We start from the raw sequence: 52,002 nt of genomic DNA on the forward strand, positions 1-52,002 counted from the left end.
CGCATGGATTCCAAATGGCATCTTGATTTTGCGGCTACTGGTAGCTTTCTTCCTGATCTGGAGCGCGGTGCTTTCAAAATGATGGGTCGTTCTTCAGATGTCCCGTAGAAAACCTCGAAATCGCCTTTACAAACAAAATACAACCTCAGAATATGTGTGGAATCTTCGTCTAACCTCGTTTATTTTTGTCCATTCATGAAGTGCTCGATTTCCATGTTCATCCGAAGCCAATGGGTCCATGACCCAACTGTGCAAAATAGCTAATTTGTATGGACATAGGGAAGTGACGACAACATTTTAGGGAAATGGTGGCAATTAGGTAAAGAGTTGTTTCTTATGAGATGATGTGATGCGTAAGCAGAAAGGTAAGGAAACAAAAGATCTTTATTTTAAAGATAACTGTAGTAAATCATAAATTTTATTACAAAAGTATAATTGAGTGTTAAAACTTACAAAAAATACAATTAAATCTAGAAATTTATCAAATTTGTATAATCAAATTATTCCATTAACTCTGTCCAACTTGATCACAAAAAATGCTGATGTGACATTTTTTCCATTTATTTTCTAACTCATCCACGGCATTGATATGGCTAAATCGACATCATTTTAGTCCAAATTTGATTTTTTAATAAAAATTCATTTAAATTATATTAAAAATAAGGTAACTCTAAATAAATAAATAAAAGAAAAAGAAAAGGAGGGTAAGGGCTGCAAGCCCTCATCGTCACCGCGCCAGCAATGCTAGAAAGAGTCAGCAATTGTGGGGGATGGCCAGCCAAGGGTAGGTGAGGGTAGTTGAGCCCCAGCCAGTGTGCGGCCACATTTTGCATAGGTTCTCGCCTAAAATTGGGCCCCAAATCGGACAAAGGTCACCTCTTGGCTAACCATCCTCCTTCATTGCTAGCCATTCCTATCAAGGGCTTGTTTTGCCTTCCTTACCTTTCTTTTAAAAAAAATTAGTCTAATTTAAAATAATGTTTAAATTAAAAAAAATCATATTTGGACCAAAATAACATCATTTTACCCTTCTATTCTTGTTTTAGACACATCAACGCTATGTAGGAGAGGGACAATAATAATAAAATAAAAAATATCACGTCAATATTTTCCAATAGCCAAATTGGGTAGAATTTATAGAAGAACGTGATTGCACAAATTTGATGTGTTATAGGATTTGATTGCTCTTTTTTATGAATTTTAAGATTCAATTGCACTTCTATATTTTATGAATTTTATTGCATTTATCCTTTTATTTTAATAGAGAAAGCAAAAATTTATTCATGTGGAAACTTGTGATGGTTTTCCGTACCTTTTACAAAAAAACTAGATGTATACTACAGTTAAATTTTTATGTATTTGGAAAATCTTAAGTTTTAAAAGTCAAAGTTAGTGAATGGTAAGTTTTAAATATCATGAAAAATTCTAAACTAATACACCCGTAATTAATTTAGCTCAAATTAACTTTTTTGACAAAGAAAAACCCCAAATACACATTTGATATATTTACCATAAACTAAGTTTTGACAATCAAAAACCCCAAACTTATACATTTGTGACAAATTTATTCTCTGTTAGATTTCATTAAATTAAATTAATATCATGAAAAATCACAAACCAATACTCTTGTAACAAACGGAGGGCTACGTTAAATTATTATATCCATCTACCATCACGTGTCATCCAACTAAGTAATTTGACAGTAAAATTTAACAAAAACTAATGAATGGTAAAATTGTCACAAGTATATTAGTTTGCGATTTTTCATTATAAATCAAATTAGTTTATGGTAAATTTGTCATGACTATACTAGTTAGGGGGTTTTTCATGGTATTAACCCTAAAAGTTAGCACAAAATGGTCTTTAAAAGTTAACCTAACTTAACGAGAAAAACAGGTTTGTATCTTTACGAGTTTGTAAAATAATTGTAATGAATTTTATAGAGCGTGTTGTTACAATTTCACTTTTTATGATTAAACCTTGTGGCAGGCACTTTTTCTAAGCACAAAACACATGAAATATTTTAAACATATAGATGTTAACATGTAGATTCGCATGAAATTTTGTAGGCGACACTATGAATGATAATGGGGGACTCCTTTGAGTAGGGGTGATTGGTTCCTACGGGGATCAGTTCAGGCTCAGAATTGGAAATTGACTCCATGACTCTTGGTTCCAAAAAAATTGAAACTTATTGAATTTTTGTTTTGTCCAAAAAATCGATTTTTTAATAATAAAATATTGACGTCGCATCATTTCATTATTAAAATATATATTCATCAAGTGGCTATATTGTTATAAATTCATATTGAAGACTATGGTTCGATTTTCTATATGTGCAATTTTTTATTTTTATTTTAAAAGACAAGTTCAATCGGAGAACCAGCCAGCATTTAAGGCAATTGTGCACTCACTAGGCCGACGACCTCTCCTTCATTTTCATTTCACTTTTTCTTTTTTCTTTTTTACATTTTATTACTTTTCATTTTCTTTTTATGATTATATCGGCCGTGATATTTGATGTTCAATCAGTTGATAGGCATGATATTGAAAGTTCGTCATATTTCTTCTCATTGTCGTACCATAATCCTTGCCTTGGTGTCCAAATGCAACATAAAATCATAACTCGATGTCCAAACGCAACATAAAATCATAACTCGATGTACTTCCTAAGAAACGGTCTTTGTGCAAAGGTGACATTGCCACATCTATTGGCAAAATCAATAATTGCACTCAACCGAGTCGGTCCAACACATGTGAGCCGTTAAATCTTGTGGATCCCAGATGAGGCTCACATGATCAGATGGACTATATTACTAGACTCATACCAATCACGGGCACCTAAAGTTTTCCGAACTATGGCGGGGCCTAAGCCCAACCAGCGCTAGAAACTAATGGATTGTCGAAAAACACAAAGAACAAAACAATCGAAATGAAGGAAATCTGGGTAAAGCTACAAAAGCCTACAACTACACGATGAGAATTTGAACATATGTCGAAAACTTCTTTCTTTGTTGCTCATGACCATGGACGATATACAAAAGAAACGAAAACAAAAGAGAATTACATCAAAAGACTTGCTATGTGGATCTATGAGAAAAAGTTGTCCTAGATCGAATGATTCATTAGGCACTTGCCTTCCCCCTGAACTCTCTTCGCTCCTTTTGCCCTCATTTTCTACCTTAACTCATCCAAGCGATGATCCACGGCGTGTCGCCGCCGTGAAGCCGACGATGAAGATCAAACCGCCATCGCCGGAAGCAGCATCACACGATCATTCGTAACCCTTCGCTAGATGATTCGACCCGGGATTCCACATAAAAACTCAAATCCTCACAAAGAATATGCTAAGCTCCGGCCCGGTGTTGCCCTCCGGGCTCAGCATGTACAGCGTCTCGGAGTCCTTCGACCCGACGACCCGCTCGAAGTGCGCCCGCATGTAGGCCAGCTCGCCGTCGGGTCCCTCCACGTCGGAGTTGCCCGGCAGGACCCCGGCGCCCATCGACACAGGCTTGAGGTGCTCCATCACGCTGAGGTCCTCCGCCGAGGCCTCCCGCTTGACGCCGTACCCGGCCTTCTTCCCGTTGCAGTACATGGTCCACAGGGGCTCGTCCAGGATCTTGGTCTTGTCCTTGTCCGGTCTCTTCTCGCATTCCAGGGCGATCCTCACCATGCCGGAGCTCAGCTCCTTCTGCAGCACGTTGGTCTGCATGGCGAGCTCCACCACCAGCGTGGGGAGGCATTTAGGGGTCTCCTGCATGGACAGGCTGACCCTCCCTTTCCGGTACCCGAACAGCGTGCCGGTCACGCGGGACCCCGAGGCCGTCCGGTGGGGGTCGGGGATGCCCATCGGGAGGGACGGGAACTTGCACACCGGGGTGATGATGGGGAGCGACCGGAACACGGAGCGGAAGACGCGGAACACCTTGGTCTTGTGCCTTTTCTTCTGGGAAGGCTGGACAAGGGAGAGCGGCTGGTGGGGCGGTGGTGGCGGTGGCGAGGGAGGCGCCGGTCTGTGCCAGTGGTCATCGGAGGAGGGGGCGGTTGCGAATCGTGGCTCCCCCATTATTGGATGTTCGTGGACCGGCAATGGAAGGATGCCATGAGAGAGGGAGGGAGAGGGAACAGGTTTTGCTTCGTTAAGGTTGGTATGGGCATGAGGTTGGAGAGAGCCTTCCGATCCTAAAATTGGGCAAGTTTGAACGTACCCAATTTTAGCTTCATGTAATTCCGAATCTGCATGAATTATGTGCAACAAATATGCATACAAGAGGCCATGCATATATAATGCAATAGCAAAGCAACGGAAATTAATTAACCGATCTATATTGATCACGTTGGAGCCTTAATTGCTTGTATGGAATGAATTTTTAGTGTTAAATTATGTCTCGAATTTGAGCGTTTGCAAAATATAATTCGCTTGAATATTTTCGATCGATAAAAAAGCTTTGTTGGACTTTTAAAGATTTACAAAAGAAAAAATAAAATAAAATAAGCAAAAGTTTCCTCGAGGAGCCGAATCTCTCTACAAGTTATACCTGGTGGGGGGTTAACCAAAAGTCAAAGATTTGACTTTAATTCCATGAGTTTCAAACTTGAATTTCTTTTTAGCTAAAAAGGGAAAGAAAAAAAAAAAAGGTGAGAAGCCCTCTTGTACGTAGAGAGAAAAGCTGGTGGGTCAAGATCAAACTTTTGACTTGGGCACATATTAGAGAAGAACACGGACGTCTCCGGGAGGTAGCGGCTGAAACCCTACGAGAGAAAGACAAAAAAAACAAGGGAGCCGCAAGCCACACACAGTCAAGCTGAAGAAAACCGCGTGCGTTTTTTTTGTTTCGAGCTTGAAAGCGCGATAATTTTGTGCCGTAAGTTTATATCCAACTGAGCTTGTTTATTTATAAACACTTTAAATTTTTGATTAAATTTAGGTGTGAAAAATATTTAAGCGTGTGAGATATTGTAAACTCTAATTCTTTGATTATAGTTGTTATTTGCTGCTGGATGTAGGTATCGATACTCGGACCAAACCACGTAAATTTCTGATATGCTTATTATTTCTCGTTTATTTCTCTGGTGATTTCGCGTTAACATAAATTGCAAGATCTTGTCATTTCCATTCCAACATTTGGTAGCCATAACGCAATCGATGCCAAGAAGATTGACATGGCATCGGCCGGAGGTCGTTATAAATCGAATGGCATGACACAGTTTTGACATGGTGCCACGCAAATCGGCCATAAAAGGATGCGGACACGGTGGTCTAGCATTAGCTCATAAGTGGTTCGGATGTTCTTGGTTTTCCTATAAGATTGGCTCAAAAGAAGGCTCCTCAGACCAGAGGTGTGCAAAAAGAACACTTGGACTTGGAAAACACCCGGAAAAGACCAAACCAGCTGGTTTTGGAAGGTCTCGGTTCCATTAATGGAACCAGTGATTTTTTATTCTGTTCTCAATTTCGGGGTGGAATTGTCCACCTAGATTGGATCGACTATTTTATTTTTTAATTTCTTAAAATTCGTCATTGGAAACCCTAACCCCTCTTTTCTTTATGGTTCGGTTGTTCCCTCTCTAGTTTCGTGCTAGTTCTTTCCCTCAACCTCTCATGCTCGCTCTTTCCTGAGAAGCCTAGCTTGAAACATGGCTTGGAACTAGTGATTTTCAATTCTGTTCTCGATTTCAGGGTGGAACCAACCACCTGCATTGGATCGATTATTTATTTTTATTTTTTCTTAAAATTCTTCATAGAAACTCTAAGCCCTATTTTTATACAATTCGGTTGTTCCCTCTCTAGTTTCATGCTAGTTCTTTCCCTCAACCTCTCACACCTCAACCTCTCATGCTCGCTCTTTCCTAAGAAGCCCAGCTCGGAACATGGCTTGGACCAATGATTTTCGAGGTGAAACTGCGCATCCGGATTGGATCGTCTATTTTTTTTTCCTTAAAATTCTTCACAGAAACCTAAGCCCTCTTTTCTTTACAATTCGGTTGTTCCCTCTCCAGTTTCACGCTAGTTTTTTCCCTCAGCTCTTACACCGCAGCCTTTCATGCTTGCTCTTCCCTGAGAAGCCTAGCACGAAACATGGCGAGGCTGTCGGCTGTAGTCCGATTAATCTCAAACTCACCCCACCATCTTTGAACCAAGTAGGGACCCCCACAATTAAATACTCATCCCTGTGACCCCCTTTTGCTTCGCTTTGTTCTGCTTAAAGGATGAGCCGAGCTCCGTTTCTCCAGTTTTTGAGTGTTTTGTGTCCAACTGAGTTGGTTTCTTTGATATCAAGCATTTCCTGATGGTCGTTTGAGTCCAAGTCTGGGTTTGAGTTCCAAAAAATGGTCGACGTCTTCTCCTCACTCCGCACTCACCACATTCTCTATGAAATTCTTGAACCAAACTCGTGCAAACTTGTCTCTGTGCTGTGTATCCGAACTGGCTGCTATGTGTCTGTAATGATGCTTAAACAAAAGAGTTTTCTTATTTAAGGAAAATCTTTTAATCAAAACACTTGGATGTTCATCTCACATTCGTCTTCGATTCATCTATTTTGCATTCCCTTTCGGTTGTATTTCTCGGCCTTGTCTTGTTTCTATATTCTCATGGGTCCTGGTACTATTCGACAATGATTGGTGGTGGCCGTTAATGTGGCAATGGCAGTCCAGTGGCGTTTTAAACTTGAAATCTGTCACAATTATTGTGAATCTTTGGATCGTCCAGGAACCAAACCGAACTAGTCCCTCCCAAGACTAGGCAGCATGATTCTCGATTCCATAAACTTAGAATCAATCCTCTTGATCCGATTCCTAGTTCCAGGGTGGGAATCGGACCACCTGGAAACTGATCATCCCTACTAGGTACCATGGAAAGATGTGGAGCTTGAAAAGCTACTCATGCTTTAGCAAGCTCAAGAGATGTTTGCTTGCCTAGTGAAGAAAATGGGAAAAGTACTAAAATATTTCTAAACCTATTGCAGTAATATCAATTCAGTTCATCTAGTCGATTTAGATAAAGAATTGCTAAAGTAGGCACTGATCATCTTGTGTGGCACGACTAGTTTTGACATAGATTTTTTTAATAATTTTTAAATTTTTTTCTTCCTTTCTTTTTTTCTTTTCCTTTTCTTTTTGTTGGTGATTGGCCATTAGCCTCAATCCATAGCTGGTGAGGGTGAGCACTGGTGAGGCCCCATGTTGAGGTGGCTGACCCTCACCCAAACAAGGCTTAGTGAGGTTGTCTTGGCCTAACGAAGGGACAATCTCACCATATCTAGTGAGGGGGACCTCGCCAGTGCTCGCCGTCACTTAGGCACCACCAACGAGGCTAACCCTTACCTATGGCTAGCGAGGGCGATCCTCACCCAGGCAAAGCTAACCCTCGTCGACCATCGACAAAAAGAAAAGGAAAATAAAAAATTACTAAAAAGTTATAAAAAAAAATAAATCCATGTTAGCATAAATTATATTACATAGGATGGTTGGTGTCCATGTCAGTGATTTCCAACTTAAAATTAATTGAATAAATTGAATTGATATCAATATAAAATTGTTTATGAATAAATATGCCTAACTAAAAGTTTTGGGACTTAATTAATACTAATACAATAATAAGTTTACTTTTTCCAAACTAACAAAGGTGGTGATGGGCTGAAATGAACTCAAGATTGGTCAAATGTAAGAACTGTTCCTGCAACATAGGGGTGTGCAACGGGAACCACCCGGACCAGATCGAACCGGCCGGTTTTGGGCGGTTCCCATGGTCACGGTCCGGTTCCCGATTCCAAGGTGGGAACCGGACCGAACCGAACCAACCGGACCGACCGGACCGAACTAATTTTTTTTATATATAATTTATATACATAGAATATATAAAACATATAAACATTATAACTTATTGCAACAAAAATTGCAATTGAGGTAGCAACCTCTTATGTAGCCAAAAGACTATTAAAACTCTTCTTGTTATTCCTCTTTTATTTATAGAGAAAATCTACTTCGTGAGACACACGAAGTGTAATTGATATTCACACAAATAAGTTTGAATATATTGCACGTGGAAACATGTGTGATCAATTTTGTTGAATCGCCCGAGAACCGAATTAGATTGATCGGGCTGGTCGCTCTTTAATGCAAAAAAGTAGAGCCAATTTTGTTGGACCGGTCCGGTTCCCGGTCCTAGGACCGAATGGTCCGATCCATGGTTCTCAATTTTGAGAACCGGTGCTCCCGGTCCGGTTCTCGGTTCCAAGGTGGAACCGGACCGAACCACCAGAGCGAACCGGGAACCGATCACCCCTACTGCAACATGCTTCTCTCTGGCTGCTGTATCCATGCTTGGAACAGGAAGAAGATCTTCTACTCCCGATGAGATGGCGAAATGTGGGAATCTGTTCCTTGTGGACTTTAAGGATGATGAAGTTGCTCGGCCCGAACCCATCGTTGGATTTCTAGGCCCATCTTGAAGATTGGGTCTTGCCCCTTGGGAATATGGCTCGAACCGAACTGCTGAATCGGTTCGGTCCAGGCCGATTCGGGCCTAGGCTGAATTTTATTAAATTTAAGTTAAAATAGAACAAATAAAATAATCTCTCTTGCCATCTATGAAACGATAGGCCATACCTTTTTTTTGCGAGTGGAGTTATGAGAACAGTAAGTACAATTCGAGAAGCTCATTTAGAGCTCAACACTCTTGACCCGAAAGGCTGCACTGTGGCCATTTTCGATCTCTCTCTCTCTCTCTCTCTTAATTATATATTATCACCACGTATTTTCTAGCTCATTTGTTTTTTCATCACGCTTTTCTTTCTTCTTCTTTTTTTATGAATTTATTAAAGCATCTAGAGAGTAGATAATTTACTTTCCCTCTTCTTCTTTTTTATGATAAATTTGTTGTTTTTTAAGTATGTAATTTTAGAATTTATTTTGGGCCGGTTTTAGCCATCTCTGGTAATTCTAGAAAGGGTTAACATTTTCATACATCCGTGATTGGAAGTTATGAACATCATTTACACGCCAACATAACTAAATATAAATGTGGATAATATTGATACTTGTAACTCACTCATCAGAAAATTGAAAACCGATGAAAACATGGCCTATCCAAATAATAAATTCTCTCTCTCTCTCTCCATAAGATTTTTACTTCCTTATTTGTTCATATTGAGAGAGTTCACTAAAGAGGAAAAAAGATACTAAAAAAGAAGGTACCCACAAGAATGGTGCCTAAATATTATCTTCAATATTTAATTTGGTTCATGAATTTTTCTTTCATTCGATCTAGTCCTTAAACATTCAAAAACCCACTCAATTTAATCCTTGCGTTGACAATTCTAACACCATCACATGATGCGACCATAATTTCTTTTAACTCGTTGTTAGAATTGCCATGCTAGCATTTAAGTTGCTTCCACGCGTCTTCCAAATTACATCTCTCATTATTTTGGCTTGAAAAATAAAGGAAAAAGATTTGCTGACTTGAAATAAAAATAAAATAAAATAAAATAAGGTGATAGACCTAACAAACCTTGACGTTATAATTCATGCCATAAAAATTCGTGTAATGCAGCGACCCACCTCATGATTTGTTTGTTTGGTGGAAAACGAATCATTTAAAAAATATTTTTTTAAAAATAACCGTCCACTTACATAATTTAAAAAATGAATGGATGAATAATATTTTATTATAATATTATTCATTATGTGATTATAATAAAAAAAAAAAGGGGGAAAAAGGAAAAGAAAAGAAAGAAAAGGGGAGCGCCCCATTCATGTGGCGGTCGAGTCGACTTACCACGAGTGGCGCACCCTCACGCGCATCAAAAACGACCCTCCGTTCTTCACCTCCACTAACGCCCTCCTTCCCCTTCCCCTTCCCCTTCACTTCTCTCTCTCTCTCTCTTCTCTCTCTCTTTCTCTCTCTACTGAAGCTGAAGAAGAAGAAGAAGCAGAAGAGAGAGAAAGAGAAAGAGAGCGCCGGCCGAAGCCGAAGGTTCTTCCGACAGGCGGCGTCCATGGTGGAATTCGGGGACGAGCTGGTGGTCCAGAGCTTGAGGATCCCGTGGCTGATTTGGATCCAGCTCCTCGTCATGCTCCTCCTCCTCCTCCTCCTCTGCTCCCTCACCTCCTCCCCCTCCGACGACCCTTCCTCCGCCGCCGCCGCCGCCGCCGACGCTCCCTCTTCCTCCTCGTCGACGCCGGCGTCGTCTCGCCTCCCTCCCGTGGAGCCGCGCGGATCTCCTCCTCCTCCTTCTCCTCCTCGCGCCCGCAAGCAGCAGTTCGTCGTCCACGGCGCTCACCAGGTACGCGCACGGCTCCCTCGACTCTCTTCTTTCCGCCGTCGCTCGCTTGCGGTTCCGATGTTTCGATTCGCGGAGTTGATTAGAGATTCGGTTACGGAGTGAATCGCTCTCCTTTTGCGGGGGCCGATTCGGCGAGCGATGGAACTTGGTTCTCTGCTGCTCCGCGCGCGCGAATCGATGATGCTCTGCTCGTTCTCGTTCGGATCGCGATGATTCAAACGATCGGGAACGCAGACCGGTCAAGACTTTTCAAAAACCGTCCGTCCGTCTTCAACTCCCTCGGGCTAATTCACGGTCGCTGAAAGCGACGACTCGAATGGGGCCCCACCTTCCAGAATTCCTTCTGCATCATCGTCGGCTCCCTCCTCCTCCTCCCCAAAAAAACTGGAAAAAAAAATCAAAATTCAACTTGCGAAAAGAAGAAAAATCCGAGGGGAAGTCCGTCTGGTGTCGCGGTCGCTTTCCCAGTAAAATTCCCCCAATCGGAAATCCGCCGCTGCATTGGTGGCATTGCTTGACCCCACGAAGCTTCGTCGTAAAGCGTCGGAAATCCCTGACTTTTGCGTGTGAGGATATGCTCCCCCCGGTCGGAACGAAACGATTCTCAACGGCCGATTCTGACCTTATCGTTCTCCAAACGCGCGGATTGGAAAGTAGAACTTCGGGTGGACTGGCGATGGGATTTCGCTGAAAAGGGGAGGAATAATGATGGTGGGCGGTGTGAAATCTTGATCCGATTTGGATTGATCGATAACATCTGATCGATTCCGGACCCTCCGATCGGGGGGAATCTCATCCGGGCCTTCCCTGCCTTGATTTCGGACCCCACTGCCTGTTTAATAATCGTCTTCCTTTTTCGCTTCTTGGGGTCATGTCGACTGAACTTATGCATATGTCCCCACTTGAATGTCATGTTACAATCCTTAATGTATGCCCGATTTATACATACGTTGTCTGCTTGCGATTCGTCCGTGAAGGCCTAATTTCCTCAAAAGTTGCAAACTTTGTGTCGGGCTCTAAGTCTGGTAAAAAGGCGGTAACTTTAGCTCCAGTCTTAGTTTTGCTCCATACAATTATTTTGTTTTCCCGTAAAAACACCAACTTTGGGCTGAATCTTAATCGTGGTTCATTTTTCCTTTTTGTCTTATGGAAAAGCACAAGCTTTCGGTCTGGGGGTCCGAATTTGGACGGTTTATGCAATGGGTTTAAGTTTGGTAAAACAGCAGTAATTTTAACTTAAGTCTGAATTTTGTCAGAATTTTTTTTTTTCATTTCCTGTGAAAACAACAACTTGGGGCCAAATCTGAATTATGGTTCAATTTTTCTGTCTCATAAAAAAGCACAAACTTTCAATTAGGGGGTCCGAATTTGGACCGGTTTGTGCAATGGGTTTAAGTTATGTTTTCTCCTATATTATTATGGTGAGGACAAGCATTGCCTTGCCAACGTAAGGATGAGCTGGTGCCATTTCTCAATAGCTGTATTGACATGCGATGCGGGTGTTGTTTTGTTTTTTGTGTTTGAGCATCTGATTTTAGTCGGTGGAATAGGCCCTTAAATTCAACTTTTCTATGATGAGATTGGAATCAGTGGGGGCACATCAGCTTTCGCCTTTGGCTAAAATTTAAGATTCGGGGTTTTGTGGGTATTAGGTGAGAATGAGGCACCGAAAGGTTTTGCCTTTGAGGTCAAGACAAGTTGTCTCCACCAGAGACGTGCCTCCTTCACCTTGCTTCGAAAATTGGACGGTTTTAGGAATAATCAATCACAAGGAAACGCCGCCAGCCAAAGCTTCGGTGTGTCCAGGAGAGTTATCGAAAAGGCTGATGAGTAAGATATAATATAATAAAATAAAAGACATGGATTAGGACAGGAACTATGATTTCCTTTTCAATCAATGGGTATTGAATTTTTTTATCGCATATTTAATTTAGGCCTTAAATTTTTATTTTTTTTTGGTTGGTTATTGAGCGTGCAATAATAGCTCTCTTTTTAAGAAATGATTTCCACATGGAGTATTGCGGTGTGCATGAGGGTGCTTTCTCGTTGGTCCTTTGTCGTTGTGTTGTATCATTGCTTCAATCTTGCACGTACCTTTTCTCTGTTGCCTTTTTGCATCGCCTCGTTTCTCGCGTTTGATTTATTGAGTAAATGTACTGGGGAATCGCTTGCCGCGCGCATCTGCCAAAAGAAACCCCCCAAAGTGCACAAATGTCCATGCGCTTAGAATCTCCAATTTGTAAGAGATTACAAAAGGACCCTTTAAGGTGTTTGCTTAGATAGCAAGAGAGCTAGTATCTTCTCTTTGGGTGTTGGCTTAAATGCTCTATTTCGACATTGGTGAGTGAGCTATTTAGATTGCCTGTGGAAGTAAATTAGGTGAGGTGCGTGAAAGTTGGGCCGGACACCACCAAAAGAGAGCTCATTGTATAATTTTCTGAAATACATGGTCCAACCAAAAGAAGAAAAAAATTAGGTGCAGAGTCCAACCGAGTTCATGCGTTTTATCTACCTGCCTTAAAGGAACTGATTCTTGCTCTGGACATGTGTGCTGAGGCTCTTAGTCATTGTTATCTTGTGCAATGAGCTGGCTTTCATAACGGTGCCTAACCTCCCTCTTTGAACCGAAAACTTGCAGGTCAGCGAAAGCCAGAGCGTCAAAGGCTTCATCGCGATGAGCGCGAGCAGAAGAGTAGCTGTTGAAGAAGATGAAATCGAAGGGGATAACTCGAGTCATGGCTACATGGATCATCACCCTTGCTCCATAGTTAGGCTAGCGAGGATGGCGTTCCTCAAGTGCTTAGGATTGGATTTCACTTCAGAGAATTCTTCCTTTAAAAGACACAGCAGATGATGTTGCGTTGGTTGTTGAGTTTTGATGTCTGTTAACTCATTGTCCAGGACCATCTGGACCGTCGCCGACCGCGTGTACATGAGACTGTAGATTTGTAATCATCACGAAATTAGTTGTGATACTAGCTTTTATCTGTTCAATGGATATTGTATATAAGATGAATGCATTGACTAAGGTCCATGCTTGGGGGATTTCATTGGTGTGCAGCACGATTGATTTCCAACTTTGGCTGGCACCTTGCCCAACCCGGGCGAGGGTTGTTGGCCCTCACTTGTGGCTGACGATGGTCCGATCTCATTGGCCAAGATTGTCCAAAAAAAAAAAAACAAATGAACAAAGAAAGGAAAACATAAAAAGGTTTTGAAAAAATATAATTAAAAATTATCCATGTCGAAATTGGTCATTCTAAGCTGGTCGTGCTATAGAAGACGATCGACATTCATGCTAATGATTTCTCACCCAAATTGGTTAGACAAACTCAATTGATAAAATTTGAAAAGATTTATGAATAAGGGAAATATCATTGAGAAAATGCAAATAACGTTTGGTAAATTGTAATTTTAAAGTGTATTGGGAAATAACATTGACTTAAATATTGTTTGGTAAAAATTACATTTTTTAAATGACTTTTGCTAAACTTTTAAAAATAGATTTTAAATATTTTTGGTGGAGTTTAGCCATTGCGGCAAGATCTAGCTGTTGAATAGCCTCGCCTGAGGTTGCACGACGCCTCACGAGATAATCACCGGCATGTGTAGTAGTTGACCTCCGTCTAGCTTCTTCGTGCAAACCATGGAGAAGATGAACCGTGAATGAGGAGCCAAGACTTGCATTCCAAAAATGCTACTTTCCAAAAGACCTTAATTTTTTTAAATAATATTCTATTTTTGAATTATTTTATTAATTTTTATCCTTTTTTTCTCTCTTTTTTTCTTTTTCTCCTCCCTCCTCCCTCCCTCCTTTTTCAGCTCCGGTGATCAGCTAAAGGAGAGGGTCAACCAATCGCCAGGCCAAGACAGCCGGGCGAGCACGCCTCATCGTTGCTAGGTTTGGCGAGGGTGTGGGCGAGCTCGCCCCGCCCATAATAGCCAAGCAAGCCCTCGCCAAATGCGGCAAGGGCTTGCCCCTAGTGATTTGGGCGAGCTCGCCATGGCCAACAACGGCGAGGCAAGCCCTCGCCAAACCCAACGACGGTGAGGCTAGCTCTTGTTAGATTCGGCGAGGGCGAGCCCCATTAGTGGCTGGGTGAGCTCGCTCTCGCCCAACGACGGCGAGGTGAGCTAGCCCGACTGCCTTGGCTCAATAACTAGCCAACCCCCCTTTGGCCGGTTGTCGAAGCCAAAGATGGAGGGAGGAGGAGGGAGGTGAGAGAAAAAAAAAAAAGGAAAAAAAAAGAAGAAGATAAAAATCAATAAAATAATTCGAAAAAATAAAATATTATTAAAAAAATATCCTCGACTAGCTAATTTTGGCTGGAAGGATTGAGTTGTATAATTGCAAAATTTTTAGGTTGAATTAGTCAAAAAAATAAATTTATGATTGAATTGGCACAATTGTAATAGGTTTATGAGTTTTTGGATAATTTTCCCCTCATTATTCCTCAACATGTTGACAACTCATTCGAAAGTTAAAATGCACCCTTTTCCTTTTAAAAAAAAAAATTACATTTTACAACTCTATTTATTTTTCCACTTCCACATGTCACTCTCAAAAATAAGAGGAAGGAAAATTAGTTTTTATGCCTTTATTTTAGTTGCCTCCATTTCCTTCGTGCCCCAATATTCCCTGCGAAAGTCACTCCATCTCAAACAACTATCCCACAATACATTTTCCCCAAATTAATTTTCATCTCATAAAAAAATCACAAAATGATATTCTACGACACATTTATCACCAAATTAATTTTCATCTCATGGCAAATCCCAAACTAGTATCTTGGATTTAAATCTACCCTCCACGTTCAATACCAAACCATTAATGTGGAGTAGATTTGAGTTGAGTTATGACCAGAGATTTTTTATGAGGCGGAAATTAATTTGGGATAAGATAAGTCATTGGGTTCGGCTTCTGATTTTTTGTGAGATGGAAATTAATTTGAAATAAATGTGTCACGATACATCGATTTGTCAATATTTAATACATATCTTCCCTATATTTTACATCAAAGTGTTCTGTTTTTCCGTTGGCCATTATAAAGAATTGAGTTCTTTCTGTCTTCCCTCAGTCTGTGACAAAGACACACTGAAAAGTGATTTTTGTTAGAGTTGACATTGGGAAAAACAGTGAATCCAATTATTTTTTACATTATCAGTACTTCTCGCACCATGACATCAAGTCCAGCCCCGTTGTCGGTCCAATCTTTGCACTACGATTATTTGATAGACCCTATTGTTTTAAAAGATCAACTCGTTTTCACGTTACTTGGCCCTTGCCGACGTCGGCTCAGTTTTTTGTTGTTTTGTTTCGCAAATATCGCTTTCAGAGATAGACAGCTTATATAATTAATGACCCTAGATACATCAACCGTGAAAACGATACCAATCGATGATGCGATTTAGAGCCTCTTTGGTAATATTCCAAACAGTATCTATTTCTATTCTTTTGTTACCAGGAATTAAAAAAAAAAAAAACATAAATATGTTTGATAACTTTTTGTTCATGAGAATAAATTTAAAACACAATGAAAATATAAAAAAAGGTTACTTCTTTGTTCTCGAAAACAATTTTAAAATCAAGTCCTTTTTTTTTTCCCTTCTTTTTCTTCCTTTAACCGGTCACCAAACTCAAGGGAGCCTTACTAGCCCTCGGTGAGCCCAAGTCTTGTTAGCTCGAGCCTCACCTAGCCGCATTGCCCAACCATAGCAAGGTTGACCTCGCGAGTGGCTAGGCAAGGCCGAGCTTTGACAGTGGCTAGGCAAGCATGATCTCACTAGATTTAGGCGAGATTGAGCCTCACCTAGCCACCGACAAAGCTCGGGCCAACAAGACTCTCCTAAGGCCAGCGACCAACTAGAGGAAGAAAAAGAAGAAAAGGGAAAACAAAAAACAAAACAAAAAGAGGAAAAATGTAATAAAATTATTTTAAAAATTTAAAGAAATTCTAAGTCATAAAAAAAAATTGAAAGTTGTACCAAACGTGTTTTTATTCCACGAATAAAATTTTTATATAATTACTACACACCTTTAAATATTCAGAAGCTTGTCTAGGGAATTGAATCGGAAAAAACCATTTCTAAGAGAAAATTGTTTCCAAGAACATAATTGTTACCAAATACATCCCTGGTATCTGCAATTCCTGACTAGAAACATACCATGATCACTCCATAGATGTGTCTATTAAAAGCTCAAATGCTATGAGTCTGCTAATCGGTCTTGAACTATTTGTCCAATTCAAATATGTAGGCAGGATCCATATCCGAAGTTATTTTCCTACGGTTTCTTGATCTACATCGTATTCCTGTCAATGTTTCAGTTCCTAATGCAGAGATCCACGTCGTGCGTTCGTTCTTGGTCGTCGATGCAATTACAAAGATGAAAACATCCTCATTTTCTCGGACTTTTCAGCACACGACAAGATAGCTTGGTCGGGTCTGTACAACATCATATGAATAAGTTACCTTTCTTAACAACTGGACGGTCAAACTCATAGTTACCACAAACCTAAGATATCAAGAAGTCAGATTGGTATGCATGTCAAAAAGCTGACAACCTCAAACAAACAAGCATATTTCTCTTTGACATGTAATCACTATGTTGCCTATAGATTGGTTTGCTATTATCATGTCAGTTTGTGCTCGATTCAGCGGAACTCAAATCATTTTCGACCCACCACAAGTACACCAGGCAAGTCTCACTTGCCTCCAATGTGACAAAAGCTCACCATATCAATGATATTAACACCAGAGAAATTCTGCAGGGAATAACAAAAATATGAGTCTCAAAGAAAAGAGAGACAAAATTCAGTGTGAAAGTAGGAGAAACAACCCCCATGCTACCTAATATCTTAACAGAATCCTTGAAATTACTACTGTTTACAGAGCCATGGATAAGAAAAGTGACTTCATTGCACTCAACATCAGATAGTGATTCCTAGAGGACAACAATCTCATTCTTCATGGTCAACCTGATACAAATCCCCGTGATAATGAAAAGGCATAAGATGAGAATGCACCAAACTACGTTATTGCCCATGGCTATGTCGTCTCTTTCAGGTTATCTCTTTGCTTTACCAGCAAAATAGTTTAATGCCAACCTAGAAAAACGAGTGAGGGTTAAAAGCGCCTGCAGGACTGATCTGCTCTTAACTATTCCCTCACGTAGCTCTTTCGCAGTTCTAGCCAATGCTGGTCCTTTAGGCTCAGTTTCCTGCCTTGGTATCCCCTGCAATAAGGCTAATCAAGTAAAAAACAAAGTAAAACTCGAGGATCTCGGCAAAAGAAAAGGAAAAGGAATATGGCCATAAAAAAATCCAGAGAAAAAGCTATGGGAGAAAAAACCTGGTGGGGCCATGTTCGTCAACTGGCGCAATCTCTCCTCAGCTATGCGAACAGCTCGAGTGGAACTCCTAACACCTTGAGTTATGTCTTGGCTGGGGAAGTTTCAAGAAAGTTTAGTTATATCATGTGAGATGGATGCTTGGTTGGTATCATGGAAAAAAAGAGAGTACACCAATTGCAGACCCCAGATCGCTAAGTTCCACGGTCAGGTCGCTGATTTCCATCCCAGATAATCGAACAGCAGCCATTGTGTCAGGAAGCTCCTCTCTAGTCACATCCATCAGCTTCTCCAGTGATTCAGCTGCCCTCTTGAAAGCCTTCAGGTAAGAACATGGACAAAAAAAGAGGGAAAAATGACACAAAAATTGATACATCAACAGAAACCGAGTCAAACACAGCATCAATACAATGTACTCATCACAGCGAGCGAAAATCTACATCATACCAAAAGAGTAGGAATGGCAGAACAAAATAGCCATGTTGCAGAAACTGCAGCCTGCAGTAAAGAATAGGCACCATTCAGCATCAAATTATACCCTAGAAAGTAAGGTTTGAAGTAACATCCATTAGCAGAAGATACAAGTTCCATAATGACGCTCACTTACTTTAATGTGTCTCAAATGCTACACCAGAAATCAATGAAGGTAAAAAGGAAAAGAAAACTCTCAAATACCTGAATATCTGTGGGAGATCAATGTTACACGAGGTTAAATGGATATAAATCGATCAAGTCTTTTCTTAAGATACATTAGGGGCACTTAATAAAGTCGCTGCCACACACCTCCAGGCATTAACAGGATAAATACATCTGATGGCACAGTCTGCAAGTAGACTGGTATGTAACAATATGATCCTAATGTCTCTCATTTCAAGTCCTTCAAGAATTAAAACTATATGCCTTCACAAGTATTCCACAGTTATGGTTGTAGTATGACAAACTTTCTGTTTCATTACCAAGAAACTTCACTAATGCGCAATCCCACCAAATCATTTATCACTTACGACTGCTCAATATTTATCAAAATACTATTTCAGAAGAAGTGACCACAGCTAGTATGATTAACCTTGTGAGCTGTAAAGTGGACCAAGGTCACCTGAAAGCTATCAGTTATACAGAAATACAAGAAAACACTGTCCAGTAGAGCTAGAATTCTGCACATCCAATCGGCCAAACAAAATTGAGAGCAAAAAGGCCTCAGGGGTTGTGGCACATAAATCCAACTTTTTACTGTGATAGAAGAATGAAAAAGATGACAATGCTCAGCAAAGGAAGACGGTAAGCTCAGCTTGATTAGTTGAAAAGGAAGAAAATACGGGAAAAGTCTGCTAATCAAGTGATGAAATGTCCAATGATGGTTGAACATGCGTTTTCCTGACTCATTGATGACATCTCAAGAGATCTAATCTAGTGTCAGGCCAAGATAAACAAGAGCATACATTGTAACCAGAGGAGAACTCTACCCTAGAGAATTTTCACAGGTCTTAAATCTTGTTCAGACCTTTCTTTTCCTTTCCATCGACAAATGCAAAACTGCAGCCTTGACTACTACATACCAGTTCACACAAAAATTTGCCCCTGAGAATTTAACATTTGCATTGCCGGGTCTCCCTTAGCAAGTGACTAACCTGAGAAGTTTCCCTTGACTTCTTTATGTAACATGGTTTATCCAATGGATAACGTATTACTGGATCTCAAAAGAACAGAAAGATAGGGGAGATAGGGGAGATCTATACCAAGAAACCACTTGACTTGCAATTTCTGAAATTTTCAAAATGAACAACAATCTTTCACCAAATTTCAAATATCCCCTTCTTCTCCCAAAAGCCACAAAGTAAAAGAAAAAAAAAGTTGGGTGATCAAAGTCAAGTGAACCTTAAGATTGCACTATCCCAAATTGGCAAACCCCTCCAATTTTGACGACATGGGTTAAGATTAACGTTCGTAACAGCTTTCAGTAATACATTTTCATGAAGCTGAGGTTAAAAATACCGCGAAACAGACTCGAGGGCTCATCTCGGGCTTACAATCTGACGTGATCACCAAAAGTTGCCGATTCACAACACAACAAACCTCATGTGGCGGATGCAAAATTACATAGAGGGCAAGGTAAAAAAAGAAGATTTTGCTACATGATCAAGTCCTGGAGACAAGTACTGCATTTGGATGTAGACAAGAGTAAACAGCTACAAAATGCCAGAACCAATGCAAAATGGAACCTGCAGTATCATCTAATTTCCCCTAACTTTTCCTAAACCCCAACCCGTGACGACAATTCTGCGCAACGCAAATCATTCCTCTTTCAACCGCGCAACATCAGTAATCAATCCCGAAACTCAACGAATTGAAAAGGAAGAAAATTGAGGATCGGCAGTCCTCAAATCACTGAATCGCGAAACAGAGGAGAACACGAAAAGAGAGAGAGAGAGAGAGAGAGAGAGAGAGAGTACCGCACAGGCTATGACGTTCAGCATGAGAACATGGCGCTGAGTGAGGTTCCACCGAGAGAGCTGGAGCGCCGCGGCGGCGGAAGACGACGACGACGACCCGACGGACGAGGTGTACCGCGACGAGACCGACGGCGGCCCCGCCGGTTCTGCCTCCGATTCCGCCACGGCCGCTCCGCCGCACGCCGGCCGTACGGACAGCGAGAGGAACCGGCGGGGTCGCCGCCGCCGCCGTGGCAGCTGCCGGAGAACCGACGGCCGGCCGGCCGGGAACGGCGGCGCGGCGGGTTCGTGACCGGAGCTCAAATGGGTCGGAGCATTCAATGCTTGCAATTTCGCCGCGCCATACATTCTCTCTCTCTCTCTCTCTCTCTCTCTCTAAAGGTGTCGCCTTGCGAAATCCAACCCCCGCCCTCGGACCAGAGCGGTGAGGAGAAGGAAGGTCTCGCAACTCCATTTTTCACCTTTTTTTTTTTTTTTTTCAATTGTTGTTTTTTCTAGAAAAATAAATTATTCATTTAATTATTTACTCACGTTTTCACTATCTTAATATAGCACCTCTTGAATAATGAGGAAAACTGTTTATCAAGCTGCCATTTTTAAATTCAAATGATTAATTTACTCTCCTTCTCTATAATGTAAATACACATGATGATTAATATCGTATGCCTGTCACATATTTGCATAATCAATGTTTACTCTTTAAAGTAATATATATTTTTAAATAAGGGTTATTATCACAAAAAATCTCTAAATCAGTCCACCTATGTTAAACTAATTTTCTCACCATAAAAGACTCCCAAATTGGTATACTTATAACATATGTACCCTCAATTTGTTTCTATTAATTTTTACTATTAAATTGGTGAGTTTGATAATATATGACAGTTAATGGGTATATCAATTTAGAGTTTTATCTTCTGTTTGTCACATGTATACTAGTTTGATATTAATTCAATTTAATAGAAAATAATAAAGAATAGTTTTGTCACAAATGTATCAGTTTATGGTTTTTTATGGTTAAAAAATTAGTTTGTGGTAAATTTATCACAAATGTACAAGTTTAGAGCTTTTTATAGACAAAAAATTAGTTTGAGACAAATTTGTCACAAATATATCAATTTGAGACTTTTCATGATGTTAACCTAAAAAAAAAAAATAGTAGATACACCATATTTGTATGTATTTTAGACATTTGCTTCCCTTTATGTTGTAAACTGTAGTTTTTTCCATTATTATTTTTAGATAATTATATAAATGGCTCATGAACTTTGGTTTAATATGCAATGTTGTCCATGAACTTTTAATTTAATCAACGTGATTATTGAACTTTAGCCTAATATGTAACGTTAATCTAATGTGTAATGTCATCCCTTAATTTTTAATTTATTTAATATGGTCTTATTCCTTAAATTATATGAAAATATATAATATTATCTTTATATTAATTCCAGTTTAGAGACACTATTGAATATTTTAATATAGTCTATGAACTAAATTGAATATGTATCAAAATTTGAGAGACCGCATTAAATAAATTTAAAAAGTTCATGGATGATATTACACATTGAACCTAAGTACACGATCATTTGTGTCATTTTCCCTATAATTTTTTTAAGGAAATATCATTCTTGTACTATTTGTGATTTAATTCCTCTAATTATAGACAAAAATTATCCCTCTCACTTAAGAATGTTGACTTCATTGAAATACTTCATTTGTTTTAGATACGGTAGAAATTCCAACAATTTGTTTAATCAATACAAATTGTGACCCAGATCTTGCGAGATATTTCGATTCCAAGCAAATGATGACGCTATAGCTTCAATCCGATTAATTCTCAACAAATTAGTTTTTGCAATTTGTGAGGGCCGTTCTAGCTATATATGAAATCCTTGATTAATAATAAGATAAATAAATTATTTTTTGAACTTCATAAATTTCTAGAATCGGTTACTACTCTTGAATCGCATAAAAGAGATTAAAGACATTTCATTGAATAGTTAATGGTAGTTCCGATTACATTTGCTTTTGAATTAGTTTTTTATTACGTTACTTTAAATTATCTTTAATCACCAATCTGAACTAAAAATATTCCACTCAAAGCAATAATACTTGCTTTATTATCAAGAAAAGTCGCATCTCTTCAAAACATGATATTAGCTTTTAACCCTATAAAAATAGTAAGTCTTTAATGTTTATGCTTACAACACAGAAAGACCAAATCTTTGTAGTTGACATGACGCCAATCAAGATGAGTATAGAGTTCGATGTCTAAGTACAATTTGGTTATTGAAAAGTTACCTATAAGAAAATATTTGTCAATGATCAAGATTGTCAATGACCATAGAATAAAATCATCGACATATGATAGACTATAGCGATTGCTTGACAATTTTCACCAAGTATTGGATCTGGAATGAAGAAAGACAAAGTGAAGATGTCAATTGTGTGATCATGTAGCCTAAAGTTTAGGATTGCAATTGTAACTGTTTGTAACCACATGAAGAATATTAACTGTTGCTGTGTAGACTACAAAGGCTAGTAAGTTTGTATTGTAAAGGGATCCACGATCATCAATAAAAACTCATGTGTATTTACAAATTTAGTTTATCAATATATTTCAGTTTCCTATATTTGCATTTCTTTTCCTTTAGGTTTAGTTTTTTTCGTTCTTTGTTACATAATTCGAGGACCATTTTCTTGTTTCATTGTTGTGCTAGTGCTATCCGTACTCTCTCTCTCTCTCTCTCTCTCTCTCTCTCTCTCTCTCTCTCTCTCTCTCTCTCTCTCTCTCTCTCTCTCTCTCTCTCTCTCTCTCTCTCTCTCTCTCTCTCTCAACCCAAATCCTATGCAAGTGATTGAAACTCTTGAACTCTCTCTCTCTCTCTCTCTCTCTCTCAACCCAAATCCTATGCAAGTGATTGAAACTCATGAATTCAAGATGGTAATGCCAAACTTAGGACCCTACCTCCGAAGACCTAGGACCCTACCTCCGAAGACCTAGGACTTGGGACACTAGACCCTGGGTGGTGATTGAAACTCATGAATTCAAGATGGTAATGCCAAACTTAGGACCCTACCTCCGAAGACCTAGGACTTGGGACACCAGACCCCGGCACCCATAATTCGAGGACCACTTTCTTGTTTCATTGTTGTGCTATTCGTACTCTCTCTCTCTCTCTCAACCCAAATCGGTCCCAATCCTGGCCCTCAAGGTCTAGCGTTCAGGGGCCATGGTTTCGAGTCCAGGCATTGAGGTCCTAAGCTAAGGGGTAGGGTCCCAAGTCAGGTCCCAAATTCCCCACCCTAGCCCCTGAGGATCAAGTCCTCTCCCATGTCATGGTTTTGGGGGCCAAGAATTCCAAGGTTCAGCTACTTGGGTCCCTAGTCCGGATGATAGGGATATTCTTCTGGTGGTGGTAGTCAAGCTAGATTGAAAAAACAGATAATTTTAAGAAGCATAATCTCTACACGATAGTGTTGACCCATTTAAAGTATAAGAAAGAAAATACCTCACATCACAAGACCCTTTTATTCTACAAATTGATAAATCTCATACCGCACTCAATAATTCTTCAACTCAAATTGCACACCGATACTCCAATCGCCCGTTGCTTCGATCATTTCACTAGCACTTAGCACACGATAGAAACAATCTCCATTAGAGATCCTCCCACTGCACGATGCGTGACCTTAACAAGTAGAATCGTGGGTGGAATGCCGGTAGTAATAATTGTAGTTATTGTCCCCCATAAACGCGATCAACTTGTCGGTCACGTCAGCGACATCATACATGTGAGAGCTTGAAGAACCGTACTTCTCTTCATTGCACAAATGATCTACCAAGGTCGTATCAGGATCGCATCTCGCAACATTGCAGATGCAACTACAGACGACCCCACACATCATGAATAAGATCGTCGGAAAAGAAACCATATAAAACTATCGATGTACTTTCTTATCTTTCTTTGGATTATTAACGAACAACCCCGAAGTTGGTAGGTGAAAACTTGTAATCTGCTTTAAGTATGTGCAACTTAGCTGAAATGTATTATCGAACTCTCTTTTATAATGATATGATTTGGATTGCTTGTCTATTCCCTGGGAAATATCTCCACTGTGCTAATAATACTTCCTTGGTTTTATTGGTAAGAGTGCTTGAATTGGTCGCAACTCTCTCTCTCTCTCTCTCTCTATTAAATCATTTTTCAATCATAGACTGGGCATTGTGACCATAAACCCATCATACGATATGCTATTACGATTTCGACTTATAATTAACTCCGCAAGCATTATGAAGCGTCGTAAAAGTGGTTTATAATAATATGAAACTGTGGTAATTAAGTGTAAAAGTATCTTCACTACAAAGCATAACATTGAATTGTAGAATTTTTCATATTGACATGAGGGGAAATCGTAATTTGCTCGTGTTACTCATCGTGCTGTACAAATATCTATACAAGGTATTTGATTAATTGAAAAGGAAAAGAAAAGGTACCAAATATCTTTAACTCATAATAAGAGATATACCCAATTTGTTGACAAGAAATGTAAACCAATCTCGACCCAACGTGTTTGTAAAACTGTCTACCAGTTGAAGTCTAGTGGTATGTGCTCGATTCCGATGGTCTTGGACTGCACATGTTCCTGAACAAAATAACAGTCAATCTCAATGTGCATTGTTCATTCGTGAAATACCAGATTTGCCGTGATGTGTAAGGCAGCTTAGTTGTCACAATAAACACCCATCGGTTTGTTGTGCAATGCCCCTAGGGAAGGCGCATAAAGTGTGTAACCAAATCAATTCAATAGTGGCAATTGTTATAGCGTGCTATTCAACTTCAGCAAAAGAGCGAGAAACTGTAGTCATCTTCTTGGTTCTCCACGATACTGGACTATTAGGATGAAAATTCATAGGCAAAATCGATACAGAATACTGTAGGCACATGCATTACCTTCTCGGAATACATAGTTGGATTTGCAATTCTCAGCCTTGCATGGTAAGTCTCGACACTTGCTCCATTAAGCTATCTTCCATAACCTTGTTTGCTAAGCGACATTACTAATTGTTGAGAATCAAGTTCAAGAACAAGTCTCGTGTACCCCGTGGTCCAATCCATCTGAAGTCCGAGAAACATTTCATTAGTCCGAAGTTGGCTTCCTCGATGCATTTTCTAACCCCTATCTATACTGGAGATGGACATGCTCGCCTTTTGCCCAGTTCATGTTCATATTTGTGTTGCATGAGATGAAAGCATTGGTTGTTTACCATTTTGGATGCCAATTAGACTTTCTCACAAATAGATAATCACATGAGTGATGCTTAAATATAGTTTTAGCATACTTAAGTATGTGTGCAAAGTAGAGATAGTCTAATAGTCTATTTAACTATATGATTTGGATTATTCTATTGCCTAGGAAATATCTCCACTAAGCTAATATTGTTAAGATTCGCTGCACAATCACCAAAAAAAAAAAAACATAGAGAGGAAAAGTGAGAGAATTTGAGAGGCAAGGTCTTATCCTAGTTCATCCTTAAACTAGGGCTAAGTCTAGCTGAGAAATCCACTATCATTAGCATCTCCTACCTCTATGTTACATCCCTTGATTTATAAGAGAAATAAAATTTATATATTCAGTAATTATTCTTGAGCCTAAGCTCAACTACCAATACAATATGGATTCAAATTATAAAAACCCTATAGGGTCACGTGGGCACTACCCCCTACGTCCCCTATTGAGACGACTTTCGGATGGGGATTATAAACCACACCCTAACAAACACAACAAGCCATTCCTTTGTTTCACTATTTCATTGGTCGGTAACTAAGCAATTCCTATGTGGCACAATTGGTAGGATGGCCAATGTTGACATTGACGTTTTTAAATATTATTTTTAATTTTTTCGAATTTTTAATTTTTTTATTTTATTTTTTTACCCCTTTTTGTGTGAGGCTCAACCTTGCCTTTGGCCAATTGCCGAGCAGTTAGAGGAAGAACGAAAGAAAAGAAAATTAAAGAGGAAAAACTAATTGGAACATTATTAAAATATTATATAAAAATGTCAATGTCAATGCTAATCTCCCCATATAAGACAGTCGACATCCATGTAAGTGATTTTCGGCCAAAATGGATTAAATAAATTGAATTGACACAATGCAAAAGGTTTATGATTCAATTAGCAAAAAAAAAAGTTTATTATTGAATTAACACAATTGTAATAAGTTTAAGGGTTTATTTATTTATTTATAATCCTCCCCTTTGTCGAGCATCTTAATCTGAACTATTAAGATCACTACTACTTCACAACTCTGCCTTCAGTGGAGATTAGATAGATAAACTCATCTAGAGCACTCAACGATAGTTTGTTCTTTTTCAGCTTCGTTACATGCGTTATATCCTTCAACATTCCCATCACTCCGTTACTGTAAAGATCTCTACTACTAGTTCAGAAGCAGCGCCATTTTCCACAAGTGCCTTACCACCCTCCGTACACGTTTGGGTACAAAAGCAGTTCAATGATAAGTCCCATGATATGAATCTTCAGAATCAAGCACCTAGTCATCACCTAATGAACTAGTAGTGACTGATAACAATGATCCGGAGTTGGCCATGGATTCCCCGGCAAATCTGGTAACGGAACTCGTTTGGCGCTCCGTTTGGCGTATTGGAGAGAGAAGGAGAGATAAATTTTTATTAGGTCTGTTCTAGCACGGTATAAAATGTTATTGATCTTGTTCAGAGACAACAAATGGGTATTGGAAGGGAGACAACTGATCTATGTCCTCCCCAAAGGTAAGTGTTTTGCATCACCTGCCACATGGAGAATTCACGGTTTGATTGGATAAATATTTCTTTATTGACTAGGCTTCAACTTTGACGACGGTTTAATACCTGAATTGATATAAACAGGGCATAATTACGTCATTGAAAAAATACTGGACTATGAGGACCTTCATGGACACCGAGTTACTGGCTAGCATAACAAAAGCATGTATCCCATCTTTGAATTAGATAACATCAAGCATAATTTTCACTTCGTGGTCAACCGTCTTTCTTGAACAAATTCGTGAAGGTTGGCAGAATATACAATTCAAAGTTCAGTGAGAGGCAAGCTAGATTGAGAACGCCAAGTGGAATTGATAAATAAACAGCGAATGGAACGTGACTCTAATATCATGTTAGAATCTCCAACTGAAAAATTTAAATTAGTAAGTGGAGGGACAGTACATGAAAATTATGGAAACCTCGTGGGCAATGAGATACTTTAACAAAGATGGCACATAGATGTAGGCAGGTGGGTACAAACTAAAGATCCAAAACTAAAAGAGACCTGCTTATTCCACAAAATAATAGTTTTCGTATCGTAATCTACAATCCTTAAGCTGGAATCGAACCCCTATGCTCAAATCACACATCTTCCTGATCATGTAATAAGCTTGTGCCAACATGCGCTGCAATCGCCGGCCGTGAGGCCACCTTTCCCATGTCCATTACAAGGACTACCACCGAGCGAGAACTGGTCGTAGTAGTGATAGCTATGAGAGGGCGTGTTCGAGGACAAATCGAAGATGACGTCCAGGACGTTGTAGTAATAAGCGGTCGGATTCTGGTATTTCTCTCCGTTGCACGCCTTCTGCACCGGGGTCGTGTCCGGAACGGCCCTTGCGACATTGCAGGCGCATAGGAGCCCGCCTACGATCAATGCGATCATTGGAAAATAAGCCACGTCTTTCTTTTAGAGGACTACTGATGAAAAACTGAGATAATTTTAGCTATATGGTTGAATGTTTTAATCATCACCAAGCAGGGATAGTTTCTGCAGCTCTCTTATCATCAATATGATTTGCATCATTTCAACTTGCAGTGAGTATTACACCCAACCCTTCACTTTCACCAGCGCTAACAGCTACTATACTAACCTACCAGTTCCTCAAACACCCCTTACGAGGTGTGGTTCCACCTAAAGGGCCCAATAACTCATGAGTATAGTTTTTTCTTCTGCACCCAAAAAGAAATACCCCCGATATTTTATGTCTAGAGTTCAGACGAAACAGTTTTAAGACATACTTGAGTTCATTTAAGCATCACTAAGCAGGTATGCAGCTCTCTTATTATCAATATGATTTGCACCGTTTCACTCCTAGGAAACATCCCCGCGAAGATAAGAGAGGAGGTACTTCCTTAGTTTCATCGAAATGGTTCGAAAAATTCAATGTCGAGTCCACTTGTTTTTTCTTGTATTATCATATTCCATCGGTTTTGGAAGAAAGCCGGCTGGACAATGCATTAATTTATTTTTTTGGTCAATGTCCCTCCATTAGTTCAAGTTAACATAATTTGCTGTTCTGGCTTCTAATCCGGTAAGTTTGAGCATTAGACAAAAAATTATTGTTACATATGGATTATTCACATAAGATATTCAATTCAGATCGAGATATAATAATTCACGTCATCAAATAACATGAAAAATCATTTTTCCAACTTGAGCAAATTAGACAAATTAAATTTGTTAACTTTTCTCCCATCATCAAGTAACACAAATGGTAGAAGCCATTTGAAGCTCGCTTCCTTTAACTTTTTATCCGTTAGATTACCGCTGACAATCTTCAGGATGTTCAACTATACTGAGGGATGCGTGTTCTGAGCTTTTCTTCTCCATCTGTCGTGGGCCTTTATGAGCAGTGATGGATTTTTTATATGTTGGGCCAAGTCGAGCTTGTCCATCCATGTTGGACCAAACCCGGCCCATAAGGGAAGGGCCCATAAGAGGAAGAGAATAGTTATTGTTTAAGTGAAAATAACTACCGTATAAATATGAAAAAAACAAAACAAAAGAACGTTGGAGATTAGAATCAAACAACACGGCCTTTTTCTCCCTTTGAGACAACAGTGTATTTCTTCTTGAAGAACGGACCTCCAAAGTTTCGATCAATTCCTCTGAGACTGCAATAAGTGTTTGATCCATAACAAATAAGGAATGTCCATCTTCGTGATATACCTTTTGATCGGTCTTACATGTTTTTAGGGCACGTTTTCACATTTGGTTTTTTATATTCGATTGTTTGACTATTGGTTCATTTTTTCAGGAATCTGTTTCCAACAAGCAGCAATATGTGCATTCTGCCACCCTCTTTTTGTTAGTTTAATAATTGCTCTTAGCTATATTCCTAGGAGAGATCCCCACGAAGTTATAGACGAGGCACTTCCTTATTAGATTCATCGAAATGATTCCTAAATTTGGATGATCTTTTGACCTGTTCGGTGCTTTCAATGGGTGTCTTTATCCCTTCCATTAAGGCATGTATATAAGGTGCGCATCATTGGTTATCCTTTTATACATCGTAGGTACAAGCTTAGAGGCATAGTGGAGTCTCAAGAAACACCACCGTGCAAGCTCCATGAATTGATTTTGCTCAGTTTTTGGACCTGCCTAGGAAGGCTTGATCTTGAACAGTTGGTAAGTCATGGATAATAAATGAATAAGCCACCTCTGATTCCTAAATTGGAAATTCTTTAATGGTCTAATCAGCTATATCAATTCTTAAAGGATTGGTAAGCTTCAATGGTTGAGATGTACTGAGAGATACATATAGAAATATCATGTGGGATGGAAGATTCACTTTGCAAGATTTAATATTAGGCCTTTCCATTTGTATTTTGAAAATACATATTTGCATCCTCACTTCAATAAAATTGTTTACCTGTTTACAATTATGTCATAACCTTACCCTTCTCTCACCCACACCCTTACCCTTATTTCGCTGATGCGGGAGAACATAATGTCCAAGAGTTTAATTTATTTTATCTTTTCATATGATTAATTTTAAATTATAAAATCTTCGGTGAGTAATTTACATTTTAAGTGAGTTATCTGATAAGGTCAAGAGATTTTTAGATTATCTTCATTTACTTGTTTCCTTATCTTTAGGATTCTCGATTAAAAGACTTGAAGTATTTTAGGAGAATTTGTTTTGCATTTAAGAGTAATATTGTCATTTTAGAAATTTTATCTAGGGTTAAATTCAAATTACCTAGACAATACTAACAATCTCTAAACTTTAGTTCAATATGCAATATTATTTTCAGACCTATAATTTGTTTGATGTGACTTTCAAACTACTCCTAAATGTTCACTATAGTCATTTTGTTTGATCAAATAAGCGAGAAAGTCAAGACAAGACCCTAAATTTCAATTTAGTCCCTAATCTCAACTAAGCCGACTGAAACCACTACTTGTCAATTCCAAAGAGTTTTTTTCTTTTTATACGAAAACAAATACTTTAACAAAGGTGACGCACATACAGAAGTGTAGAAACTAAAGATCCAAACTAGAATGACCCGCCTATTTCTTCTCTTCAATTTGCTTTGTAACAATGCCCTAATTTTCTTCTCCAGCACCGTCGCCGTGAAGCTAATTTGGCTGCTGACTGGGTCGCCAAGGCCCAAGGCTGAGGGTCTCTGCTTCCAAATTGGGCTCTTGATCCACCCATTTCTCTCTTCAATTTGCTTTGTACCGATGCCTTCTTTAAGGGTTGTAACCTGGTTTGCTCTTAAATGTCATGCTTATGTTTTGACTAAAAAAAAAAAAAAACTAGAATGACCCGCCTATTCTTTGAAATAAAAGTTTCCGCATTGCATTTTGCAATCCTTAAGCTCAAATCGCGCATCTTCCTAATCATATAATAACTTGTAGCGGACAATCCCGCGCAATCTTCGCCCGTGACGCCACCGTTGCACGTCCCTATGTCCATAACAAGGTCAACCACCAAAACAGAACCGGTCGTAGCAGTCGTAACTATTAGAGGCCGTCTCTTATTATTAATAGGATCTGCGCTGTTTTACTCCTAGAAAGCATCCCTATGAAGCTAAGAGAGGAGGTACTTCCTTGGTTTGATCGAAATGGCCGCAAAGTTCAATGTTATAGCTCTTTCTTTACATCTTTCTAAGCGCCAATAGGTCTGTACTCTTATAGACAACTGATGTTATCAACATAGGAAGAGATATTATTGCAAGGTTAGGTCTAAAGTTGGAAAGCTTTTTACTAAATTTCCTCATGATATGTCCTTAACTATGAATTTGAAAACTATCGAGATTCGGGAGGGTTAAGACCTACGGATATATGAAAATAAATTTCAATGATTGGGGCTTTGACATAAGTTTAAAGTTAGGGGACCAAAGTTCATCCCAAGAGATGTGGCTGTCGCTACTGAGTGAGGGAGCCAGAAATTTGGGTTAGGCAGGCCGAAATTTCCGGCGCAATTGTGAGAGAGAGAATTGACAGATTTTTCCCACGATCATGTCTCTAACACTTGATTGGTTACAAGTTATAAATATGATCCACCCATATGTCTAATTATTCGATGAGTCACAAGCAGTGGACATCACTGACATTTAAACTTAATTAACTTTAGATATAGGACGGATCCATGTTTATAATCCACCAATCAAAAGATTGGTACGAGGACATTCTTTTTTTAAAATAAGGATTATCCTAAGCTGAAGTGTCGACGTCCCAAGCAAAGCAGAATGTAAAGTTTAATAACCAGTTACCATCAATTATCATAGGGAAAATACCCGGAATCCTACTTAGATTTTGCGAACTTACCACTTTCCATCCTCTATTTTCAAAAATACACCTTGCATCCTTAGTCAATATCCCTTCACTAAAGAGATCCCAATCTCCGAAATAGAGCATGCAAACTGCTATATGAATAGAAACTGCTATAAGTGCGAAAAGCCGGTTAGTCGACAAACCAGGCTGGACGACTAGAAAATCAGTTTTAGCCCATGGGGTAATCGATGAAAATGGCTAAGTCTTGAAAGAAAGTGTTGACGGATAAATGTCAATTCATGAAGCCGACCATTCCGAATGCAACAGTCAAAGAGACACCCGTAAAGAAGTTGATTCCATGCAACTGTCAGGTAGTGGAGCTGAAGATTCAAAAAGCAACTAATAAAGGCAATTTGAGGAGTGGAGAAGATACATTGGTCGAGTTGATTATTTCTGAATAAGTGTTCGTAGATAAAAATTGCTGGATTATAAGAGCTACACAAAGGGTGTTTGATTTCTTTGTAACTATTGCAAATAGTCAATGCTAGATATAAATGCCTCAACTATAGTTTGTCAAATGACTGTTAATCAATCAAAGAACACCCAAGAGTAGATATAAATTTAGACGTAATCTTAGAGTCCATTTGTTTCGTAGAAAATATATCATTTTTAGAAAATATTTTTCAGGAAAATGACTTTATTTTTTGAAACCTGAAAAGACCTAAAATTATTTATGGTCTTTTGGTAAGGAAAATTTGATGGGAAAATTATTTATAAAATCATATTTTATAAGATTATTTTTTATTAATTGTTATTTTTATATTTTTTTTTTTTTCTTTTTGCTTATTCCTTGGCTCATTGTTGACCACGACAACAAGGCTAGTCGACCGACCTCAGGCAAGTTCAAGCCTCACCTAAGGCCCGTAAAGGCTCGAGCTTGCCACTAGAGGATGTCAGCTCGCTCCATCCAACAAGGCTTGAGCTCACTGGCCCTAAGCGAGCTCAAGCCTCACTGTTGAAGGTCATGAGCTTGCCCGATCTAGTGAGGCCCAAGCTCCTAAACTGTCCTTGTGACTAGCGATGAGCTAAGGAAGAAGCAAAAAGAAAAAGAAAAAAATAAGGGAAACTTAAAATTTTAAAAAATAATGTAAAATTTGATTTTTTTTTAAATGTTATTATAAAAACAAACATTTCATTAACTAGGAACTTGTGCTTGTGCCCTAATGACTAGTGCACAACCTTTGTGAACTCGGGCGTAAGGGTCACGACTAGAGCTTGAGCATTGGGAGCTCAAGCAAGACCTTTATGGACCCAAGTTTGGGTGCCGAAGCATCAAGTATAGGCATTAAGGGTTTAGACCCGACCTTAATGTGGCCAGCCTTGATGTACCTAGGCATGGGTGTTGGAGACCCATGCTCGAGCACTAGGCTCTTAGACTTAGCCACCGAAGGTCTAGCCTTGAACACCAAGACCCAAGAACCAATGTTATGGTCTCCGTGCCTAAATATAGAGTTTTGGATCCAAGTGTCGATACATTTTCCAATTTCTTCAAAGAAGAAACCCATTTCCTGAATTTAAACTTTGGTATGAAAATATTTTTGTTGACTCATTTTACTAAGCGAACTAAAAGCTGAGAAAAATGTTTTCCATGAAACAAGGTCAGCTTATTGGGGAAAAAATTCATGAAAAAGGAAAATCTTATTAGGAAATCATTTTCAGAAAAATTGTTAGTTTCTCTTTGTTTGGTGATATGTGACTAATAATGTTTCATAGTGTTTAGATCTCATTTGGAAAATAATTTTAACATCATGACTTTATATCTAAAAAAATTATTTTTTAGATATTTTTATTTTTTTTTTTCTTTCTTTTTTCCTTCTTCCTTCTCCGCTAGTTGCCTAGGACTGGCTAGGTTGACGACTAGCGGCTTAAGGAAGAAGGAAAAAAAAAAAGAAAAAAAGTTTTAAAATCAATTTAAAAATAAAAAATTAAATTAAATAACAAATTCAAGAGGAGAAATTCCGGAAATTGTTTTCACCTTCTTAGATTTAAGAAATCACATTCCTAATTTTATGCACAAATATTTTCCTTGATTGGATAATGTTTTGGTTGACTTTATCATTTTTAGCAAATCAAATGGGTAAAAGTTTAGAAAACTTATTTTAGGAAAACACTTTCCCGAATAAAAAAAAATGCTAGGTCTAAAATATAAATTTTAGATGTAAGTCATGTCCATATTTATAATCCACTAATCAAAAATTTGGTACGAGTTTTTAAAAAGGATAGAGGAAAACAAGACCCGAGCTTTAGTATCAACTTGATACTATCAAGATTTTAAGCAAAGCAAACTTTAAAGTTTAATAGCCAGTTATCATTAATATTGCAGGGAAATACCCGGAATCCTACTTGGATTTTTCAAACCTACCACTTTCCATCCTCTTTTTTAAAAGATACGCCTTCACTAAACAGATCCCAATCTCCAAAATAGACCGTGCAAAGTGCTGTATGAACGGAAACTCAGGAAGTCATTTGATTTTCTTCTCGTAGTTATATCAGATACACCGAATTAATTAATTAATCAGCCTATTATTAAAAAAATCAAACACTTCCTCGAAAGTGGAATGTTCCATCAAGGGTTGCTAATGCATTGCGTAGGATCAGCAAGAAAGTGAAAAATGACAAATTTCAACTATGATAATAGTAATGGTTCAAGTTTATTAAATTCAAACAACATTTTGAAACACACTTCGTACAGCAAATTCTTTTGACGGTGCGAGCTCCCATGACAAAAAGCATGTAATCCACACCTCAAATCGATTTCTCCCATCACTACACAACCTTCTCAGATTAATCCTGAAAGCGACACAAGAGACATCATGGTACGTAGGCCGACGGATTCTAAGAATCGGTTATGCCACGAACGGATAATCCTCGTATCGCATTCTGCAATCCTTGAGTCCTTCAGCTCGAGCTGGACCCCTATGCTTTAGTTGCACGATTTCCTGATCTCGATTTAAGCTTGCTGCAGGCATTGGGTGCAATCTTCCCGTGTGAGAGCCCCATCAGACGTCCTGTGCCCGTAACAAGCATCACCACCAGAGTAGACCAGGTTGTAACAGTCGTAGCTGTTGTATGCTGTCCTTGTCGCTAAATTGTGCATAACGTCCTAGGCGTTCCAGTGGAAACCTCTCCAATTATCGAATGTCGCTCTGTTGCATATCTTAATGTCGTGACGGGAAGGAGAAGATGCCATGTAAAGCTCGCTTCCTTTTCCTTTTCTCTCGTTGAGTAATGTTCAGCTTGCATTGAGAGATGCGCGTGCCTTTATGCGCAGGTAAATACGCATTTGGCGACCGTCTTTTTATCTGTATAGTAGTTCTTCTTGGCTTTATTCATTGGAAATATCCCCACGAAGCTAATAGAGGAGCCACTTATTAGTTTCATCGAAATGATCTGGAAGTTCAGACGAAGATCCTCCGTCATGTATGATGCTTTCACTGGGTGTCTTTTTTTTTTTTTTTTTTAAAAGGTAATTATATTGAGTTTTAACCAATATTTACAACCAAACGGCATAATGAGTGGAAGGGTGCCGAAAGAAGAAAAGAAAAGCCAACAAGGCACAGCAACATGGCATAGTCTGCACAACGATGGCCACAAACACACGAAGGGCCAATACAAAAGAAGGCAACCAGCCGGCCAAACAATAGCAACCCAAGCCCAAAAGCCCAAAAGCATCGCTGCCCAAAGTCAGAAGCAGACAAGTCAAAAGGCAGGAATGAGGCCAGCAACGATGCACATCACGAAGCACAGTAGCAGACCATCCTGCAGCAAAACTCCAATAACAGGAATACTACGGAAGCGCCGGAGTAGAAAAAAAGATGCAAGGGTCAATCCCCCAGCTACGTTGAAGCATCCAGTTTCTTGGATTGTCCTCAACATTTGTGAAAGTCAATGACTTATCTTTAACCACTTTTATAAGATGATTATTTACGGCCGGAAGCATGAAGGTATGGTTTCTCAACGGAATCCCATTCCCGTATTTCCAAATAAGGTGGCAAAGAGCACCAAAAGAGAACCGGACAATGGAATAATAGAAGTCCTTACCAGAGAGGAACTTCATAGCCCAGCAAAGGTTGTCAACCCAAGTCCTGTTTCATTGGGTGTCTTGATCCCTTCCGTTAACGATTATTTTACATGACCTGAACAAGCGAACATAGAGCTCAAGAAACCTAAAAGCTCCTGAAATACTCTACAAACCCGTAGAGAACAGATTAAGTTTACGCATAAGGCCTGAACAAGAAGTCTTGAACCAAAGCAGTTCGCAAATCATGATAGTATTTGAGCGAGTGATCTAAAAATCCGTGATGCTTCATCTATTCAGCCCTTAAGGGTCCATATGCATCAATGGGTAAAATGGGCTGAAAGATGCTCATGAGAGTATCGTGCGGCATAGAGGATTCACGTCTATGAATATTATTATCGAGAATTGTTTTAATCTCACTCGTAGTTATAGTTATTCGGCCGTCGGCCAACCTACCTCGTGCGATACGTTTAGCAGGCAAATATAGTTTTAGTTGCATATTTTATCCGGTTTGGGGAGAAAGCAAGGCAACCCACGTAACTCATGACGCTGCACGATCTGAAAGCGTGCAAATGCTAACGAATTATAAATTGCTTCCCAGCAAGCTATCAAATCCAAATGACAGCTCATATCCATCCCCAAGAATTTTTCCAGGTTTACTGGCTCCAAATTACTTGCACGTAGCATAATAGTAACAGTGACAATTTCGGGTGCTTCCAGTGGCCAGTAGAAGAAACCTTGGAATCCATTTTAACAGGGAAAATAAGAAAAATACCCTTGAATTTTCACTAGGATATCCATTGATATTTTTGTGTGATTGACACCAAAAGATGTCCAAGTCCTCGATCGACGAATCAGTAGACAAAGGCCGGGTATGAAACGATGGAGCCAAAAATGGGCCAAGTGTGAAGAGCCGCTAGTCGACAAACTAAGTTGGACGACAAGAAAATCAATTTTAGCTGATGGGGGTATCAGTGAAAAGGACCTGATTAACCTAAGAACACCCAATTATTCATCAGTACTTTCAATTTATCTTTATATTTGCAATGCATTTTACATGACTAACAATAATTGTTCCCAGTACTATTAATCTTCTCATCTTTTTTTTATCAAGAATAAAAAGAAAAAGACCATTCACAACCTTTTATCGGTTACTATCGATCACTCGATATTTTGCAAGATAATTCGTTAACACTTTTCGGCAAAACAAATATATATTTGCATTCTCACATCAGCAAAATTGTCTACCTATTTATGACTTTGTCATACCCTTGCCCCTATCTTACCCTCACCCACGCCGCACCCTCGTCTCTCTGATGCGAAAGATATCATCTCCAGGAGTTCGATTTATTTTGTTTTGTCATGTGATTAATTTTACGGCATTTTTGTAAAATCTTAGGTGATTTATTTACATTGTAAGTTAGTTATTTGATTAGGTCGTGAGATAGATTTAAGATTATTCTGTTTGCTGGTCTCCTTATATTTTAGGTTCTAAATTAGAAAGCTTGAATTATTTAAGGTGATTTTGTTTATTATTTACGAATAATATTATTAGATTACATATCTTACTTAGGGATACGGTCTAATTGCCTAGGATTCAAAGAGTTATTTATAGGAAAAATTATACTAATAGTCTCTAAGCTTTAACCCAATAAATAATGTAATTTTTAAATTTTTAATTCGTTAAATGTGTCATTGAACTATTTGTAGACGTCCAATGTAGTCTTGTTTTGATCAAACAAGAGAGAGTCACCATAAGCACCTAAACCATTGACACATGCAATCTAGTCCTTAAAATTTTAATTTGTTTGATCTTGCATTTCAACTTTCCATAATAAGGTCAAATCAGCCTTTGGTATTATTCACAATGTTTCATAGTTACTCTCTCATACATATTTTAGAATATCATTTCATTTCAATCAATTTGTTAAATCAACAAGATGTGCTATTTTTTTATTACCTTTTTATCTTTATAAATATTCCGATAATTTCATCCAAATATATTTCGACTTATGTTCTTTAATGTTAAAGGTTTTGCTACCCCTCAATTCAAGTATCTTTCCGCATTAACTTATCTCAACTTGAATCTTCAACCTCCAACTTCATCCTTAGTCTCTTTTTCTGGACTAAATCATAAATCTCCAACGCTCAACTTCATTTTCGGTCTATTTTTCGGGACTAAACCATGAAGTTTGTCATCGGGCCTGCGTTAATACACCACAACACCCTATTAACCTAAGGTATTTTTCCAAATCGAACCATGAGATTTGCCATCAAACCCGCATTACTATATCACAACGCACACTTGTCCAAAAGCTCAACTTCATCCTTAGTCTCTTTTCCCGACCGAACCATGATGAAGTCTACCATCGGGCCCGTATTGCCACAATGCCCACCTATCAAATATCAATTCTCCGATGTGAGATTGTTTTAACATAACTCACACATATATCTTAACACCTTAATAAAGAGGCACATCAACAAGAAGAAAAGCTAAGGCTAAAAAGAATTCAAGAGCATGGAGGACCGGATATAGCAAGGGTCATGCCCACGTCCTCTGTCTCTTTGGTGGGGAGCTCAACATCCCTCGTATGATACGCACACCTTCCAAGTGAAGCTCACCGGAGCCTAGACGATCGTGAATTTTTAATAATATGTAAGGACGATGATTGGACACCATGTGTATCGTTGATACAACATGACTTGATTGCACAAAAAAAAGCATCTCGATTGCAAAGGTTTAAGAAGAAGACGTAGACGTTTCAAAATTATTGTCATAAACCCCCATCATCCATGTTGTGCTATCAATGGGCTGAACGGATGAAGCAGCGCAACAAGCGGTACAGAAAGACGCTTCGTCTTTGGTTCCACCTCGCCGACCCGAAACAAAAACCAAAACGTTGGCAACAGATTTCTGCCATTAAGATCAAACTTGAACACTTCAATAAATCAATGGATGAATCATCCCTTTACAAAGAGCTTTCCGTAAAAGGAAGATGTAATAATTAGCCAAAAATAACAAGGCTGGAAACCAATTAAGAGGGAAAAATAAGGAACAAAACAATTGGGTCAAGTAAAAAGAAGAAAAAAAAAGGCAGAATAAAAACCTAAACTTCCAACACACAATGTACACTTTTCAGAGAGAGATTGCACACAGCTCGTCAAAGACTTGTCTACTATTAGGCCTTTCATTTACAGAATTAATACACCTGAGCGAAATCGCAAGCATCTCATCCATCGCTGCAGAGTGTTCTTCTCCGCCGGCAATGTCCCGATCAATACAGTCCATTCCTCGCCCTTCTTGATCGCAAAGGCGAACCCAATCCGTCAAATCAACGGCTCCAGATTGCCCTGAAATAATGTCTCCCGCGCTTCTCCGAGTCAATAATTCCATCATAATTACTCCAAACGCATAAACATCAGCCTTATATGATGGCAGTGGTTTAGCTGCAGTAGTGAGCTCAGGAGCACGGTACCCCAATGCGCCGAGATTCAATATCTGCTCTGCAATCCCAGCAGGCGTCATCAAGCGGTGGAGACCGTAATCTGAGAGGAGAACATTGTACTCGGGGCCCATCAAGAGTATGTTTGTTGGCTTTAAGTTTCCATGAGGAAGACCCTTGTCGTGAAGGTATGTGAGACATCGAGCAACATCAATGGCAACTTTTAGCCTTTGGCTGAACGACAATGGGGAGTACCTCCTGGGCGTTGTCTCTGCATAGGACATATATTGGTAAATAGCCAGAGACTAGATCAAAATCACGGCACAACAAAATGACAAAATAAATTGTGAATAGGAAATGCAAGCAATGAAATGAGGTAACTAAATATGATCTACTTGTTTCACTTAACTCAAGAACCATAAGCCAAAGCCAAAAATTACAGTGAAGGGAAAATTTAGGGCCAGTGCCCATATTGTGTCAACATTTAGGTTATGCACTAAAAATTTTGGTGCAGTTTCAGTATCTCCCATCAAGCATCCTATGACAAAAGTTGATGCACCGTTATCAACTTGTTAGTCAAAATCAAAGAATAAGTTGAAGATCGGAAGGGAGATTAAACAAAGTTGGTTTTTCTATTATTAGTCCATCGAGTTATAGAAATAATCAAGAAGACCAACACCTGGATGTTGCCCTGGTGCAGACAGAACCACAGAATTGATATTGTTCAAACATCACTCACAAGTGATATTCTGGAGAGAGCCAAAGAACACGTCTAGCAGAGACAAAAGCAATTCCACTTAAGTGATCCAACATCTCATTTGATTTTTCCGTTATGAAATGATTATAAATAAAGATAAGATCTTGAAATGAGACCCCCTTCAGGCTTCTGCTTCAGTATAAGCTCATAGAAATGAGAACTCAAATGAAAAGGCCACTGACTATTTCATAGATTCTTCTGCAACTGATAAGAAGTTGATTTCTTCAAATTTAGAATCTCTTTCAAGTATGTACTTTGTTTTAGTCTTGAAGATGTCAGAAATAATGCAATCTTTTTTTGAGTCTTGAAGATGTCAGAAATAATGCAATCCAGCAAAGAAAGATGATGGGAGCCATGATAGATATTACGTGGCGACCACAAACAGTGTCAGGTCCTTTCTAAAAAGAAGTTGGGCACCATGGTACAACTATCCTGAGGGAGTTTTGGGACCATCGGCATCTTTTCTCCCAGTAAACTTTCACATTGTCAAATTAATGGTAACACATACAAAACAAAAGTTCCCTAGAGTCTTACTTTCTTAGCATTGTCAGAATTGGTAGATAATTATTTTGTTTGTCAAAGGGACAAGGAACATTAATCATAATCAAAATCTGACTTTCTTAAGAGCATCTACAAGAATTTCGTACTTCCTGCATTTGGTGTTCCAGGAAAGCTAATTTGAAAGGTTTACACAAAGGTTGATTGGAAAAAAAAAAAAAAATTGAGAAGGATTTTGCTATTTCTGTTGCATGATTGCCCAGAACAATCTATAATCATGAGAACATCAGGAAACATAGAATGCAAGATAAAAGAGTCACTCATAGATGGCATCGGGCACATAAATGGAGAAGCAGTTTCAAGGACCATGACCAAGAGCACATAATGGGACCCCAAGTCGATTATTGCATAGTTCAAGTCCTTAATCTGGTCTTATCCTACCTTATAACATTTCTTGACAAAAGGACTAGTTTTAAAGATGAGGACAGTAGCAAAGTCTGGTGACCAAAGTCAGCAGCTTCAGATAAGCCGAAGCTTCGAAGAAAGAGATGCGATAGACTCCGAGCTGCACTAGGCCCCTCAGTGTAATCATAAGGAATAAAAAATTCACAGATTTCGAAATTTGAGGGGTATGCTATTTGAAAACCTAGGAAAAAGATGTGTAGCATCCTCTGCTTCAGAACAAGAAATCCCAAATGCACTTCTGAACAAGAACAGCTTCCAGTTCCACATGGAACGGGCCTTTTAAAGCCCAAATCAACTTGCAGATAAAACCAATTTAGCTGTTTCAACTGGCAAACCCAGTAACCTGGTCAATCCGGAACATGGGGTGTTAATTTCTGAACAAGAGAAATGGATATTGGCAACGGGTCGTTAAATGCTCTTATGGAAGAGAAGCACATTAACCTCCACACTCAACCACAGATCATCCTTGTTGCGGTTTGTAAAAGGAACACTCACATGATCCTTTGACATATGCGTATCAGCTGTCCTATAAAGAATACACCTACTCTCTAAAATAGAGAATAAAAAACGGTAAAAAGTGCCAATGAGGGGATCTAAACCCCTCATTTCTTATTGAAAGGCACTTCACAACCGCCATCCTAACTGAGGGCCAGCTAAAAATAGTGGCAATACACACATTGCACGCAAACTGTAATCAACTGGATTAACCGGCAGTTCAACCGGTTCGACCAATTGACCTTACAGCAGGACCCCTCGATAGTTCTTCATTCCAATGTCTTAAAACATTGCATTAAATCATTTTTCATCCTGTGGTTCTTTACATGAAAATATCTTAATGCCTGCGAACAATGCATGTACATATCTGGTTAAAAAAGGGTCAAGAAATCTTCATAGTTTATCATTTTGACCTCCATGGCTCGCCAAACTCAGCTAATGTGATGCAATTTACTGAGCTCAATATATGCTAGTCACGACTACAAAGTGAACATGAAGAGATATAATGTCTAAAGTAATAAATATTAGTTGATGGATTATACCATTAAAATCAGATGGATAGAGAAATAGCACAATGTATGAAACCACGCTTGCTTATCTGCAAGTAACTAATTGTGCAAACATGAACCTGAAGTATTCTCTGACAAACATATATGCACATAACTTTCAACCGCATCTGTACCATAAGGAATAAAGTGGCAAATGCTCTTACCATAAAGATGCAATGCCAAGCTATCTCCCTGGATGTAGTCAGCTAAAAGGAGCCTCTCTTGCTCTCTAGGTCCCCAATAATATGCTCGCATTGAAACAATGTTGGGATGCCTCATGGAGCCAATCTTTTTTACTTCCTTAGCAAACTCTTTCTTATGTTTAACTAGTCCCACTCTCAACCACTTCACATTTAACATATGACCATTATCAAGAGTAGCCTTGTAGAGAGTACCATGACTGCTTCTGCCAAGAACTTCTGCTGGAGCTCGTGACAACTCTTCTGCAGTAAAAGCTAGAGAAGGGTCCAAGAAGAACAACTCTCCAGCCAGTCGATCAGGTGAGTAAACATCCAGCCTCACAGGCTGTTCATATACCTCAATAAATCGGGGAGGTAGATAAAGGTGATCCTGGCGAAGATTTCCTTCCTGATGTTGTAGGCTGAATATCAATTAAATTAGGGACAGCAGAAGATGAAGTAACTGCCCCCCCCTCAGGTGCAATATTCTCTGCAATTTCAGTTATCAACTCTGCTTGCCCCGACAATGATCTAGAATTTGAAGTTAGCAAGTGGTCATTCGAGAAGCTCAATGAAGTAGGTGGAGGTTGACCACTTGAGTGGAATTTAAATAGAGAAGGACGTGCAAATCTTTCAAGCTTTACATCTCTTCCTGAACTTTGGCCACCGAACCCACTTCTCCCATGAAATTCTTTGTGCTGTGCTCGACGATATGCCCATAAAACGAAAATAATCATCATTGCAGCCCCGACTGAGGCAACAATGATTGCTACTCTTATATTACTTTTGGAGCTTCCATGTTTGTCCGAATTGTTATTTTGTCCATTGGAATTTGCTGATGGGAAATGCTTTCCCAAGTTCAGCAAAGGATTTCCAGGCTCAAATGACGACCTGGGAAATCTGTGCAAGTTTTCAGGGACTTTCCCCGACAGCTCATTATGTGACACATTAAATACAACAAGGCTGGGTGGAAGATTCGCAGGAATTTCACCAGAAAATTTGTTGCTTGACAAATCAAGGTACTCCAAACGAGTAAGTTTGCTCAACTCACCAGGCAGTTGACCTGACAATCCATTCCTTGCAAGACTCAGCAATTTGAGCCTCCCCATGTTCCCTATCTCTGCAGGCAGTGAACCACTCAAGGAATTTCCAGAAAGATCAAGATACTCCATCTGTTGGGAAGAAGGCATAGCTAGCAATTCACTCACGTGTGAACTTTGAAGAGGAATTGGCCCAGTCAAATTATTGCCGGATAGATTTAAGAAGGTCAAAGTGGACATAAAGAACCCAGAAGGAATTGACCCATTAAATTTATTCAAGCTAAGGTCTACAGCAGACAATTTCTGGTAGCTGCCTGATAAAGGAGGTAAGAAACCTACTAGGGAATTATTCCAAAGTTTCAGAGTAATTAAGCTCTCAAATTGAGAGCTCAGATTGGGAAAGGTTCCTGACAGATTGTTTGAACTCAGATCTAGAAATTCCAATGGTGCTTGCCAGTTCTGAAGTGTAGATATGTCACTAGAGATCATATTGCTGCTCAAATCCACCGTCGTACAGGTTTTCGGTAGACCAGGCAAGGAACCAGATAAATGATTTGATGAAAGATTCAAAGTCCTCAGTGTGGTAGAATTAATCTCTGGAATCGAACCTGCATGTATGACAAATGTGAGGTAATGTATAATCAAATTCAATCCTACATTTCACAACATATACAAGTTCGAAAAAGTGGCCACCAATAAAAGATAGATGTACTTTTATGGAAAAATGAATTTACTCATGTTCCCAGAGTAAAACACAATAACTGTAATAAACAAAGAAAAAATACTTATTAATACTAAAACAAGGAAAAATAACACGTGAAAGGTCATCGAATTATCGAAAAGACTTCAAGCTGGCTGGCTGACGAGACATTAACCATGTGTGAACTATGGCTTTTGCTATTGACCTATTGGCTTTGACCCTTATAAGCTGTATCTCGTATACTTTTAAATCATTTTGCTATCACTCACAAATTGAAATATTTCAGAGATTTTCGCTTTAAAGGCAAAAGAACAAGCCAAAAGCTGGAGGGACCAGGTACTGCTTGGCAGCATTTGAAAATTGGCTTTGCACTGATGCTAACACCAAAACATCAAGTAATTACAGAGCAGAAGGCATAAGCAGAAGATGGATAGCTAAGATCATCCATGGCAGGAATTTTACAAATCATTCGTCAAAGTGGCATGTCCACCCTCGACTGGCCCCCAACTGAAGAAGCAGAAAAATCCTAAGTAGCCATCCTAAATTTTTTAATAGCAAGGTATCAAATGACAAGCATATTTGCGGTTTCTAATTCCATCTTTTACTTAGCAGTATAGCAGCTACATGACTAAGACACCGTACTGCAAATCCTCTCCGTTATTCGCTCAGTGTTGTCATCATTGCACCAAATCCACGTTTGCAGCTACTTAATTCACACTAGATGAACCATGATTGATACTTTCGCAAAATGAAAACTTCTTCTTCAAGTCAAGTCAAAAGTTACAATTTGCCACATTTAAATCCGTGAGACCACAACATGAACTGACTTGTGTTATAATACATCTAAAGTTGGATACAAAAGAAAATTGTTATATGATATAAGTCAAAAGAGTTCCTTACCTGTGAAACCGTTTCCACTGAGATCCAGTTCCTCCAGTGGAATCACTGACTCAACAACTCATTTGGCAATGACCCAAACAGCTGATTACTTGCCAATCGTACAACCCGCAAATTGGGTAATGCACCAAACGACGGCAGCTGCCCTGTAATCGTATTGTTGCCCATATCCAAAACCTCCAAGTTTCTAAACAATCTGATCGAATCAGCATCGAAGAACCCACCATTTAAGGCATTATGGCTCAAATTCAGAAAATGCACTGTATTCGCCAAGGCAGAAACATTCTGAACTCCGATTGAGATACTCCCATAGAACTTATTGCCACTCAAATCCACATACTCCACATTCCTCAACTCAGTCAACAACTCACCAATTTCACCATGAAGGTCACCATTCCCGTGCAAATCGAAGTACTTCATCTGCTGCAAGTTCCGAATCCCAAAAGGAAACCCCCCTGAGAACCTGTTCATTGATAAATTCAGGTAGTTCAAATTGTACAAATCCGTGATTCTCACAGGGATCGGGCCATAGAAGCTGTTGCTGGACAGATCCAAATGCTGGAGCGTGGCCATGGACCCCAATGCGGGCGCGATCCGACCCGTGAAGTTGTTCCCGGAGAGACTGAGGTTCTGCAGCATCGGCAGGCCAAACAGAGTGTGGAACTTGATCTCCCCGGAGAGCCCGAGGCGGTCGAGGACTATGCCGGTGACGTGGGCGCCGGAGCTGTCGCAGGTGACCCCGGTCCACGAGCTGGGGCACTGGTCCGACCCGGACTGGGTCCATGACCCGAGCACCTTCCCGAGCGGGTCGCCCTGGATCCCCTTCTTGAACTCCAACAGGAATGCGGCGTCGGGCCCGGATCCGGCGCAGCCCACCAGGGCGGAGACGACGAGCAGCGCGCACAGGGAGAGGGAGAGACTCATTTGGAGGAGGAGGAGGAGGAGGAGAGCCGGGGGAGGGGGCCTTGGAACCGCAGGAAACCCTTAGCGACGCCGCATTTGGGGAGCTGCCCACGAAAACCCTAGACTGAAATCTCCAGAATGCGAGCCGGGGGCGGCGAGATTGCGGCGGAGATTCGGGGGGTCAGGGTTTCTTCCCCGATCAAAATCGGAACTTTATCAGGAATCCGCCATGGCCGAGCATCGGGAGACGAATTCGCCAAATGGGTCTGCGCAGGCAGGAGAGAAAGAGAGAGAAAGAAGAGAGAGAGAGAGAGAGAGAGGAGACAAGAGTGTAGAGAGAGTAGAGAGAGAGAGTGAGGATGAAAATGCCGGATTAAGGTCAGGTGGAGAGTGTTGGTTGGTTGGTATGAGTAACTACAGTCTGTAAAGGACAATCTTCTCTCTCTACCTCTCTCCACCCTTTCTCTCTCTCTAATCTTTCTCTCTCTATATCTACCCTCTCTCTCTCTCTTCTGTTGGGGGGTTTTTCTTCTTTCTCTCTATTTTTACACTCTCTCTCTCTCTCTCTCTCTATCTCTAGAAAGGAAAGACAGAGGGAGTGACAGGGGAGCAGGCCCCCTCACATGCCTCTCCCCCCCCCTCATATTATTGTCTTCTTTCCAATCAAGGCCCTCTGGGCTGTGCGTTTTCCCTCTTCTGTCCCACCACTCGATCTCTCAATAACGAAAGACTCCTGTCCTTGTCTGCAAAAAAAGAAGAAAAATTTTGCACGACCGATTTTGGAGGACTTGCTGTCGCCAATCCTCCGTTGTCGTTTTGTTTTCTTTTGTTTAGGGATCTCTCAACAGTTCTCTCCGGATATGTAGTAAAAGTTAGGGTAATTTTCACCGGCCAAGTCAAAATGAGTCACAAACCCATTTTCTAAATCACATGAGTATTTCATCCCAAAAAAAGATGGATATTTTATTTAGTTATAAATGAAAGAATTATTAAATGGATCGTAAGTGAGTGTATTAAATGAGTTATATGACATATCATAAATAAGTTTACAATTTACTTAGATCTAACTCATTTTTCACTCTCTCTTCAATCTCTCTAGCCTTCACTACCCACCCTACTTCTCACTTTAGTTTGGCTACGAGTTTGTGTAAAATGGGTTAAATATAGAAGTATTTTAGTAATATGAGTCGGGATGAGTATGGGTCATTAAATTTGCACTTTGTAGAAATTAGTCAAAATGGGTTAAATGCATCTAATTGGGTCAAACCTTTTATGGTTGGGCTCAAACTTGACCCAACTCACCCTTTGATGGTCCAATTTTTAGTTATTTTTAAGCACGATGGATAATTGCACAAATGATCTCTCAACTTTAAGTCAATGTGTGACGTTGTCCATTAACTTTTAATTTATTCAATATAGTTCATGAACTTTTGGTAAATACTTGATATAGTAAATTATATGAAAATATGTAATATTATCCTTCAATTAATTCAAATCAAGGATGTTCATTATGTTCAAGTACTAAAAATAACATATATTAAAAGTTCAATAATTATATTGAAAAAGGGGCAAAAGCCTTAAAAAAAAAACCTCCAAATTATGTTTGCTATGATACATTTACCTTAAACTTTTTTTGGTGACACTACAAATCACAAAATTGTATATGTGTGACTCATCTACCCTCGGTCAATGTTCTATCAATGAAGACTATTAAAAATTTGCCTACATAGATGATGTGAAGCAAATGGTGCTAATATAGTGCCTACATGGAAATGATGTTATGTTAGCTAAAAATCATTTGATGAAATATTGACGAAGGGTAATTGTGTCGCATATATATAAGTTTTAAGTTTTTTATATCACGAAAAAATGTTTATGGTAAATGTATCACAAGTGGTCACAAACGGTATAATTTGGAATTTTCGATGTTACAAAAAAAAAAAATCTAGGATGAAAATTTGTTAGTGGACATAGTTTTGGCTTTTTTGTGGCTTTTTCCTCTTAAAAAAGTAAAAATTCGGGGGCAACATCACACATTATGTTAAAATTTAAGAACCACATTAAAAAATTTATAAGTTTAGGGATGACATTGCACACTAAACCAAAATTCACAGACTATTTGTATCATTATCTTTAAATATTATCATCTTCAAGTAAAGAAAGTTACTAGAGACATTTGCAGGAAGCCGACTTGTCATGCCCTATGGGGTGGGGTTGGTATTAGACCTTCCCCTAAAGGCTTAAAACTATATTTTACAAAAAAAAAAAAATGTAAATAAGTGACGGGATGGAAAAAAAAAAGTGTTCTAGAAGACTTAAGCATGGTACCATGCCTCCCAACCTCTCAAGGGATGCACTCTCTTTTCTTTTTTTCTCTTTTAACTGTGGTCCGCATTGATAATCATCTTATTGTGGTCGGACCATGAGGTACATCCCTCTTTCTTTGTGGGGTGTGCAACGGGAACCGCCCGAATTGAGAATCGCTCGGATTAGACCAAACAAGCCGATTGTGGATGGTTTCCAAAAAGGGGCAGTTCAGTTCTTAATTCCCACTCTTGAAATTGGTTGCAAGTCGGTTTAGTTCCCTGGACCGGACCAAATCGGTTGATTTTATATATAATATGTATTTTTAAATTTCTTAATAAACAAACCCTAATTCCTCTCAATTCCTCCTATTTTTCATTTTATTTTTGGCCCAAAATAACAAATTTACTTGTTCCACTGGACTGGTTGGTCAATCCACTTCCCAATTCTAAGATCAATCGGTTCGGTTCCCAATTCCAAGACCGGTTAGTCCAATTCTCGATCTCAAAATCTAGGAATCAGTCTTCATGATCCAGTTCTTGGTTCCACATCGAAACCAAACCAAATCAGGAACCGATCAGTTCTATCTTCTACCACCGACTCCCAACCATTGCTAGCTCTATGGCTCTCACAATCATCATCGGGTGCCAAGGCTCTCAACTCATCACCAACTCCTCTCCTTCACCTCACGAATTGCTAGAGTGAAAGTGTCCCCTTTCTGGTTGGCTTGCTAAGTCCATGTAGGTGGGAAACGGTATAATGAAGCTGCATCGATATGATTTGGTTAATTGAATGAGCTATTACTTGATTTTTCATAAATAAGAAACTGATACAAGAAATTGCAAATAAACGCACTGTCATTTTTAAAAAAGCAAAACTTATTTGTATGCCGGAGTTGAAGTCCGAATTGTTTCTTTTGGCTTTTCTCTTATAATATTTATCCTCTTTCAATTCCTGATTTTTGTAATGAATGCCTTATCTTTTTTCTTTTTTCTTTTTTAATTTATTGGAACCCACCTGATCAAATAACTTATGGGCTAAATAAGGTCAGGACCATCTAACAATTTTCCAATTCCCAAAGGTCCCATCGATAGGACTCCCATGTGTCCTTAACCAAATCAAGAGGGGACAAACGAAAAGCTCCCACTCATAGAACCTTTGCTAAGTATTCAATCACTTTAGCATCATTTTTTGAGTATTTATTATTTAAAGTAAAACAATCAAATCAAATAACAATTGAAAGTGACAAAAGCCATCAGTGTAAATTACGGAATATATATAAATATATTTCATTTCTCTGCTAATGTACGTGATTATATTTGTTAGTAATGTCAGCATTTCTACATATATATCTATCCATATCTCCCTGATCTCCGCCTCTCCACATGCATTTATGGATCTCTCTCTCTCTTTGTTGTTATTTTATTTTATTTTATATGTTTACAAATTGCTTTTGGACAATATTGGAACGCACCCATTTTTCCTTCATGTTAGGAAGAATCATATCTGATTATTATTATTGCATAACCATAAACTCACATAAACGATAATGTGATAACATCCAAAAATAATATTTTATGATTGTCGAAATTTTGACTTTAGTTTATAAGATAAATGGTAGCTTCACAACTGATAAATATTTTAACATGTTTTCATAAGGGTGAAATGTGTAAAATTTCTCAATAGTTGATCCGCTTTTGGAATATATCCGTGTGGCTACTGGTCGTCACTTTGAATTGGAAGGGAAAATTTATCGACTCCAACCTCATAAGAACTTCAAGATCACCACTAGGACAGGGTCAATGCTTGTTTAAGGGTAAGAGATCATCTATAAATAAAACAAGGAGTAGCCATACACACTATCAATAATCATATTTAATAGGGATTGCAAGCAAAAATGCCTTAGTTAGTGATGAACTTGCATAATTTATATTAAAGATATGAATTAATTATGATAATCATATTTAAAAGTCTTACAATTTAAGTCCCTAAGAAGTGAACACTATTTGTTGCAAACAGAAAATAAAGCTAAAAGATGGATAATCGAAATAATGAAAAAAAAAATCATATTTTGGGATAACTGCATTAAAAGTTCTAAAATTTGTCATGAACGTGCAATTGAGTCATAAAACTTATTACAAAAATGCAATTGAGTCTTAAAATTTTCAAAAAGTGTGATCAAGTCCTAAAATTTGTCAAATTAATACAATCAAACCATTCCATTGATTGCATTTTTTGAAAGTTTGAGAGTTCGATTGTATTTTCATGACAAATTTTAGGATTCTATTATACTTTCATAATAAGTTTTAGGACATGATTACAATTTTTGAAAATTTTGTGACTCAATTGCACTTTATTAACAATTTTGTGACTTGATTACACATTTTTATTTTTATAAAATATCAATTGATAATAGATATCCCAAAATATCATCACAAAATATCAATTCTCATGAAAATTATTATTTTGGCAAGTCTTTAACACTCTAATTATTTGCGGCATGTCTAATATCTTCATGCAATATTCAAAAAACAATATTATATTGTAAAATCAAATATCCCAACACCCTAGTTTAAATTGATAATAGATGCCTAGACTTTTAATTAAAAATGAAATTATTATTTTTTGCTAAAAGAAAAGAAAAGAAATTGTTTTGTTATCATGTGAACTTGATCCATTTATTTTCCCTTTTACATTATTTTCGTCAGTAATTTTTGCATTTTACATGAAGTTGTTATTACTCACCATTCGAATGGGCAAGAGAATAATTTCTATTCTGACCTTTTCAAAAGTAGGTATTATTTTTTGTCTGTTGAATTTTGAAAAAGAGACTATACTTTTTCATAGATTATGACTAGGACCCTGCGAGGGCGCCCTGCTAATTGCTTGCTGTTCGCAACTTTCATTTGAGTGGCTTCTGTCCATATCATCTTTTAATTTGATTTTATCTTGTGGAATATATCTTCCCTTTTCTCAATGAGAAAAAGAAAAGGTGGCGGATAAAGTGGCAAAGTCACTCAAGCTTAAAGTCACCCATTTTCTTCTCTTACGTCATGGCTGAAGATTGGATGTCGGAACTTTCAAAATTTAGTAGGTGTCTTTGTAGATTATTTCTCTTTAAAATATTCAAAAGGATAATGATAAGGTGTTGACTTAAGGTTCGAGAAAACTAATTGATTTAGGGAAAAAGTTTTTCATGGACTGAAAATAATAATTTAATTTGGGAAAAAGTAACTTCTTCTTCTAATAAGAAGAAAACCAATTTCCTTAAATCACCGAATGAAGACAATTTTCATAGAAGATGTTTTGTTTTATCACGAAGTGTTCAACGAAACAAATGAACATATAGATGGTAAGGGAATTTGTTCCTCCTTTTGCCATCACAAACTCAATTCTTGTTGGGAATACTTTTAGAATTAAATTTTGAACGCATCGAATTGATGAGGGGGAGTTAGCCCTTAAGATTGCTAAAAAATGTGGACCAATTAAAGTATGCAAAAGCTCCACTTGTCGAATAAAATTTCATAACGATATCGTTGATTCGGTAGAATTGGTTTGAATAAAATTTCTATATCTCACTAGGGCATGTAAGTCTCTCCTCATGAATTGTGCTGTAATGCCAGTGCACTCTTGTACATGCTATTAAGTGTTGTGATCTATGTCTGATAATACATGTTCTAAAGCCGCATCACTTAAAAGTTGAGTAGAGCAACTTGCTAGATGTTTCAGCTAAATTCTGTGTAAAAGCCGAAGCAACTCTTTTTCACAGCAAAAATTGCATGAGAAACTTGCACAAAAAAGACAACTATGTAGTATGATGAGCGTCCTACTCGCTATTGAAATGTCACAAACTTACTCAATAAGAAGAAGACAAGCATTGGAATCTTACGTAAGTGAAATAAGATTATTATTATTTTTTTATAACTATATGAATGCTTATACTTTTAAGTTGATTAATTCCCATGGAAACATATAGATCGTTCCATCCATGATCGTCCTCATGAGGCCCCACACACAAAGCGACAAAACGTCGCGAACCAAATGCTTGACTGCT

General features: G+C 38.8%; 4 protein-coding genes across 6 annotated transcripts; 1 reads left to right on the top strand and 3 right to left on the bottom strand.

Annotated features, from left to right (window-relative positions):
• Nucleotides 1-3,325: 3,325 nt before the first annotated feature.
• On the bottom strand, nt 3,326-4,066 carry LOC104420198 (protein MIZU-KUSSEI 1). The gene has a single exon (XM_010032088.3). It carries the CDS (start codon nt 4,064-4,066, stop codon nt 3,326-3,328), a length of 741 nt encoding a protein of 246 aa, XP_010030390.2.
• A 5,746-nt stretch (nt 4,067-9,812) lies between these two features.
• Nucleotides 9,813-13,337, top strand: LOC104418203. Its single transcript, XM_010029476.3, has 2 exons — nt 9,813-10,289; nt 12,928-13,337. Exons 1-2 carry the CDS (start codon nt 10,002-10,004, stop codon nt 13,141-13,143), a joined length of 504 nt encoding a protein of 167 aa, XP_010027778.2. The 5' UTR covers nt 9,813-10,001; the 3' UTR covers nt 13,144-13,337.
• A 3,672-nt stretch (nt 13,338-17,009) lies between these two features.
• On the bottom strand, nt 17,010-20,500 carry LOC104420199. 3 transcript variants are annotated; one of them, XM_018862167.2, is made up of 5 exons: nt 20,088-20,497; nt 18,085-18,135; nt 17,823-17,956; nt 17,640-17,731; nt 17,010-17,523 (listed from the first exon to the last, which is right to left on the bottom strand). In XM_018862167.2, exons 1-5 carry the CDS (start codon nt 20,433-20,435, stop codon nt 17,501-17,503), a joined length of 648 nt encoding a protein of 215 aa, XP_018717712.2. In that variant the 5' UTR covers nt 20,436-20,497; the 3' UTR covers nt 17,010-17,500. The 3 variants fall into 3 exon arrangements, with proteins under 3 accessions (XP_018717712.2, XP_018717710.2, XP_018717711.2); XM_018862165.2 differs by having other exon boundaries at nt 17,010-17,534; XM_018862166.2 differs by lacking the exon at nt 18,085-18,135 and having other exon boundaries at nt 17,010-17,534; nt 20,088-20,500.
• An 18,134-nt stretch (nt 20,501-38,634) lies between these two features.
• Nucleotides 38,635-46,176, bottom strand: LOC104418204 (probable inactive receptor kinase At5g10020). Its single transcript, XM_010029477.3, is given in 5 exon segments — nt 38,635-39,433; nt 42,090-42,459; nt 42,461-43,752; nt 44,745-44,795; nt 44,798-46,176. Coding segments are annotated over 5 exon segments (3,159 nt in total). The 5' UTR covers nt 45,666-46,176; the 3' UTR covers nt 38,635-38,855.
• Between the last annotated feature and the right edge of the window lie 5,826 nt (nt 46,177-52,002).

The sequence above is a fragment of the Eucalyptus grandis genome, chromosome 9, assembly GCF_016545825.1.
Source record: "Eucalyptus grandis isolate ANBG69807.140 chromosome 9, ASM1654582v1, whole genome shotgun sequence".
Taxonomy (NCBI): Eukaryota; Viridiplantae; Streptophyta; class Magnoliopsida; order Myrtales; family Myrtaceae; genus Eucalyptus; species Eucalyptus grandis.

Coding starts and splice junctions, on each gene's coding strand:
- LOC104418203 (XM_010029476.3), top strand. CDS start 10,002: ATGGTGGAATTCGGGGACGAGCTGGTGGTCCAGAGCTTGAGGATCCCG. Junction 10,290..12,927: donor TCGTCCACGGCGCTCACCAG/GTACGCGCACGG, acceptor GAAAACTTGCAG/GTCAGCGAAAGCCAGAGCGT.
- LOC104420198 (XM_010032088.3), bottom strand. CDS start 4,066: ATGGGGGAGCCACGATTCGCAACCGCCCCCTCCTCCGATGACCACTGG.
- LOC104420199 (XM_018862165.2), bottom strand. CDS start 20,435: ATGTATGGCGCGGCGAAATTGCAAGCATTGAATGCTCCGACCCATTTG. Junction 18,136..20,087: donor TGAACGTCATAGCCTGTGCG/GTACTCTCTCTC, acceptor TCTTTACTGCAG/GCTGCAGTTTCTGCAACATG. Junction 17,535..17,639: donor GACGAACATGGCCCCACCAG/GTTTTTTCTCCC, acceptor TTACTTGATTAG/CCTTATTGCAGGGGATACCA.